This window comes from Triturus cristatus, chromosome 7 (genome assembly GCF_964204655.1).
Source record: "Triturus cristatus chromosome 7, aTriCri1.1, whole genome shotgun sequence".
NCBI lineage: Eukaryota > Metazoa > Chordata > Amphibia > Caudata > Salamandridae > Triturus > Triturus cristatus.
The window spans coordinates 608115245-608187333 of record NC_140590.1 but is presented as its reverse complement, the minus strand read 5'-3'; positions in this window follow the sequence as shown (position 1 = coordinate 608187333).

Genomic DNA, 72089 nt, shown 5'->3' with positions numbered 1-72089 from the left:
AAATGATGGATGGAAGGATAGATGATGGATAGGTGTGCAAATGGTTGAAAAGCTTTGGATATGGATGGGCGCACAGATGGAAGGACAGAATGAATGGTGAAAGACTGAATGATGGATGAAAGAATTAATAGATGACATTTTGAGTAACACCCAACTGCTACTTAAATGTTACACTAGTAATTGTTTGCATTTTTTGTTTTAGGTGTAAGATTTTAGGGAGAGTCTCATAGTGCCATGAGCTGTGCTTGAGTTGTATATTGTGTTTGTAGCAATAGGCAAGGCATCAAAAATAAACTCTGTAATAGTGTATTGACAGTGCATTCTTTAAGAAAGCTGCAGGGAAAAGCACCTTTGTAACTTACGTCAGCTCGTGCAACTCTGTGAAACCCCCATAAGCAAAGTCAGATTCCATATATTTTAAGTACCACTTGCTGAGACACCCATAATGCTTTCCCTATAGTGGGTTCATCACAGCAATCCTCGCTTTAGTTCAACTATGCGTGCCGCTTTATATCTCACAATGGCACTCAGATATGAGATGCTAGTAACAAAGTCTATCCGAGCAGATCTTCCTGACCACTTCTCTCACCAAACATACCTTCTCAGGACCATGAGTTGTAAACAAAATATCAGACTGGACAACCCAATGCAGTAACCATATAAATAGATTATTATTATATGAAATACCCCAAAAAGACCCACACAGTTGCTCCAAGCTGCATGCATACCGAAAAACCGTGAAGTGCACAATAGTCTCAACCTAATATAAGACTTGTAATTAATTGGTTGTCCATTTACGTACTTTTATACTATCGCACAACTTCCTATAATGTGTCTGTAAAACTTACCTTATGTCCCGAAGTTTTGTCCTGAATTTTGACCTTCTGTTCTGAATTTTGGTCCTGAATTTTGATGCTCTGTCCTGAATTTTTACACTTACCGTCCTGAATTTGCACCCATGCCAGTTGGTCACCCTAGCCACACTTTAAAATGCTGTAAGAGTAAGAACTTCTCCGCTATGTGAACATGCGGTAAAGAAAATGATAAAGAAAATGATGTAATACCTAAAAATAAAAACAATTACAAATCATCAAACTGTAACCAACAACCCCTGAAATTAGGACACACTGGGTGGAAAAAGAAAGTGATGTGGGTAGGTGCCACAGCTACGGTCAAAGAGGGACTCACAATATTTTCCTGGATGATATATATTTTTTCGATTCTCACCTGTCTTGGACCACTATGTGGCATTCCACACTTTCGGTTGCAGCTGGTGGTGATCTGCCATTTTCCACCTGCAATGAAAGAATCCATTCACAGCCACTCCCTCATCCTTCATGAGGTGTCCTTCTGCAGCAGAATGCATGGTTTTTTTGGGGGTGTTCCCTGCATGGTAAATGGGTGTGTACCTCTGCCCTGAGTGCTGACTGCATGTGAAAATGTTATCCTAACTTTTCGTTTGGCCCTTTCTCCAGGGTAATCTAGTGGGTGGGTGCCAAGGCCTTAGTAAGGCAAGGCCCAAACCTGTTCTATGACCCAGGTGGTGACCTAAGTCTGCCATAATAGCAGGCAGAGGACTACTGTCCATGCCTTGCCTATATCAAATAAAGTGTTGGTGGCAGCATACCAAAATGGGTCATTCATTAGGGCGACCAGACCTTTTTCTTGTTTTCAAGGAGAGAGCATTCTACTGGCACCTCTTTTGTAAAGGTCCTCTCTTACCCCAAATCCTGGGCTGATGTTCCATCTGTGTGGCAAATGCATGTGTGTGCAGTGAGTTTGTAGCACACATATGGTAGTGAGTGTGTGTCAGCATGACAAGATTGAGGGTGCACAGCTTCCCCAGAGAGAGAAAATGTATTGACTGCATTCCTGTGACTGGAGATTGGAAACACAGACACTGAAGTGAGGGAGATTTACCCCCTTAAAAATTCAGTGAGAAAAGAGGTGCTGATTAGTTCTTCCTGAGCATTGCCATTTAGTGCATGGTAAGGGTTAGAGGTGGAACTGTAGTGTCTGTTGTTCAAGGTGACAACTTTTCTTCTCAGGGACTGCCCTTTTGTCTGTTCCTGGTTATTGCTTAACCTCTTCTGTGCCCATGATGAGATAGTCTCGTCATGGAGCACGGTCGCGCTGTGCCCATGACGAGACTATCTCATCATGAACCCCACCCGCGTGTGAAAGCTCGGCACAGGAGGGGGAAAGGGCGTGGCACCGAAGGGGTTAAGGAAGGCTCATGACAACCAGGTGCAGAGATCTCAGTCTTGATTGTAGACTTGTTTTTAATACTCCTATTTGCAGCCAGCACCATTCTAACCTACTGTGAGAGCAATGATCTTGCACAACAGCTGTGTCTAGGGAACAAACAGAAAAGTACATGTGTGGAAATTACTTTTAAAGTGGAATTCAAACATTCACAGTTTGCTCCAGTTTCAAGTTCTTTATGACCAAGGATGTGCGTGCTTCACACAGCACCCAAGGACTGCTGTGTGAGGACTGGTGACTGCCTGACAGTAAATGTCCTCAAAGTGAGGGGACATCACCGGAGGCTTGCACCTACTGCATCTTCTGCTGGAGGATCTAAAGGTCTGCCTAGTGCCTAGAAGCCTTCCTGCCTGCTGAGATAGGTAAGGAGTGTGCCTGGCCCTGCAAGAAGAGTGACTGTCCAAGCAGATAAGCCCTCTGTATTCCTGGCTTGAGGAAAAATCAGAGGAAGAAGATGCCTAAGGGGGAGTATACAGGAGGGACCCATCCGTGAAGTGATCTGCCCAGTTACTTGAGTGGTTCCTGTTGAGAACTGCACTAAGACTCTGATGTGCGAAGCATTGTTGTGTTATTGGTAACCTACTTTGGCCTTATTGACTGGTGCTGGTGCTGCTGCTGACATTTCAGTCAGAAGTTCCCTGTCATTGTTCCTGCAGATGCCCTGAGGTCTGAACTGCCAAAGACACCCATCAACTGATGACCGGCCCAGGGGTGCACCTGATCATTCAATGACCCTCTCGGTATCTGGCCTAATAGGCCCTTATTGCTGAACATGAGCAATGCCTGTGAGCATGCTGCGATGAACCTGTCCTGCTCAGTGAATAAATCCTGAGTGAAGTCGGTGCCATGGTCTTCCTACAGAACAAGAACCACAGAAGTGGAACTGCTGAAGCCCTAACAATATCCAGCAGCTAACAAACTGGGAGAAACATTTTGCAACATTTCAAAAGGTAATTTAACTGCAATCTTGATCGGTGTCCATTGTGTATAGAGTAAATAAGAAACTCTGTCATAGAGAAATGAATAGGCTAACCAGCCATCTATACTCTAGTCTACTAAACTGCGATATTGAAAAAAAGGGAAAAATGCTGGCGTGCACTAATGGTACCCAAGGAGACTTAGCCTCAGCACTGAGGCTCGCGGGAGCGAGAAAACAGAAGTGTGAGAGCTGTGATGAATTTGCAGGAGACTTTCACAAGATGCAGGAGACGTGAAATCTAAGTTAAACTTGCCTGCTCTATCTGAAGTCGGTAAAGTATGTTTTTTGGTGAAACAGTTCGAGGTCTAAGCTAATTCCTTTAGCCAAGTCATTACCTCTGAAATGCAAAACAGTAAAGTCTACAGTAGGTAGAGTGCCTCACTGCAACTTACTAAGGACTATTGTCTTCTGGTAGGATCACCTCAGCCCTCCAACCACATTGAGGTGGAAGTTCATTCTAATTGGACCTTTGGCAACTGAATCTTTGGGTTAGAAGACTGCTTTCTACAAGCAACTGGCAAGTGGGCAATCCTCTCTGCCAGTTTTAGGAAGGAGCAACCTGAAAAATATTGCAGAAGGTAAAATCTATAGTTCTCCACAGAAGTACTTTCAAAAAGTTATATAATTCTTGATGCATCATAATGGCTGCTCCGAACAGGATGTCTTCACACACACTATACATTTATTGGCTAGCTTACGTTGTATGATGCCCTTATAAGAGTTGACACACAATACCACCAAGTTAGGGCAAATTTGTACAAACAATTAATTACCACATGTACCTGCCTTTTCTTTCTCCAAGAACAGGAAATCATTTAGTAATGAATAATTTGTATAGAACCGTGCACTGTCCTTTCCACCAAGCACTTAGTTAAAAATTGAGCTCAAATGATGCTGGATACTCAGCAGTAACAAGGGGACAAGGGCACCCAAAGCAATTGGTCAGGGACCTTCGGAAGTTACGTATTATAAGAGACAGTGGTCCCTGAAAGCAAAGAAGTATAACAAGCAATAATCAATATAGCCACAATAGGTACTATATTATAGCCTATGTCCAGCCGGACAAGGCAGCTTTAATAAGCAAAATGTTTTTCAATGATCAAACAAGATGTAAGCAAAGTATTGGTGGGACACAAGCCTGTATCCTATGGCTTACATATCAAGAGGACATGAATTTTTGAAAAAACAAACAGGCAATTGAAGCGATGTTTCTATGACGAGAATAGCAGGTAGTGAAACATCCTGGTATAAAGCTAGTCACCTTCACGACATTTTATACACACAAGTAGTCATAGTGTAAGGTGAACAACATAGTCGACGACGTTTCGATCCTTACTGGGGGGGTGTTAGGATCATCATCAGGACTGATTAGTATAATTGCCTATAAAAATGCCTGAATTTACAACAATTAACACAAAAACCAACGTGGTACAATAAAGAGGGAAAGAATGGGGGGAGAGAAATTGGAAAAAACAACATAATAATTAAGTTTAAATAAAGTTACAACAAAACATAAGACAGTTTATGTCAGAACACGAGCTAATCATGATCAGAATGACTTAGTGAACTCTCGGGCACGGATCGATGGGGAAAAAATATAGTGGAACATGCTCCGTGGCAGGCCGTGTAAATGATGGAAGGTCGTGGTGGCCGCGAGTATTAAGGGATCTCGTCGGTGGAGAAGTGCGTGGTCGTTGTCATGCTTAAACGGAGGGCGTGTCTGAGATCGAGAACTGTGGATGTCGCAGGTGAGAAAGGCGAGTTATCTACAATGGAAACTATATCTAGTGAGCTTGGCGTGATAAGCGGGGAACAATTTACCTCATGCTGTCCTTGAATACAGCAAGAATGATGTGTCAACTTAGTTGATAAAACTAAGCGACTATTAAAACATGGAATCGGTCTGTAATGAAAAAATGGAAGGTCATAAACAGGCTCGAGGAGTGCGAAAGTGCTGTGCATAAAGGGGAAAAGGGGCTTACCTAGGTCCGCGATGGTAATACTCAACGTGGTAGTGAAAATCTGCCGGGAAAATAAGGCAAATTAATGGGAGCGATCACATCGTAATTAGGGGGGGTGGGGAGCCGCCGGTTGAAAACAAGAGACATACCACAATGTGATGATGTAGTCGCGTTCCAGGGGAATCGGCAGGGCAACGTCTCGGTCAATGCCGGAAGAGTTGTGGTGAAGGAGTGCTTACGCCGGTTTGATGTGATCGTTGCTGGATCAGGTGATCAGTCACATGTTCAACTGGTTGCTAATAGTAACGCAGTGCTCGCGAGTGAGGTAAAGCTAGGCGGATTAAGGGCGCCATATTGGGTGAGTGAAAGACGGCGCGTAGTGAGAATAAAAACGAATTTGGGTGCAGTGATGGTAAAAGGGCAGAAAATGACATTTGAAGGGCTGGTACAAGGATGTATAAGTTATTACATTTACAAAACATGGAAAGCACAATTTGAATGGGACCAAAAAATTAATCAATGTTTCTTAAAGTCTGGTGGTAGTTCTGTGGTGGGTGTATCATGAGTTGCGGACAGTTCCAATTGAAAAATCATAGTAAGGAGGTCCAATCCTCTAAGCGGTTCAATCCACTGTGAATGCTTCCCGTTTTCAAAATCCATTTTAATTCTTCCTTATTCAGAAGCTGTGAAATGTCCGCACCTCTTGGAGGGATTTTGACAACAGTGACAACTGTCCAATGAATGTCATCCTCAGTATGGCCAGCTGATTCGAAATGTTCCACCAGCGGTGCGTTTGGTGTTTTACACCTCAGTCTGCTTCTGTGTTGGCAGATTCTGATCCGGATTTTTTGTGTCGTTTGTCCTATATAAATCATATCACAGGGGCACAGAATTGCGTAAATGACATTGCTGGTGTTACAATTACTGAAATGATTATGGGGTTTACGTATGTTACCAAACACAAACTCTTTACAGTCAGTAGTGAATACACATACAGAGCAATTGCCACACTTGTTGTGCCCAGTAACTGCGGGTAATGACCAATGCTCAAGGAGGGTGCCAGTGTTTCTGGTATCAGGGAGTGCCGCTCTTATCAGATGGTCTTTGATATTTTTATTTCTTTTGAAGGCAAAGAGAGGTCTTTCAAGGTTTAGTATTCCAGCATTTAACACATTCCAGTGTTTAAGAATACTTTTACGTACTTTGTTGGAAGATGGAGAAAATGTGGTGACACACACTAGGCGGTTTTCTCTTCTCTTGGTTTTGGGTTCCAAGAGAACATCCCTGGGACAGTACCATGCTCTTTTCAGGGCACTGCGAATTAGCTTTTTAGGGTAACCTCTTGATGTTAGTTTGTCGCTTAGTGTTTTGGCTTCCCTGAAATAATCCTCCTTTAGGGTGCAGTTGCGTCTGATGCGTAAGTATTGTGAGTAGGGAAGAGAGTCTTTTAGGGCCCTTGGGTGGCTGCTACTGTATTTCAGAAGAGTGTTACGCTCGGTGGCTTTCCTGAAGAGGCTGGTGATCAGGTGTCCATCATCATGTATTATGTTTAGATCAAGGAATGGTATGGATGTTTTGTTGTGTGTGAGTGTGAACTTGAGACCACCACAATTATTGTTAAGCCAGTGGAGAAAGTTGATAAGCATGGTTTGGGTATCATGCCAAATGAAAAAAATGTCGTCAATATAACGTTTCCATAGTGTTATTGCAGTTTGGAAGGGGTTCTGTTGGGCCATTATGTAATTCACCTCAAGGGCATTCATATAAAGGATAGCCAGATTCGGTGCGAAAACTGCTCCCATGGATGTTCCCTTGGTTTGTTGGTAGTAATGACCATCAAATAGAAAAAAGTTTCTAGTCAGACAGATCTCAAGGAGTTGTAAGATGAAGATAGTGGGTACAGCGTGTGGTCTAATACGGGTGTCTAAAGTAGTCTCAATGATGAGTAATGCATCTCGTTGCGGAATGTTTGTGTAAAGAGACTCAACATCTAACGTGCAGAGTGTATCGATAGAGGGGTTGAACCTGTGATTTTCTACTAGGGTAATCATCTGCATACTGTCTCTAACGTAGTACGGGGTAGATGGAACAAACTCCTTGATAAAGTAGTCCACATAGAGACCCAATGGCTCTAGGATAGACCCGCAGCCTGAAACGATGGGCCGTCCAGGGGGGTTGGAACTATCCTTATGGATCTTTGGCAAAGTGTAGATGACTGGTATGCGTGGGGCCTTGGTATTCAGAAAATCATATTCATGTTTAGATAAAAAACCTTGTTCCAGACCTGATTGGGTTGTCTGTTGAATAATCTGTTTTAGCTCATTAGTAGGGTTCGTTGGAAGTTTGGAATAGTGATCAGTGTTAGCTAGCTGCCTCAATATTTCGTTTTTATAGGTTGTAGTATCTTGTAATACTATGCCCCCACCTTTATCTGCGGGTTTGATAACCAATAAGGCGTTGGACTTGAGAGTTTGAAGTGCTGTTTTCTCTTCCAGTGCAATATTGTACGGAATGAACTGGTGTTCTGTCGCTAGTTGGGAGAGGTCTTTAAGTACCAATTTTTCAAAGCAGGAAACCTCAGATGGAACCATGCTGGCTGACGGGGAGAAAGTGGATGGGGGTCTCAATGGGGTGTTGAATGTTTTAGGTGGGAGAGGATTAAACAGAAAATAGCTCTGTAGTCTGATCTTACGGAAAAATCTAAGCATTTCGGTTTGCAGGTCCAAAAAGTTAGTCCTAGTCGTGGGTACAAAGGAAAGGCCCTTGCTAAGGATGGAAAATTCAGATTCATTCAGTTTGAAATTTGTGAGGTTGAATATTGGCAATGAAAGGTTTGTTTGTGTCTGGTTGGGGGAGTCACTGTTGTGTAACTCTGGAGAACAGTCTACCAACGGTAATAGTTGCGTCGGGTTTGGCGTTCTCCTGGGGGGTTTTGCCAATGGGCACGTTTCAACCCTCCTCTTCTCGGGGGTTCGTTTGGGCCTCGACCTAAAAAAGAGGGTGTTGATGAATGTGGGTTGGTAGGTGCTCTATTTGTACTACTCGTACCTTCTCCGGGATCCGAGTTGAGTATTACCATCGCGGACCTAGGTAAGCCCCTTTTCCCCTTTATGCACAGCACTTTCGCACTCCTCGAGCCTGTTTATGACCTTCCATTTTTTCATTACAGACCGATTCCATGTTTTAATAGTCGCTTAGTTTTATCAACTAAGTTGACACATCATTCTTGCTGTATTCAAGGACAGCATGAGGTAAATTGTTCCCCGCTTATCACGCCAAGCTCACTAGATATATTTTCCATTGTAGATAACTCGCCTTTCTCACCTGCGACATCCACAGTTCTCGATCTCAGACACGCCCTCCGTTTAAGCATGACAACGACCACGCACTTCTCCACCGACGAGATCCCTTAATACTCGCGGCCACCACGACCTTCCATCATTTACACGGCCTGCCACGGAGCATGTTCCACTATATTTGTTCCCCATCGATCCGTGCCCGATAGTTCACTAAGTCATTCTGATCATGATTAGCTCGTGTTCTGACATAAACTGTCTTATGTTTTGTTGTAACTTTATTTAAACTTAATTATTATGTTGTTTTTTCCAATTTCTCTCCCCCCATTCTTTCCCTCTTTATTGTACCACGTTGGTTTTTGTGTTAATTGTTGTAAATTCAGGCATTTTTATAGGCAATTATACTAATCAGTCCTGATGATGATCCTAACACCCCCCCAGTAAGGATCGAAACGTCGTCGACTATGTTGTTCACCTTACACTATGACTACTTGTGTGCATAAAATGTCGTGAAGGTGACTAGCTTTATACCAGGATGTTTCACTACCTGCTATTCTCGTCATAGAAACATCGCTTCAATTGCCTGTTTGTTTTTTCAAAAATTCATGTCCTCTTGATATGTAAGCCATAGGATACAGGCTTGTGTCCCACCAATACTTTGCTTACATCTTGTTTGATCATTGAAAAACATTTTGCTTATTAAAGCTGCCTTGTCCGGCTGGACATAGGCTATAATATAGTACCTATTGTGGCTATATTGATTATTGCTTGTTATACTTCTTTGCTTTCAGGGACCACTGTCTCTTATAATACGTAACTTCCCAAGGTCCCTGACCAATTGCTTTGGGTGCCCTTGTCCCCTTGTTACTGAATAAGCGCAATCGCTGGATTGCAAGGGCTCACGCTCTTATCCCCCCCTTTTTCTCTTGAAAGTGGGTCACTTTCCTTTCCCTTTGACTACCATATCCAGACTCTCCCCTCTCCTCACCGCTTTCTTGTCATGTCAGATCACGCACCTCTCTACACGGACGAATACATTAAGAAAATCCTGGAAGGTCCTTCCCTCTTTGTTGACTCCACCAATGCTCCCCAAGAAATCAGTTCCACCTTATCTGAACAACTAGAAAAAACTAAGAAAAAGTCTGTTAGGTTACAATTGATGATACGGATGCTTACGGAATACCTGAAAGCTAATATTATTCCCACCGGCCTCCAAGTCAGAAACGTACCAGTTATTTTTACAGATATCCCGAAATATATCAATAATTTTAGTTACATCAGTACTACCTGCTCGAGACATTGGCTAGTCCTTGGTATAGATATAGCGACAGAGGAACTTAAAAAAACTCTGGAAGAGATAACTGAAATTGAACAACAACTAACCACTAGCGACACTATAGCGGATAGTAAAAAATTGCTAGAACAAATCCAAAAAACAGTGGATGAATTCTTTAGAATAGAACAAAACAAAAAATCCACCAAAGTGAAAAAAGATATTAAATCCTATTCTACTGAACGCACTTACCCTTACCTTACCAAGGATTTCTATACTAATAGATCCTACAACAACCAACGTTACAACCGTCCTTGGGGTAGATTCAACAGAGGTAACACCCTAGTCGGTTTTTCTGATACCTCAGTTGAGTCATCCGACAACTCGGGTCCCGGAGAAGGTACGAGTAGTACAAATAGAGCACCTACCAACCCACATTCATCAACACCCTCTTTTTTAGGTCGAGGCCCAAACAAACCCCCGAGAAGAGGAGGGTTGAAACGTGCCCATTGGCAAAACCCCCCAGGAGAACGCCAAACCCGACGCAACTATTACCGTTGGTAGACTGTTCTCCAGAGTTACACAAGAGTGACTCCCCCAACCAGACACAAACAAACCTTTCATTGCCAATATTCAACCTCACAAATTTCAAACTGAATGAATCTGAATTATCCATCCTTAGCAAGGGCCTTTCCTTTGTACCCACGACTAGGACTAACTTTTTGGACCTGCAAACCGAAATGCTTAGATTTTTCCGTAAGATCAGACTACAGAGCTATTTTCTGTTTAATCCTCTCCCACCTAAAACATCCAACACCCCATTGAGACCCCCATCCACTTTCTCCCCGTCAGCCAGCATGGTTCCATCTGAGGTTTCCTGCTTTGAAAAATTGGTACTTAAAGACCTCTCCCAACTAGCGACAGAACACCAGTTCATTCCGTACAATATTGCACTGGAAGAGAAAACAGCACTTCAAACTCTCAAGTCCAACGCCTTATTGGTTATCAAACCCGCAGATAAAGGTGGGGGCATAGTATTACAAGATACTACAACCTATAAAAACGAAATATTGAGGCAGCTAGCTAACACTGATCACTATTCCAAACTTCCAACAAACCCTACTAATGAGCTAAAACAGATTATTCAACAGACAACCCAATCAGGTCTGGAACAAGGTTTTTTATCTAAACATGAATATGATTTTCTGAATACCAAGGCCCCACGCATACCAGTCATCTACACTTTGCCAAAGATCCATAAGGATAGTTCCAACCCCCCTGGACGGCCCATCGTTTCAGGCTGCGGGTCTATCCTAGAGCCATTGGGTCTCTATGTGGACTACTTTATCAAGGAGTTTGTTCCATCTACCCCGTACTACGTTAGAGACAGTATGCAGATGATTACCCTAGTAGAAAATCACAGGTTCAACCCCTCTATCGATACACTCTGCACGTTAGATGTTGAGTCTCTTTACACAAACATTCCGCAACGAGATGCATTACTCATCATTGAGACTACTTTAGACACCCGTATTAGACCACACGCTGTACCCACTATCTTCATCTTACAACTCCTTGAGATCTGTCTGACTAGAAACTTTTTTCTATTTGATGGTCATTACTACCAACAAACCAAGGGAACATCCATGGGAGCAGTTTTCGTACCGAATCTGGCTATCCTTTATATGAATGCCCTTGAGGTGAATTACATAATGGCCCAACAGAACCCCTTCCAATCTGCAATAACACTATGGAAACGTTATATTGACGACATTTTTTTCATTTGGCATGATACCCAAACCATGCTTATCAACTTTCTCCACTGGCTTAACAATAATTGTGGTGGTCTCAAGTTCACACTCACACACAACAAAACATCCATACCATTCCTTGATCTAAACATAATACATGATGATGGACACCTGATCACCAGCCTCTTCAGGAAAGCCACCGAGCGTAACACTCTTCTGAAATACAGTAGCAGCCACCCAAGGGCCCCAAAAGACTCTCTTCCCTACTCACAATACTTACGCATCAGACGCAACTGCACCCTAAAGGAGGATTATTTCAGGGAAGCCAAAACACTAAGCGACAAACTAACATCAAGAGGTTACCCTAAAAAGCTAATTCGCAGTGCCCTGAAAAGAGCATGGTACTGTCCCAGGGATGTTCTCTTGGAACCCAAAACCAAGAGAAGAGAAAACCGCCTAGTGTGTGTCACCACATTTTCTCCATCTTCCAACAAAGTACGTAAAAGTATTCTTAAACACTGGAATGTGTTAAATGCTGGAATACTAAACCTTGAAAGACCTCTCTTTGCCTTCAAAAGAAATAAAAATATCAAAGACCATCTGATAAGAGCGGCACTCCCTGATACCAGAAACACTGGCACCCTCCTTGAGCATTGGTCATTACCCGCAGTTACTGGGCACAACAAGTGTGGCAATTGCTCTGTATGTGTATTCACTACTGACTGTAAAGAGTTTGTGTTTGGTAACATACGTAAACCCCATAATCATTTCAGTAATTGTAACACCAGCAATGTCATTTACGCAATTCTGTGCCCCTGTGATATGATTTATATAGGACAAACGACACAAAAAATCCGGATCAGAATCTGCCAACACAGAAGCAGACTGAGGTGTAAAACACCAAACGCACCGCTGGTGGAACATTTCGAATCAGCTGGCCATACTGAGGATGACATTCATTGGACAGTTGTCACTGTTGTCAAAATCCCTCCAAGAGGTGCGGACATTTCACAGCTTCTGAATAAGGAAGAATTAAAATGGATTTTGAAAACGGGAAGCATTCACAGTGGATTGAACCGCTTAGAGGATTGGACCTCCTTACTATGATTTTTCAATTGGAACTGTCCGCAACTCATGATACACCCACCACAGAACTACCACCAGACTTTAAGAAACATTGATTAATTTTTTGGTCCCATTCAAATTGTGCTTTCCATGTTTTGTAAATGTAATAACTTATACATCCTTGTACCAGCCCTTCAAATGTCATTTTCTGCCCTTTTACCATCACTGCACCCAAATTCGTTTTTATTCTCACTACGCGCCGTCTTTCACTCACCCAATATGGCGCCCTTAATCCGCCTAGCTTTACCTCACTCGCGAGCACTGCGTTACTATTAGCAACCAGTTGAACATGTGACTGATCACCTGATCCAGCAACGATCACATCAAACCGGCGTAAGCACTCCTTCACCACAACTCTTCCGGCATTGACCGAGACGTTGCCCTGCCGATTCCCCTGGAACGCGACTACATCATCACATTGTGGTATGTCTCTTGTTTTCAACCGGCGGCTCCCCACCCCCCCTAGTTACGATGTGATCGCTCCCATTAATTTGCCTTATTTTACCGGCAGATTTTCACTACCGCGTTGAGTATTACCATCGCGGACCTAGGTAAGCCCCTTTTCCCCTTTATGCACAGCACTTTCGCACTCCTCGAGCCTGTTTATGACCTTCCATTTTTTCATTACAGACCGATTCCATGTTTTAATAGTCGCTTAGTTTTATCAACTAAGTTGACACATCATTCTTGCTGTATTCAAGGACAGCATGAGGTAAATTGTTCCCCGCTTATCACGCCAAGCTCACTAGATATAGTTTCCATTGTAGATAACTCGCCTTTCTCACCTGCGACATCCACAGTTCTCGATCTCAGACACGCCCTCCGTTTAAGCATGACAACGACCACGCACTTCTCCACCGACGAGATCCCTTAATACTCGCGGCCACCACGACCTTCCATCATTTACACGGCCTGCCACGGAGCATGTTCCACTATATTTTTTCCCCATCGATCCGTGCCCGATAGTTCACTAAGTCATTCTGATCATGATTAGCTCGTGTTCTGACATAAACTGTTCTATGTTTTGTTGTAACTTTATTTAAACTTAATTATTATGTTGTTTTTTCCAATTTCTCTCCCCCCATTCTTTCCCTCTTTATTGTACCACGTTGGTTTTTGTGTTAATTGTTGTAAATTCAGGCATTTTTATAGGCAATTATACTAATCAGTCCTGATGATGATCCTAACACCCCCCCAATAAGGATCGAAACGTCGTCGACTATGTTGTTCACCTTACACTATGACTACTTGTGTGTATAAAATGTCGTGAAGGTGACTAGCTTTATACCAGGATGTTTCACTACCTGCTATTCTCGTCATAGAAACATCGCTTCAATTGCCTGTTTGTTTTTTCAAAAATTCATGTCCTCTTGATATGTAAGCCATAGGATACAGGCTTGTGTCCCACCAATACTTTGCGTACATCTTGTTTGATCATTGAAAAACATTTTGCTTATTAAAGCTGCCTTGTCCGGCTGGACATAGGCTATAATATAGTACCTATTGTGGCTATATTGATTATTGCTTGTTATACTTCTTTGCTTTCAGGGACCACTGTCTCTTATAATATGCTGGATACTCAGCAGGCATCCACATAAAGACACAAACAGTGGCAAAGCATATAGCCCTGTCCTTGGTGTGCTGATGCAGTAGTTCGTTTTTGCATTGACCATTGCAAGTATATGCGACAAAACATTAACTGGAGTATTCTCAAATGTAATCTTAAGCAAATCTACATGTTAGTTTACTTTTGCACTTTTGAGTAACTTCATTACTTTTGGCAATTCATTATCTGCGAGTGTGAATTTACTCAAAAGTGTAGACTTCCATGTTCCCACCCATGAAAGAGGGGGGTGGAATCAGTAAAATGTCATACAAACATAAATTTACTACTAACCGTATTTGACATTCCACACACTTTTTGGAGATCTCTGCTATCTGTGCAGAGATCTCCCTATAGTAAAGTACTGGGGGGCCGATTCACAGAACTAACTTAAGGCAAAATCCTAAACTTACTACTTTTGGTATTCACAGAAGTTAGGATTTTGTCTTAAGTTTGACTTAAGACAAACTTAAGACAAACTTAAGACAGACTTAACACAGACTTAAGACAAACTTAAGACAATCTTAAGTCTGTCTTAAGTCTGTCTTAAGTCTGTCTTAAGTTTGTCTTAAGTTTGTCTTAAGACAAACTTAAGACAAAATCCTAACTTCTGTGAATACCAAAAGTAGTAAGTTTAGGATTTTGTCTTCAGTTAGTTCTGTGAATCGGGCCCTGGGGAATTAAAAAAATATATTAAAGTTAAAAACATGTCATTTTTTTATGTTAAATATTAATGCAAATTAATTTTCTAAATTTATTTTAAACGTAACACAAATCAAAAAATTCTATAGAACTACTAACTAAATTGTGAATTACATATTGAATTCATTTAATTATATTACATTTAAATCTTTTTTGAATCATTTTTAAAATATCTATTTAAATAAAATGTTAATACATTTTTATTGTGTATTTAAAGTTGCTAAAAGGTAGGTATAGAATTATTTCAATCAATGTAATTCTTTTTAAATAAAAAAGGTAATTAGAATATTTATAATTTGTATTTAATTTTTTAACAGTAAACCAATTCATATATATTTAAAAAAAAAAGGTAAAATAACTCAATTTGAATTATTTAACATTAGTTCCCATGGGCTTATATATTAAATCACTGCATCATAATTGCTAATGCGAGGGTGTTGTAGTACCAGCGGTTGGCCATCTGTGGTCCTGGATGTACTCCAGCTCTGAGTTAAATAATAACTATAGAAATGCAGTTTTCAAATGTGAATGGGTTTACTCTTTTGTGGATTGGTGCATGTCCCCCATACTCCCACCCAGCCCTCCCTTTCACCCTCCTTAATCCTTCCCAAATCCCTCCCATTTTGTCATAAATATTCCCCATTTTCCAGCCACTTCACTCTGTCCCGCCCATGTTTACAACTAAAATATTTTCATATGTAGGTTAGTGGATAGTATTTAGTAGTACATTGGTAGTCCTATTGTATTACTTCTAGACGTACTACAAAATTCATTTTGTGAAAAGGTCCAAAATATTCTACCACCTAAGATGGTGGCAATAGACTTGCAATAATATTTATATTAGAAAACATTATCCATGACTTATGATGATATACTACGACAGGTAAAAAATTCATCCTGGTTTTAATGCACATCATCGGAAAATGCGATTCTTACAGGGGAAAAGAAAAGGTATTGCTGGCTTTGAATTACTGTAACCTAAAAATATAGTACACATAAGGATGACTAAAAAGAATGAAAGTATATAGAATGGAATGAAAGACATCAGTTTCAAAGTAATTGGCTTACCATCACTGATCAGGAAAAATGCCATTAATCACAGCTCATGAGAGTCAGAGGCTGAAGTTGGTTCACCCAGTGCTCCATGCTGTGAGCTCTGAAGGACAGAAGCAAAATGTGAATGATAGTCGAACAGACCAATGGATGAAGAGGGCTGGCCCAAAGCCCCTCTGTGCATGTATATATGTATGTATTTATGATTTTTTTTTTATTTCCCTGAGGCTGGTGAAATAGCTAGAGCTATCAGCAGTCAGACTTACAGAACGTAGCTTGAATATGCCTTGCTGAACATACAGCAATTAAGTTGTAAATGTAATCTCATTCACAAAAGGACCACTGGGAAATGTATGTTGTAGTCCCATGTACATTATACTGGGACTTTCATAGCCACAGTGAAACAAAATGTGGTTTGTGTGTAAAAATCACCCTTAATCCCTAAATAAAAAAGCTTTTGGAAAACCCTTTTCGGGTTGTGAAAAACACAATACAGCAAGAGATCTTTTTTATAGGTACGACCTTTGAGACAGCTTTAGCTTTCTCCAAGACTATTGGTTTTCCAAAAAAGGAATATATAATACACATGCTCAGTGGAGCTTTTGGTCAGCAATCTTTATCCATTGGTTAGTTAAACTGTCATTCATCTTGTACCTCTAATCACCAAAGTATACAATATGCGACAGTGGTTCAACCAACTTTATCTATTGATTCTCTTCAGTTTGAATGACTGCATAAAGTCATGCTCCATCCTCGGCTCCACCCCTTCGCATGGTACGACTCCTGGTGGCCAGCCACGCTGCGAGCTGCCCTGACACCCACCAACCACGCACGCAACCTGGGGTTCATCCCTGACTCAACGCTCTCTATGACCCAGCAAGTCAACGCTGCTTCCTCCTCCTGCTTCAACACCCTCCGCATGCTCCGCAAGATCTATAGATGGATCCCCACCGAAACCAGAAGAACGGTCACCCAAGCATTCGTCAGCAGCAGGCTGAACTACAGCAATGCCCTCTACACAGGAACTATGGCCACAGTCCAGAAGAGACTCCAACGCATACAAAACTCCTCCGCACACCTCATCATTGGACTCCCTCGCCACAGCCACATCACCACCCACCTGAGAGACCTACACTGATTCCCGTCAACAAGAGGATCACCTTCAAGCTACTCACCCACTCTCACAAAGCACTCCAGAACGCCGGACCAGCATACCTCAAAGAACAACTGTCCTTCTACATCCCGAACCGCCAGCTTCGCTCCGCTGATCTCGCCCTCGCCACCATCCCACGCATCCGCCGAACGACCACCGGTGGCAGATCATTCTCCCACCTCGCCGCCAAGACATGCAACACCCTCCCCGCACACCTTGCGTCTGACCCAGGACCTGCTGACCTTCAGGTGAGTCCTCAAGACCTGGCTGTTTGACCAGTAGCTGTTCCCCCCACCCCCTCAGCGCCTTGAGACCCTCACAGGTGAGTAGTGCACTCTACAAATGTATTGATTGATTTGTTGATTGTTTGATGTAGTAATGTGGGGCATTGTAAATACTGTATTATGTTATGAGAGACTTGTTTGGAAATATCACCTTTTTCAGTATTTTATTTGTGCAAACAAACAGAAAAAATGGTACATGTTGCAATCTAAACACAAAGCATAAAAATAAATATAAAATGTATACTGCACCACAAGCATTGCTTAATTTGAGACAGTGTTTGCTGCTGGAGCCTACCAACACTCATTTTTGAGAAATGGGGCATATTGTTCATCAGCAGACGTTTACCCAAAATAAGAGGCAGAAAGGCAGAAAAGGAAGAAAGAAGAAAAAAAAGAAAATAGAAAATGATGGAGAAGCAGAAACAAGAAGAGAAAACAGGGATTAGAAAGACCCTGCTAAAGAGACAGCATATGTAGGAGGGTGGAAGAAAAAGATATTAGGTGAAATCAAGACTAGGCAGCCTTGCTATTAGGCAACGTCTACATTCTTCAGTGGTGGAGGTGGGTCTCTGAGAAAAAACTGCAAATTAAGCACTAACAACTAGTTCTAAAATTTTGTAAAAGAAAAGCAAATAATGTCTGACGGTACAATTATACTTTTTTTGCACTCGGCAAGTCAAATTGAATTAATTTTATAGTTAAAAGTAAGAGAACAATGAAGAAAAAAAAACACCCAGACTAAAACACATAGAGACATTAACATAGACATGCAAAAGGTGAAAAAAACCACCAAAACTTACACATAAAGGGAATTAGAGAGGCAGAAATTATGAAACTCATTTATTTAGGTACATAAAGATTTGGCTACAAGACATTGGGTGCATAGATCTTCTAGCTGTTTGCATTCTAGGTTTATTTTTTTACTTTTTATGTCAGGCAAGATATTCAGCCATATATCTGCTTATATTTTCAAGAAAATGTGCATCTTCTGGTAAGCACATCAACAAAAGTAGAACGTCCCAGTCCCCGGTACAATCAGTTGCATATCTGAAGGGAATGCATTTTAGAGGTCTTACATTGTATGTCAATTAGTTGAATAAGCTAAATTCATGGAATTTAAATATGAATAAGTTACACCTTATCGACATGCACAGGAGCTCTGGTAACTTTCCTCTGGTTGCGTTGCTTTCGGAATCACATAAACAGGCGAACCTTGAGAATACTTCAACAATTCCATATGCTTTCTCTTTGAGAATTTTGAGGAAAAGTTCAGTGCTACAGAATGAGACAGGAAAGCAGTGTGACAACTTGGAGCAATGATGTTGTAGAGGTACAAAGATCCAGTCTCATCATTTTGTGACAACATTTACAAAACATGCATGCTCTGTCAGTCATGTACATGCATGCTCTGTGATGCTCTCTTATTTTTGTATCTGCTTTCTCTTTAAAACATTTTGGGGAATCATTTAATGCTAAAGGATGGGCAGTATGACAACTTGGAGGAATTATGTCACAGAGATACAAAGATCTAGCCTCATCATCTTGTAACAACATTTGAAAAACATGCATGCTCTGTGGATAGCTGCCATGAAGTGTAGATTGGGTCTGTGACAATTACTTACTTTGTTTTTAAGTAAAGATGCAACATTTTACATAATAATATGTAAAATTCCACACTGTTTCATGAAATGAAAATCCATCATTTAGTTCTGTATTTTAGCATGAAATGTGTCTTCACACCATTGTTTGTCACAAGGTTGCATTTCATGTTAAAAATTAAAAGAAGTACAAAAACACATTTGTGGCAAACAACAGCCACTTATGTTGTGGTTGCTAAAGTTGTTTCTGCTAATCCATGCAACATTTTGCCATGAATGGCAGTGTCGTTATTCAATGTGGCGTAATTTCAGGGATTTCATTACCATATTTTATTTCTCAAAAACAAAATATCTGCTCTACAAAGCGAAGTCAACCATTTAAAATGCTACCGTTTTTATAATTACTACATCCACTGGAAAGAGCCATACATGTATTTCTACTAGATATCTGAATTGATAAGTGTAAGATAATCTTATAGCATACTCAGTTAAAAAAAACACTGAAAAGCTGTTGCAAAAATTGCATCAAGTGCTCCTGTGAGAAGAGCGAGTAAATATATATATATATAGTACTGTGGCTTAATAAAGAGTGCAAGGAAGTACAGACGTATTTTTGAGTTCTTAAACTTGAGGATCTTATTTCATTGATTAAAATGTTTCTCACAGAATTCTCTGTAGAAAAGATAAAAAAAGAAATATTACAAAGGCGTGGATATATTTGGAATGTATAGAACTATACAGAAAATGCAGAAAGAACTCCAGTAGGATCTCGTTTCACCGCATTAGCACTGGAGAAAATCAGATCAAAGTAGACTTGGTTAAAATCAAACTTTGAGAATAAAAATAAATCTCTTAAACTTTGCCTTTGGAAAACATCTTGAAAATTGTACAGAACTGCAATATTCAAAATAATAATGGCATTCTGTGATAAAATAAAAGACATCTGTAACATTAGGCTTAATATGAATGCATATTTATTATTGCACTTTTGAAGCGAATATCATCTGCTTCTTAAACAGTAACATAGTTTATACTAGGCAACATGGGAAATCTTCTATCTCAGATAAATCTTCAGTCTACCACCTGGTTGGACAGAGCTGTTTTAACTTCTTTCCCATTCTAGACATTTTACCTTGGAGAATAAACACAGCTTAGTTTCTTAGATATAGGAGGGGCTGTGAATGTTCATGGAAGCAAAGGCAGGTAGAGTGACTAGCCTCTTTGAAATTAATTATCAGTTAGAAAATGCATATATACTTTTTACTCCAAATTGAATCCATCCTGTCCTTTATGAAACCTCTTTACAGTGAGATGTAGCAGGGAGCTCAGGCAGAAAAACATTACTGCATTGAGCAAGCTATGTGACAGTTCAACCTGAGTCACAACATCCATTAGGATGATGTCCAGTGTGTTGTAGTTACCATTGCATTTTCTAGCATTGATTTGCCATGGCTGATGCCACAGATACTTAATGTTTACAGGCTGTTTAGAAGCTGTGTCTTGTTTTGCAAAGTTTAGCTGTTCCACTTCTTTGCGGCCCCATAGACTCTAAGGACTTCATTTTGATGTTGGCCGGACAGCCTCCAACTGCTGGTCGGAGGCTTTCCATCCACCATCCATGTTTTTTTGCTCCGACTGCCCTTTTGCAAAGAAGGTGATTGGAATCTAAACCAGCCGGTCAATCCGACTGGCTTCCGACGGGCGCCAGTTGGAAACTGATCATAATCCCTAACGGATGGCGATTCCACCGCTGGAATTATGATGTTGGATTCTGACAAGCTTTCAATGTCGGTCTTTCCAACATATAAAGTCTGCCAGAAAGCAACTTTCAGGGCCCTTAGCAGGGCCCCCTTCCCTTCTGGCCCTCCGCATCTGGGCCTGGGGGGTATCTATGGTGCCCCCCTGTAATTCCCTGCACTGTGTGGCAGGCACCATGAAGTGCATGCCAAACAAACTCCCATTTCTCTATGGGAGTTTGTGACCGCACCATGTGCGGTCGAATCATAATGCAGTGTTCGGAACCACCAACCTATGCTCGGACGGTTCCCACACCAAAACGGCGTCTGCCCTACATCATAATAGGCCAATAAATCTGCGATGGTTTATAAAGCTACATCCTCTGTAGATCCTATTTATGCCACTTTGTGGAGGATCCTATCAACTACTAGCTAACAAGTGAAAAATGCACCTGTTAAATCTGGGAGCTGCATTTACTAATAAGTTCTGTCTCTACTACTCCATAGGCAATTCTCAGCAAGCAGGGTTTGAGGTACTGCTTGGAACTTGGTTAGCACAGGGAAATTATACTCCAACCCGCTTATGGTAATTCTGTCCAAGGGAAGGCTGGTTGTCCCTGTTGCGTGTCAGTGCAGAAAACACATTATGCAACAGTGTTCTGACAATGAACTCAATTTCTAAAGAAAAGGGGCTATCTTGAATATCTATATGTAACTTTCCTTATGGGCTATGGCTTCTTTGCTAGGCCATCATGATATGATGTTGCTGCATCTGCAACTTGCTATATGTATATATAATTTCTTTTGCTAAAATCTGTTGCTTCCTTGGAATGTATTGAGTTGCATTGCCAATGCAAATAATTATTTTTGGAAGTAGGTAATAAAGATATCTCTTTGCCTTTAGATGTATTCTACAGAGTGCAGATATCACCGACCAGCAGTGGTGACATGTCAGAGTGGTGGAGTCCAGTGTCTCCATTTTTTCTCCTATCTCCTATCTCATATCACTTTCTCCATTTGTAACACTGACCCTCATATTCCTGTATATGTGGATGGAAGAGTGGACCAATGTCATTGGAATCGGGGCACAGGTTAGTGCATCCTAACCGATTTCTAAGCCCAGATTGTAATCAAAACAGAGCAAAAGACTTGGTAATATTTAGTCACAGATTCTAGAGGTTACAACTAAATTACAATGGTATGTCAGTTTAATGGAACCAGGAAACAATGCACTAAATACTATGTCAGTTATAATGAGAGAGGTGAGAGGTAATATGTTAAAGTCAGAGAAGAAAGTCAAGTTTCTTTGCCCACAGATTCTAAGAACTCTGATTCTTGGACATTACCAACTCCCTTGAGAGATACCAAGCTTGTTGCACATTCCTGTTTTGTGTTGACTCCAAGTATATCCTTATCACCTCCAGACCTGAACACATTTCCATTATTTCTTTTGTGTGGTATTTCCTAGTGATCCAACCAAAGCAGCATTTATTTTGTAGTATTTGAGTGTGAATGTGGTAAGTTGGAGTGTTTCCTTCATAAAAGGAAATGGCCCTTTGCTCTATAATTGTTTCACCTTTCTTGATCAGGTAAGGAAACTATTTGACAGAAAATCACACTCTTTGGACAATGATTCACTAAGTCTAGAAGAGGGCCATCAAGATTTATTAAGTTACATTATTACTTTTGACTTGATGCAAAATGAACATCATTATCCATCATTATTCTGTTGAGGGCTACTACGGAAATTAAAGGATGCCTTGGCACAGATAGTTAATAAAGTTTGATGAGCTCATGGAATCAGTGGTACAGTTTAATCATCGTTTATCTTAATATCATTCAGAAAAGACCACAGTATTGATGGTTTGACCTAAAGTAGAGGAGAGAATATAGTTCTTGAGATTTCTGAGCAAATGCAATTAGGCAGTATAACAGGATCCATATTTAAAGAAGAGAGAGAAAGAACACATTTACATGGTGTTTATTTGTATTATGAAAAAACAGGTAATTTTGTAAAAAGATGTTGAAGTAAAATAAGAATATTTAAACATCAAGCACATGCAACGTTGCCTATTGATTTGACCAAAACTAGATTCTCAGGAACTGCAAGGATTTAACAAAGTAAGTTGCGTTAGGTTGTGAATACCATGCAATCAGCTGTGGCTTGTTTGATAATTCTCATGAGGATGATTATATTAGTAGGTCAGGAGAAGGTGATGTTGTCGCTTTAGATTCCAGAGTGTATGGGAATTGTTTGAATTTTGCATTTGTTTAATCTTTGCATATTCCTCTGTAAAAAAATTCATTCCTGAGAATGTTAATGAAGTGAATGATTGTAATTTATCCTCAGGGTTAGTGATGTTTCAAAAGCACATGTTTCATTGGTCGTTATGAAAGCTTTTGTTTTGAATTGATTGATGCTCCTGGGTTTAAGGTATACTTTGGAACATTCTGGTTTACCTCACATAATCCTCGTATTAATTGGGCCACAAAGACAGTTCAATTGAATTAAAAAAATTGTCAGACTATTGGTATATTTTCATGTCAATCCATAGTCATTTGTTCTCATGAATTGCTCACAAGAATGGGTATTTTGCCAGCTATTGGTTGTGCCATCTCTTTAACGCCTTGTTCTTAAGAGTTTATTTGTGTTGATGAATAAGGCAAATGTGTTATGTTCACATAGAAGGTATGATTGCAAGTCTGATTTGGAAACCTGGAGCACAAATACTATATAGTGGAGTAATTGTGCTTACTTAGTCAGAAACATAATATTTTAGTACTTAGATGACAATCTAGCTAATGGTTTTATTAAGCCCCTGCTCCTTTTCCATTATTTACTGTAGCCAAAGAAAGGTGTGCGGTATGAACCTGTGTAATCTACAGAGCCCTCATCAGAATCCAATAGAAGAATTGTTACCCTTTTCTAGTAATATCTATTTTGTTAGATCAGATTAAAAAATATTCACAAAATTGGATCCCAAAGCACCTTACCATCTAGTCAAGGTCTGAAACGGTGATGAGTGGAAAATGACATTCCGTATTCAGTCTGCATGGTTTGAATACCAGATCATGCATTTTGGACTCTGCAGCGCTTCTGCTGTGTTTCAGTATTTCATTGATGAGGTTTTGAGAGGAATTTTGAATGTGTTCTGTATTGGCTGTTCAGATGATATTTTGATCTATTCTAACACTACAGAACCCCACAAACTTAAGCGATTACTATCACTTTGTTAACCCTGATCAAAGTATTTTTCACACCATTACTGAAGTGTTTTAGGGTACATAATTACACCTGAGGGTTTTTAGATGGATGAAAACAAATGTTAGCAAATGTTTAGTGACCAACACTCACTTCAGCCTAGAATAGTCAAAAATGTTTGGGCTGTGACGATTTTTATAGGAGGTTCATTTATCCGTTTTCTGAAATCATAAGACCCATCACCAAGGTACTACCAAAGGGAGTAGATTTTATGTGGTCAAAAGAAGTAGATCAGACTTTTTGTTTTTGAGTTGTCCAATTTTTTAGCATCCTAATATCAAACGTCTTGGTATTGTTGAGATCGATATTACTTATCCTATGGGAGGTGCTTTAAATCAGATAACTTCTAACAGTGGTCAGGTTCGTCCAATAATTTCCTTCTCAACACAATTTTCAACAGAATAGCTAAACTATACAATCACTTACAAGGCACACTTCTCCTTTAAGTGATCTTTTGAAGAGGGGAGACATTAGTTACAGGTTCAATGGAATTATGAGATTTGTCCCTGCAGCGTTTTTCACAAAATAATGGATTTGTCACATCATCTACCATCTGCTGCATAATATGTAGATTTTAAGAAAAAAATGTGTTTGTATCTTGTTCAAACGGACCAAAAGATAACTAAAAATGCAGTGACATGTTGTCATGCAGTGGAAGGACCATCGCGAAGGGAATGTGTTACCTATTTTTGCTTCTGCTGTATTTGTGTGTTAAATCAGTTCTAATTAGGTGAAACCTTTGCACAGTGTTAAAATGTATAAAAATGACAAAATAATGAAGTAATACTATCATAAAATGTTCCGCTTTATGTAGCCTTTTGTCTGGCATAATTCAGTCTACCATGAGCCATAATTTGGCCGTCCCTTGCAGCATCAGTGTTTCTAATTATGTCATACACATATTGGCTAATAATAATTAGCAGTTCCTGAAATGACCCAAAGCACTTGGTACCAGACAACTCGAATGTTCCTTGTTTTTTAACTATGATTATGTGATAAAAAACTAAACCAGGTTTTAAGAATACTAATGATTGCACACCTATCTTGACAAAATTAACCGGAGGGTGAAATTAACCATTAATTTTGCCCTCAAATATTTTGCAAGACTATTCTATTTTTCTTGTTAATGTGCATTCATTTTTGAAGTACGTATAAAGGTCAATCTATAGATAAAGAAATTTGATTAAAGGAACAAGAAAATAGACATAGGAAAGATGGATTGATATATCAAGGAAAAGCTATATTTACCATCAGTTCAGTCAAGACACCAGGGTATGATTTGGCATCATGATTCAAAGGTGACTAGCCGTGCTGGAATTGCTTATACTTTGGCAGCAGTGACAATATATTTTTTGGTGGGTCTGTCCATTTTCTGATGTTAATCAGCATGTGGAAACATGTTCAAAGTGTCTCCAAATTATGAGTTCACAGAGTAAACCAGTGACTTTACTGAGAGATTTGATCATTCTGCCTCAACCTTAGTATATGGTGTCTCTGGACTTTATTTTGGAATTACCCAAAAACCATGTGTGCAGAGAAAGTTTAGTTTTTGCAGACCATTTGAATAAGACAGGTCTTTTTAGATATGTTCTTGGATTGCCGGAGATATTTGAATAATACATTATTTGAGTATATGGTGTTCCACAGATTCTGATTACAAAGAGCAGGTCTCAATTTAGTACTGGTCTGCCTTGTGTAAAAAGCTAGATTTTTGCATTCTTATGTCTTCCAGTTACCCTCCTGAGTACTTAATATTAAGCTATACCACATTCCAATAAACACTGATTAGCAGCAAGAAGCAGACTTCCAGGTCATTTCATAATGTTGTTTTCACCTGCTGTTCCTTTTGCAGATCGTTCACACTAAACAATCAACAGGACGACTGGCCAAAGAAGCTCGCTCTTGCCATGGAAATACATAAAGGCACCACCCCACCTGTACCAAACCACCATCCCAATCTCAGACAACATCTATGCATACTGCCTATCACACCCAGAGCATTGATAGCTGTATGTCGAGGATTGACAGTAATCATAGATTCAAAGTGATCAAAGTCACAAGGATCGCTTTCTAATTTATGCAAAGCCTTCGATTAGGCTTCGCTTAGCAGTTGTAGGCTACTATCAACAAAAAATCCCAACAGTAGGGGGAGAAAGAAGCAGTAGAGGTTCACTCCGCTTCCAAGAGCAGAATCAAAATGATCAAAGGAGAATGAAACCCAACAAAACAATTCAAATTTAGAAGTCCGGCAAAGAGACCCTCACCCGCTAGGGTGTGCCAATGGCATATATAATCACCACTGGTGTATCACAGTGGCCTGTTTCATCATCTAGTAACTACCTGAACACGTGAGATGTATGGGTAGGTAAAGACTGCCAAGAGGGAGCACTTCTGGATAAAGAATTCTGGTGAAATCTGTGAACAATGATTAAAATTACTTACGACTCCTTAATCTATTCTTTAATATTCTATTGGAGTTTGAGTACTCTCACATCTTACCTATTTGGGCAAGCTAATATCAGTGAAGTTTTGTCTCAATTACACTACCCATATGGTCTTTACCATGTATTGACTCATTATAGATGTATTCTAAGAAACAGCCATGGAGAATGTGCTAGTTAAGCCTTCGTAGTCACAGCAAAATGTGACATATAATTCCACCACCATCTGGGAGGTGCGAGTAAGCCAGTCAGAAATGTTAGTATTTGGTTATGCATTGTAAATGTTGAATCAGATGTGCTATAATTTTCTCAAAGTCACAACTTATTATAGCAAGGTACACATTAAAATCTATTTTTCTGAACTTGTTTGTCAAGCATGCGGTGATTGATGTTTAGGTTTGTGGACTGACCATTGGTCAATTACTACTTCTTTCCACGGCAATGCAGGGCCTTACTATAATGTTTGAACTTTCTCTCTTTACATGGACTTCTATTCATCTGGTTTAAGCTGCATAGTGAGCAGGCTTTTTGCTATTCTTTTGCCTTGTCTCACAGGCAAATTGCAATATTTTTCCTGTACACATCATCCTAAAAATGCTTTATATCTTGTCTTTGTGTACTCTTTGGAGCCTTGAAAAATTAAGCTCTGACGAAACACATGTCGGCTGCTTGTGATTTAATTACGTTCTCAATCAAGCCTTGTGAAAATTGATGAATGCTAAAGAAGACGTAAATAAATGTTTGGAATGTTTGATACTCTCTACGGCTCATTGAACTGAATATAATTCAGACTACTTATTGGTTGAGTACTTCAATATAATCATTGAATCTTGGGATGAAAGATGGCTCTTCTAGCGAACTATGGGAGGAACACTTCGCCAGAATCTACACAGCCCCCACAACGATCTCTAATAGTTACATCTGTCCCCCAGTTTTAAAGGTTGCTATGACCGTAATTGAAGTCGAGGACGCCATAAATCAAAGTATAGGGATTAAAGCCCCAGGCCCGGATGGGCTACCAATTGACCTTATAAAATATTAACCAGATTTTTGGGCTCCCCTTTTATGTAATGTTTTTAACAATTTGTCCAACACGGCTATTCCGAGCACTTGGTCGACTAGTATCATCGTGCCCATTTTTAAAAAGGGTGACAGATCCAATCCCAGCTGCTACCACCCAATTTCCTTGATAGACAATACCTTGAAGATCTTGGGCAGGGTTGTCTTCAACAAGATTAGGAATTGGGCAGAAGACAACCAAATTTTAAATCATTGTCAGCTGGGCTTCAGAAGTAATGTCGGAACTGTCGAGCAGTGCCTGAACCTAAATCTTATCCTGGGCAAATATACAATTGCCAAAAAGGTTATTTGGGTTCTATGGATTTAACCTCAGCCTTTGATTTTGTCAATAGATCACGCTTATGGGAGATTTTATCAAATTATGGGTTGGATGAGGCTTTGGTTCAATTTTTGGCGCATTTGCACAGGGATTTGAAGGCACGGGTGAGGATAAGTAATGATGCAGAGGTCTCTGGCGACATCGCTATTGGTAGAGGGGTTAGACAAGGTTGTATTCTAGCCCCTCTACTTGTTATTCTTTATATAAATGAACTACATAATTCCCTGTCTATATTGACCCATGACGTACCGAAAATTAACAGCAAATTACTCCCCGTGCTTTTATATGCAGATGATGCGGTCCTCATGGGCCGCACCCCCAACGCACTCCGCACTTTAGTCACGGGATTCGTGTCTTTTATGGCCGAGCTGGATCTTTGCACCAATTTTAAAAAATCATATATAATGATGTGCGGGCTGAAAAAACACTGCATTAATTTTATAACCTCAGGTAGTGAATCCCTAACACGAACAAGCACTTTTCTTTATTTGGGCCTAGTTTTTTCAGAAACAGGCTCTTGGCATGCCCATGTAGTCCATAGCAGAAGCAAACTTTCTAAAGCGGTTAATTCTATAATTAGCCTCCGGTAGCCAAAAGAAGCAGAGGTGGTGATACCTTTAACTCAGATCTATAAATCGCAATGTGTATCAATGGCCACCTATGGCGCCGAAGTCTGGGGGTATGTAAATTGTAGCGGGATTCAAACCGAGGAGAATAGATTTTGTAGAAAAATTCTTGGCGCTCAAATCTCATCTCCAACCTATATATGCCGCAGGGAATTGAACCTACATTATGTGGAGGATTTTATTAGGTCTCGCCCAGCCATATTCTGGCTAAATATATGTCAGAATCCCACCGCAATTTTAACAAGAGAGATAATCATAGACTGCCATAAATGTGACAAGGGTGGCAGCATACCCTGGCTTGCGGTAGTTAAAAATAGTTTAGCCAGTGTGAAGTTGGAGCATATTTTTCTATGTCCATTAGTTCTGGAAGGTACAAGTATAAAATCACTCAGGGGGATGTTGTACGATCAGTATTACAAAGAAAGACAGAACAATGAGCGCCATAAATTATCGATCATTAGGTACATGCCCCTTCTGGAGGTACCGAGCACGCAACACATGCCACAGAAATATCTTAGGAAGAACATAGGGAAATGGAAAAGAAGCTTACTATTCCGCCTCAGGGACGGCAGCATTAAATATTCACTTTTCTTCCCGCTAGGTTTTAACAGTAACCTTGAGCAACTGTGTCGCCCATGCGGTACTGGTAGCAAACAAACATTGCTACATTTTTTACTTTTTTGTCAATTTTATGCTAGATATACAAAACAGTATTTAACCCTCTATCTTAAGGCATGGGCCATTTCTGACTTTAAATTAGCATATCTGGAAAATTTACGGCTACGAAGTGATGATTTGATTTTTCGAGCAAGCACGTTTTTACAAGCCGCGGTTCGTTCACGTGCCTCCATGAACGAACCTTAAAGTGCTACAAATCTTGTAACACTCCCTAGCGTAATGCACCGCCTATTTTTGCTTTTAAAATGGCTATTAATACTGCCCGTAATTAAATATCTAGACAATGCTGCAGTACTGTTAGAACTGAAAATAGGGCTTTAGTTAAACTATATCTGTATCTTGCTGCTTATCACTGTCTGACTTATTGCACGTCATTGCACTTTATTTGTAATATATCGTTGATTCGGTACCTTATACTTTGTCAGTAATGCTGTTAGATTTTACAGGCCCATCCAACCTTTTATCGTGATTTTACTATTGTAATCTTGTATTTGTATTAGTTGATATTGTATATTCATATGTTTTAAAATAAGCACTGTAAATGATATTGGTAGTGATGAATTGTGCTTTCATGGATATCTTTTTATCCGAATAAAGATTATCTATCTATCTATCTTCTTCAAGTTATATACACCCCATGCTGACTGGGTGTACATACTATGCGAGTACCTAGTTTCATAATTGTTGTTCTGTAGATACTCAACTCCCTACAATTTATGTTGTTTTGGATGTGTGTTTGCATTTCACAGCCACCACTTTGTTGTTTTTTCATAATGTGTAGATAAGAGATCCCAAGTTCTTTAGCCCAAACTTTTTCCAAAGGGCAGTATGGCTGGCTACACTGCCATTTTCGGCAATTGTATTCTGTGCTATTGACAGTAGTTACTGCCACATATCAGAGATCTGAGTTGTGAAGTATGGTTAACCAGATGTCTGTCTGTGCACACAAACACACACATATATATATATATATATATTTATATTCCAAATGAAGCGAATTGAAACAAAGACAACTCCACGAGGCCACCGATCAGGTATCAGAAATTTTATTGCATGACAAAAAGACGTGTTTCGACCACGTCTGTGGTCTTGGTCACCTGACCCCATTTAAACATTTACATTGTGATAATCAGCATCATGTGACATTGTGATAGACATAGAAGAAAAGTTCACCTTTTCAGTGCTCATGACGGAATGGTTCCGTCATGAGCACATGTTCTAGTGTGCTCATGATGGAACCTTTCATTCATGAGCACATGCTCAGGAAATCCCTCTGCTGCAGACAGCAGAGGGATTTCCCTTTTTTTCCTGATTTTTGCATTTAATTGAAATGACGATCACGCACATGGAGTCATTACAATGAAATCAAAACTGAAACTTAGTTTCAGTTTCTCAATTTCGGTGCTTGTGGGGCTATCTCAGCCCCCGAGCACCAAAAAGGATGGGAGAGGTATCATTGGAAAGGGGAGAACCCAAGCAGGGATCCACCCACTAGCACCAGGGAGGTGGGAGCGGCACCTTGGGTAAGGGCCTTTGCTCCCCCCATTTTCTTTTGGGCACAACAGTCTTTCTGAACCCCTGGGGGTGCAGAAAGCCCACCAGACACCAGGTGGGGTGGGGTGGGGGCTGCCCAAAAAGGGCATGACAATGACCCCCCCCCCCCCCCAGAAATTCAGTCTTTCTGCCCCCTGGGGGACAGAAAAATAGTAAAAACCAGGGATTCTGATTTATTGACGTTGCGGTGGAGGCTGCCCTTAAAAGGGCATGACAATGCCCCCCACCAGAGAAATGCCAGTCTTTCTGCCCCCCAGGGGGCAGATGGTGGCAGTAGCCCCCAATCTCCCCCGGGGGGGCAGAAAGCCCACGAGAAACCAGGGTTTAAAAAAATAATAATGTAGTGGTGGTAGCTGCCCAGAATGGGCATGATAATGCCCCACCCCAGAAAACAATTACCAAAGTCTTTCTGCCCCTCCCTGAAGGCATATTGAGGCAATAGCCCCTTATCTGCCCCCCCCGGGGGGGCAGAAAGCCCACTAGGCTTCAGGATCTTTTTTTTAATTCGGGGGTGAAGTCAGCCCAGAATGGGCATGCCAATGCCCACATCTCCCCCCAAAAATGCCACAGTCTTTCTGCCCCACTTGGGGGCATATCGGGGCAACCCTCCCCCCCGGATTTCCCCCCAGGGAGGCAGATAGCCCACTAGGCACAGACTTGTTATTAGCAATGTGCCTACTTGTGGATTTTGGGCCTTAGCGCAGCCGGCACATAGGGAAACCTAGCAAACCTGTACATTTTTTAAAACTGGACACCAAGGGGAATCCAGGATGGGATTACTTGTGTGCCTCTCACCAGGTTCTGCTACCCAGAATCCCTTGCAAACCTCAAACTTAGTTAAAAAAAACACTTTTTCCTCACAATTCTGTGATGGAAAGTTCTGAGATCTGCATGGATCCACAAAATTCCACCCACCCCACATTACCCAAAGTCTTCCGATAAAAATGGTACCTCACTTTTGTGGGTGGCCTTGTGCCCGCGACAGGAAATGGCCTAAAACGTAACATGGACACACCACATTTTCATAGTGAAAACAAACCCTTTTTTTGCAAAGTGCCTAGCTGTCGATTTTGAACCCTAGCTCTGCCGGCACCTAGGGAAACCTAGCAAACCCAGACACCCTGGGGAATCCAGGATGGGGTGACTTGTCTGGCTCTCACCAGGTTCTGTTACCCAGAATCCTTTGCAAACCTCAAAATCTGTCCCAAAAAACAAGTTTTCCTCACATTTCTCTTGTGGAAAGTTCTGGAATCTGTGTGGATCCACATAATTCCACCCAACGTGCATTCCCCAAAGTATTCCAAGAAAAATGGTGCCTCACATGTGTGGGTAGGCCTAGTGCACACGACAGGAAACGGCCCAAAATACAACGTGGACACATCACATTTTACAGTGAAAACTGATTCTGTTTTGCAAAGTGCCTGGGTATAGATTTTGAATCCCAGCTCTGCCGGCACCTTGGGTACCCTAGCAAACCTATACATTTTTGAAAACTAGACACCCTGGGGAATCCAGGATGTGGTGACATGTCCGGCTCTCACCAGGATCTGTTACCCAGAATCCCTTGCAAATCTCAAAATCTGTCCACAAAAAACTCATTTTCCTCACATTTATCTGGTGGAAACTTCTGGAATATGCGTGGTCCACATAATTCCACCCAACACGCATTCACGAAAGTATTCTGAGAAAATGGCACCTCACATGTGTGGGTAGGCCTTGTGCCCACAATAGGAAATGGCCCAAAACGCAAAGTGGACACACCATATTTTACAGTGAATACTGACACTATTTTGCAAAGTGCCTCGCTGTGGATTTTTAACCCTAGCTCTGCCGGCACCTAGGGAAACCTAGCAAACCTATACATTTTTGAAACCTAGACACCCAGGAATCCAGGATAGAGTGACTTGTCTGGCTCTGACCAGAGTCTGTTACCCAGAATACCTTGCAAACCTCAAAATTTGTCAAAACCCACATTTTCCTCACATTTCTTTGGTGGAAAGTTCTGGAATCTGCGTGGATCCAGAAAATTCCATCAACCATCCATTCCCCAAAGTCTCCCGAGAAAAATGGTACCTCACTTGTGTGGGTAGGCCTAGTGCCCGCAACAAGAAACGGCCCAAAACGCAACGTGGACACAACACATTTTCACAATGAAAAGGGACCCTTTTTTTGCAAAGTGCCTAGCTGTAGATTTTGAACCCTAGCGCTCCCGGCACCTAGGAAAACCTAGCAAACCTATATATTTTTGAAAACTAGACACCTTGGGCAATCCAGGATGGGGTGACTTGTTGGGCTCTCACCAGGTTCTGTTACCCAGAATCCCTTGCAAACCTCAAAACTTGTAAAAAAAACCCACATTTTTCTCACATTTCTGTGGTGGAAAGTTCTGGAATCTGCATGGATCCACGAAATTCCACCTAGCCCTCATTCCCCAAAGTCTTCCAAGAAAAAAGGTACCTCACTTGTGTGGGTGGGTCAAGTACCCGCGACAGGCAAAGGCCCAAAACCTATTGAGGCGACATCAAAAATACCTAGCATAAAACAACCTGGTTTTGCAAGGGGGGGTCCCATGAGTTTTTGGCCCCGGGCTCTGCGGCCATCTAGGGAAACCTACCAAACCCACATATTTCTGAAAACTATACACCCTAGGGAGTCCAGCAAGGTATGGCTTGCGTGGGTCCCCCAAAATTTCCCTACCGAGAATCCCCTGCAAACCTCAAATTTAGCTGAAAAAAATCACTTTTTAAAAAAATTTCAGTGTGGGAAAGTTTTGCAATCTACGTGGATCCACAAATTTCCTTCTACACAGCATTCCCCCAGGTCTCCCGATAAAAATGGTGCCTCACTCACATGGGTGGGTCAAGTACCCGCGATAGGCAAGGGCCTAAAACCTATTGAGGCGACATCAAAAATACCTATCACAAAACAACCTGGTTTTGCAAGGGGGGTGCCATGAGTTTTTAGCCCCAGGCTCGGCAGCCACCTCCGGAAACCTACCAAACCCACATATTTCTGAAAACTACACACCGGGGAGTCTAGCAAGGTATGGCTTGCGTGGGTCCCCCAACATTTCCCTACCCAGAATCTCCTGCAAACCTCAAATTTTGTTGAAAAAATCTTTTTTTTCTCACATTTCTGTATGGGAAAGTAGTAGGTTCACCGGGCTGACACAAATTTCCTACCACCAAGCGTTCCCCCAGATCTCACAATAAAAATGTTCTTTCACTTGTGTTGGTAGGCATAGTGGCTGCAACAGGAAATGGCCCAAATCGTACTGTGGAGACTTCAAAATTACCTATAACAAAACTACCTGGTTTTGAGGGGGGGGTCACCTGGGATTTTGGCCCCGGGCTCGCCACCATCTAGGGAAACCTACCAAACCAACACATTTCCAAAAACTAGATACCCTGGGGAGTCCAATGAGGTATGGCTTGCATGGATCCCCCAATGTTTCCCTATCCAGAATCCCCTGCAAACCTCAAATTTAGCTGAAAAAAACAAATTTTCCACATATTTTTGTATGGAATCACCGTGGCGGCACAAATGTCCTACCCCACAGCTTTCTCCATAGTGTCACTTGTGTGGGTGTCAAATGCAGAACTGGCTAAAAACGTATATTTTTTAAAATGTAGCGGTAAAAATTCTCTGTGCTTTACACTTATTCCCTATGTTATGGCCTCTTCCCAGTCACAGGCCGTTGCCCCACCCACACAAGTGAGGTATCATTTTACTTGCGAGACTGGGAGGAATGCTGTGGGGTAGGACATTTGTGCCGGCACAGTGATCCCACCCAAAAATATGTGGAAAATTTTGTTTTTTCAGCTAAATTTTAGGTTTGCAGGTCCTTCTAGGTAGGAAAATGTTGGAGGATCCTCGCAATCCATACCTCGCTGGATTCCCCCGGGTGTCTACTTTTAAAAAATGTGTAGGTTTGTTAGTTTGCCAAAATGGCCGCCAAGCCCAGGGCCAAAAACCCAGGTGACCCCTCTTGCAAAACTAGTTTGTTTTGTGATAGGCAATCTTGATGTCTCCTCAATACGTTTTGGGCCCTTGCCTATCACAGTTACTTCACCCACTCATGCGAGTGAGGTATCATTTTTATCGGGAGACCTGGGGGAACACTGGGTGGTAGGAAATTTGTGGTTCCACATGAATTCCAGAACTTTCCCACACAGAAATTTGAGAAAAAAGGGATTTTGTTCAGCTAAATTTGAGGTTTGCAGGGCATTCTGGGTAGGAAAACGTTGAAAGGATCCACACAACCCATACCTCGCTGGACTCTCCCTGGTGTCTATATTTCAGAAATGTGTGGGTTTGGTAGTTTGTCAAGATGGCTGCTGAGCCCGGGGCCAAAAACCCATGTGACCCCCCTTTGCAAAACCAGGTTGTTTTGTAATAGGTCATTTTGATGTCTTCTTAACACGTTTTGGGCCCTTGCCTGTCGCGGGTACTTGATCCACCCACGCGATTGAGGTATCTTTTTCATTGAGAGACCTGAAGTAATACTGGGAGGTAGGAAATTTGTGGGTCCACGTTTATTCCAGACCTTTCCCACACAGAAATTTGAGAAAAAAGTGATTTTTTCAGCTAAATTTTTGGTTTGCTGGGCATTCTAGGTAGGAAAACGTTGGGGGATCCATGCAAGCCATACTTCGCTGCACTACCCCGGATGTCTAGTTTTCAGAAATGTGTGGGATTGGTAGTTTTCAAAGATGGCCACCGAGTCCGGGGCCAAAAACCCAGGTGACATCCCTTGCAAAACCAGGTTCTTTTGTGATAGGTCATTTTGATGTCTCCTCAATACGTTTTGGGCCCTTGCCTATCACAGTTACTTGACCCACCCATGCGAGTGAGGTATCATTTTTATCGGGAGACCTGGGGGAACACTGGGTGGTAGGAAATTTGTGGTTCCTCTGTGTTATATATTGCGAATATATATTTTTTCCGACCAGCTAGAATGCTGCTGCTTACATTACAGGTAATTTACGTTTAAAAGTCTTCTGTGATTGTTATGACACAGGTGCTCTGCGCTACTAATCTTGTTATTTGCAACTTTGCATTTGCGCTCTTTTTGCATGATTATGTAAGAGTTTATTTTAGAAAACTTAAGTTAGGTAATGCTAGAGTGACTCTAGTCCTTCCTGTGTTCTGTCACTAAGAGATAGTGGTGGATTGATACTTAGGTTTAGTTACTTATTATGAGTTTGTAATTTTTAAGTGGTCTGCGACGCGTGACGCCCCCTCTGTTACGTCACGTGCTGCTGAGTGCTGCTAGTGCTTACCCCATTCCTTAGTAGAACCCTTTGTAGTTTGTTCAGTGAGTGGTAATAGGCTTAGCACTAGCAGAACATCAGCATCAACCAACCAACAATTTGGTGTATGCAAAAATGCCGACATGTATCCTCCATTTATGCATTTTTGAGGACTAAAAGAAGTGGAAATGCTTACTTAATGTACAATTGGCACGCCTGGAATAGGTGGGCTAGGTCAGGTGGTACGTACTACTTAGGCTTAGTTTCCGCGAATCCCCCGATACTACTTGTCGACCAGATTAGATAGGTCAATTTTATTGCAATTGTTGTTTACACAAATGTTTTTTGGACAGTCTTTTAAAAACATTTTATTTGTTTCACACCAATCATCAATGTTTGTCTCTTTCTTTCTTATATCTTTCATGATCAGCACCCAGGGGCAAGAAGACGGGGCCAGAGTCGGCTGGAGCAGTTCCAGAACACTAAGGACAGAAGGACCAGAACGAGGGCTCTTCTGCTGGCCTCAGTAAGTCTTCCTGTTTTTAATATTAATAATTCTTGTTCACTAACTTTTAATGCACCGTATTTTTTTTCCGATCTATTGTTTCTGTTTCCTAATGCTATTTTTTTACCAACAATTATTCTTCGATCTAGACTATCTGTTTCTAAATTCTTGTTATCCCTGCCTCTAACTGCATCTGCTATGTTTCTGTACTACTACTATTAGTCTGTTTGTAGCTAAGCATGCCCAGTTGGTCACTCTTTATTTAAAAGGTTTTGAATAAAACTCAGATTCACCAGTATCTCTAGCCATTGAGTCCAGTCCTTTGGGTTGTCCTCTTGTACTCCTTCTATTCTTCTTAATCTTTGAGGCTTTATTAATCTTGATGTTTTTCGACAATTCCCACCAACAAAATGCCCAACCAGATTTTACTATTTTGATAGGATAGGACATACTACTCCTGTTGCAGGAATTTTCCACATACAGAACTTTGCACAAGAAAATAGGATGTTGGTGATGGGAGGTTGGACCTTCCTCACACCTTAATTAGAACAGAACCCACCACAATCCCCTGCCCGACTAGTTATAATAGTGTTTCATTACTATTAGCTCTCTGAGTCTGAACCCCCCCAAGATACCCAATCAGTAGACAACCCAGAACATAACACTCCAGACCTCTCAGTCGTGGAAGCAATGCACATGCACAGTTTGCATACCCTTCCTTTCGCTCGCTCACTCGTGTAAGTCCATCCACACCAAATACCACTGAGTCTATGTAAGTTCAAAAGTTTTATTTGCAACTGACAAGCTCTGTACGTTGTTCTATAATGCAGCACCAACAGCAAAATGCATAAGATTAAAACTATATACATTGTTACACTTAGTTACACTTACAACAACTACAATTCCATAGAACAAAGAAAAAGAAAAAAAATGCTAAATCCTGATAACTGAACAGTGGTGGAAGCACCACCATCCCCTTTGTAGGAATATAGTTTATATAAAATTATAAATGAAGATCTCTGAGCAAATTCTGTGGACCCCTCACCTTAGAAGAACCTAGCACTTGTTACATCATAAGCTTTGCAAAGCTCTGGTTCGTAGATGGGAATCTTCCGTCTGTTAGGAGAAAAATGGTGCGCGTTAGTATATTGCAAGCATTTCTCAGTCGTGCCAAAAAGTGTAGTATTTTGGATAAGCAATATGGACTAACACCAGAACTTCATAACAAAGTAGCTTGTTTTGTTTGACCTTGTACGCAGCGCTTAACCTCTTCAGTGCCCCGCCCTTTTCCCGCCCTGTGCCGGGCGTTGCATTAGCGGGCGGGGTTCATGACGAGATAGTCTCGTCATGGGCACAGCGCAACCGCGCTCCATGACGAGACTATCTCGTCATGGGCACTGAAGGGGTTAAACAGTAGCAGTATGAGCTCATGTGGGCTCAAAGGCGTCACTCTTTATACAACAAGCTGCAAGGTAAGGACGCGTGTGCAAAAATAAAAGACACAAAGGTAAAATGGTTGCATGGCTCGGGCTAACTAAGCAAAGACTAGAATAACCCTAGGGACCATTTAACTACTAGTGTCTACTCTACTACTACCTGATTTGTACTAGTGATGTATGTTGTATATGTATGTTTTACTATTAACTCATTTTTCAATCTTGCTAGTGAAAAATAGGGGAAGGTGTATATGAAAGCTAAAAAATGTGTGATGTTTTTTCAAGGCACACTATCAACTACCAGTGCCAGGGCCAGCGGCGAAGGCGACGCGGCTGCTGACGGAGGAGAGGATGCGGCAGTTGAAGGAGGAGCTGCAGGGGGTGAGCCAGCAGCAGTGGCGGGCGGTGGTAAGTTAGATTCCTAATCCTTACTTATTGACATCACACTCACTGCAAGGGTGTACTGTATAATACTGTACAGTTGAGACTTACTAAGTAAGAAGTTGTTGTGAACGGTTGAAGACACCCTTTACTTAGCATTAGTAAAAGCATTAGCGGCGGGAGTGTTGAGTAACCAATGCCCTCTTCTATCTGATTTCAACTCAGCTGTAAAAGTTTTATGGAGAAGACTAAAAGTCAGATCAGATGACCTTGATGGATGGGTTGAACGAAAATGGAAAGAAGAGTGGATGGAAGAAGGACGGGCGAGATTTAATATTTATGACTGGCAGAGAAGGATTCATGGGATGCATGCAGTATGCATAGGTGACTGATAGGAATCAGATGCATGGTTGGTTGAATGCCTGAAACTCCCACAAATTTTAAAGTCCAAGTAAGTGGGAGGATAGATACATACCACAAATGTTATGTACTGTGCTTGCTAGTGCTACCGTGACACTATGTGTAGAAATAATTTGTCTTACTGCTTTGCTAAGAGTATATTTTACAATAGTCTTGTTTTTTCATCTTCACATATAGCTACTCCTTCCAAGGGGAAACCTGACAGGAAGGAGTTGGCAGCCAAGGCCCGGCACCAGAAGCTGGAGGCCATACAGACTGAATATCGTCGGCTGGGGGTTCTGGAAGAGGTGGAGCAGCTGCAGCCTCCTCCAATGCCCCGGGCCCCAGCCACCGCCCTCCAGTGGTACGGCGCCACCGTCTGGCAGCCGCCCGCCGCCATACCTCCATCAGTGCTGCCCCCCCTGTGGATGCAACTGCCGCGCATTGAAGCGCTGTGTTGCCTGCCTGGAGGAGCAAGTTTGTGTCCTCCAGTGTCAAGCCCGCTGAACTTAACCCCTTCCATGCTGCGCAGATTCCGCCGCTGTGCTGACGGAATCTTGCGCGGGCGGGGTCATGACGGAACGGTTCCGTCATGAGCACAGCTCAACCGTGGCTCATGACGGAACCGTTCCGTCATGAGCACCGAAGGGGTTAAGACCCTGTTTACTGCCCCTTTTAAAATTATTCTTTGGGTGGGTGGGAATCCAGCATTGGGTTTTCTCTTTTCATTGGAGAATTGGTCATTTTCTTTACGGACATTGGTTGGGGTTAGGGAGAGGGGTGGGTCAGGTGTTGTGGGATTTTTTTACATAGTTTATTTTTGTTAGGGTATTAAATAATATATTTCTACTTTACATATGATGTTGTTAATGTTTTCTGGGTGGGGTTACTATCATCAAAATTATATTCAAAAGAAGATAGATGGGATTTTAACATTACTATGGCAAGTACACAGTTTCCTTTTTTACATCTGCATGGTTTCACTTGAGGCATTTATTGTGATCGTCAGGATTTGCAATCTGAAGAGTCATTTTGTTACAATAGGAGGTTGGTCCCTCAAGAAAATGAAGGGAAAAAGAAAAGTGTTAAAAGAAGAAAGGGAATTAGCAAATTCTTGGTTTTGAGTGATTTGAAAATTCATTTCGACCATCCTTCTATGCCAATTGTGGCTAAATACTTGTGCCTCCTGAATCTGTTTGACTTAAAACTTGGCATTACCTTTAGTACCCTTATTCACGGCCACTGACTTGCTATTGTTGGTTCTAACTCTCATGACTGCCAACCTTGATTTCCTTTTCCACTTCCCTGACAGGTCATTATAGGGGTTCCCCTCATTTGAGAAGGGTATTATCACAGATCACAATATTCACCTTCTGTGGAATAATATTTGCCGTATGATTTTATGTTGCATCATGACTAAGTGAGCTTTGTAGATAATGAACCTTCTTCGAAGTTGGTTGCCAAATACGATGTATCACTCCAGGTATATTAAATGAGTAACTCCTAATGAAACATTCAAAAATTAAACTAAACCTCAACATTTGTGTCACTTACCAGAATAAGAAGTTATAAAATCTGCTTTGAGAACCCAAGAATGCTGCGGGTGGCATAATTATGCCCCTGGTAGTACATGTGAATGGAGTAAGGCTAACATTATCTCTAAATGAGAAATTAAAATGGCCAAAGCTAAATTCTATTCTGACAAGGTTTTGAGAGAGTGGAATTTTGCGGCAGGAGAGGGCCAAATTATGAAGCAGAGTCGAGGAAATTATATGGGAAGAAAAGATAAATTATGCAGCATATTGCACCATATTTTGTAACTGCAATACTTCATTATCGTGTTATTTTGAAAGGGTCTTCCACTGCGCGGAAACACATGTTGCTGCATTTTTTTAAACTTCTGAGCCATTTGAGCTGGAAACAACATTTTGTTTTGTTAAAATCAGCTGAGTATGCAGCAGATGATGGATTATGTGGCAAATGAACAAATCTATAACTATGCGAAAATCACCACGGCCGCTCAATGGCATAATTCCAGTGGCCCTAACTATAGTATTATTATTTTTTTTTTAAATGTTGGTTTTCTCCAGTACTGCGATACTGTCTTGTAAGTACCGCTGTACTTCATGATAGTAAGAAAGCTTCTGATTATTGTTGTGCTTTTGACCTGCTCAATTCCAACAGTTCAACTTCTGCTTTTGTTGTGTTCGGATCCAATTTTTCATCATGGCTCATGGAGGAGACCCCAGTGCTGTTGATCATGCTGCAACAGAGGAGGAAGATGAGGCCATGATCGGTGAGAAGTAAGAACTGGAGCGGTCAAAGCAACTTAAAGAATTGGTGGTCTGGAAGCTCTTCACTATTCCTGCAGGTGAGAAAAAAGTTACCGCCTGGCATGTGACATAATGTCATACTCCATGGTACTGGACAACTGTACTCCTTGGGGGCCACAGGAATGTGAAAACTCCCTTATGCCATGCATTCTACCCATTTGGCTTGAATGGAAGGGAGAACAGAGCTGTATTTGGTGCAACTCGAGGAGGGGAAAATATACAGGACCTGTGAATATTCCAACTGCTGGACCATCCACTTCGGCCGTGGCCATGCAAGTACTAATACCGTCCAGGATTACTTCGCCACCCGCTATTCCCCCATCTGGCTTGGCAGTTGCTGAGTACCTCCTTTGGCAACAGTGCAATACCGTTGAGTCTTATGTAGGGACACCGACCTACTGTTTATATTATCAACAGTCATAGTCGCAGTGGACAGCGACCCAAACATCCACCAGGAACTTGTAATATCTCACCGATACCCTCCCCAAAACCCTGAGGGTTACTTTTTTTGCAGCAGGTTTTATTCTGCCCTGTTGGGTGAGATGTATTTTTGTTTTATAGTTGGTCTGGTTGATCTATAGTTTGAAAAAATAAAACAGAATACAAATCAAAAAAGAAGAATTTTTTTTACTTTTGACAACTATTTTCAACTTCATTAAAATAAAGAGCTGGTTATAATCACACATTTTTAACTTAAAGGAGTAATATAAACAATAAAAGAGTTAAGGAGAAGGTAAGTTTAGGGTAAGTTACTTTATTTAGGTACGTATAGCAAACAAATAGCATTTTTCCCTTTAATTTTGACATTTCTATTTTTCACTTGATTTAAAACACTAGGGGCCTGATTATGATCGTGGTCAGATAGTCTCCGACCAGCTCTCGAAGGCTTTCTGCCCGACATCGTTGGTTTCACTTTGACTGCTGTATTACAATGACAGTGGTTGGACTGAAACTTGTGAGGGGATTCCGAAGGGCTCCAGAAGCCTGTCAAAGCATTGGAACACCAATAATCCTATAACGATAGGGGGGGGGCCAGCCTCGGCTCCGCTGTCACGATTATGATGCCAGCTTCCGATATCCTTTCCATGTCTGCCTTTTTGACATGGAAAGGGTGCTGTAAAGTGAATTTGGTGCCCCTGTTGCCAACTGTTCCTCCGCTATGGAGCTTGGGGGGCATCAACAGCCCTTCACCGTGTGGCAGGTACCGAGAGGGGCCTGCCACACGGTGCAGGAATGTTTAAAAATATCAATTTTACAATGGCAGCTTGTGCCTTGGACCTTTTCCGACTGCTGCACAAGCTGCCATTGTAAAAGGAATGTTTCCAAACCACTCATAGGGTGGTCACATCCAAATTGTGTGATCGAAACCACCAAACTATGATCAGGTGGTTCCAGTCCGCTATTGCGTCCACCCGAGATCGTAATCATGCCCTACATTACAATACGTTTCATTTACATTTGTTCACATACATAACTAATAAATGCAAATGCTTTAAGTTAGCAATATATGCTATAATTTATCACCCTATAGGGTGCAGATAAACATTATATTACATTCTTCATTAAACAGTGGTAAAAAACACAAATCAAAAGGATTATTGCAAAACTTATTTTAATACTGTGCATGTTCAATGGTCAGTTGACCTTAAATTACAAAAGGAATTCATAATGACTAAGTAAGTTTTTTACCTAAATTTTTGCATTTCTGTTTGCAATGTGTTTTGATTCCTAAATATTGCAATATTGTACAAAATCTATTTCAATTTCATCATCATTTTTCTATTGTGCAAACTTTAGTATATGTCCCTTTGCTCCATTTAGCAGTCCATTTAAGACTTCTAAATTGCATAGTAAAATGACACAGCATTTTTTGCAATGAAATAAGCCTTTTTCTAATTCAGCAGATCATGACACAGATTCCTCAATTCACCTGTTTGTTTTTGTAGGTGTTCTCTCTACACATATTAGCATTTGCACAATGATTTTTTGCATGCATAACCATATCATCCAGTACAAGTCCTTTCTTACTTTGCAAACATGGATTGTTATTTTATGCTTTGCTGTTTAATGTTATGTTGATTTGCATAGTACACTAATCACCTGAGAGGTTATCCAGGTGCTTCGGAAAGGTGTGTAGGTGTATGGATTAACCACGCTATATAAATCCGAGTATTATTATTATTATAATTAGTATTATTATTATTATTCTTAGTATTATTATTGTTATCATTATTATTATTATTTATAGTATTAATAGTATTATTATTATTATTGTCCCAAGGTGCTTATATGATGAGAAAGGTCTTCTGCTGAGCATAGGTGTCTGGTGGGTTGGCAAAGGGGTATGCATCTGTCCAGGCATGCTGCTCCTGCATTGTGTAGGGCTTTCTATGTGTGAATGAAAACTTTGAATTGGCTGTGCTTGTGAATGGGAAGCCAGTGAGGTGCAGTCTGATGTGGGTGAGATGTGGGAGGTTGAATATGAGTCTTGTGGTTGTGTTCTACATGGTCTAAAGTCTGAATATGAGTTGTAGAGATTGTAGCGTAGACAGTGTTGCCGTTGTCCAGCCTGCTGGTGATGAACGCTTGTGGGAAGGACGTCTTCTGGTGTTCTGAGGCAATCATTTGAAGATATTTCACAGCATGTATAGGATGTGGAAGCAGGAGGTGCACACTGAGTTGACTTGAGCCTTCATGTTGAGCTTGTCATCAAGTATGATCCCCATATTTCTTGGGTTGTCTGTGGGTATAAGTGTTTGACACCAGGTGTAATCCTATAGGGAGGCTTTGTTGACATAGACCAGTACTTCTGTCTTGTCAGAGTTAGCTGAGCTTCTGGCCATTGGTTCTAATCCAATATGCTACCATGGCCTGGCAGTTGGAGAAGTGGGTTCTGGTGGTGTTTTTCTTGTTTGTAAGGGGAGGGTGAGATGTGTGTCATCGGCTTAGGAGATGACATTGATGTCTTGTGATCGGATAATGTTGGTGAGGGGGTGTAATGTATATGTTGAAAAGAGTGTGGCTGAGAGATGATCCCTTTGGCACACAGCATATCAGTTTCTTGGTCTATGATGTGAAGGAAGCCTGTCCCTTTGGGTTCTTCCCATGACAAAAGAACAGTTCCTTTTGAGCGTGGATCCTTGTATGATTGTTCTGATGAGGGTGTAGTTGGAGACAGTGCTGAAGGCTGTGGAGAGTTTGAGCATGATGAGGACCACTGTGTGACTTCGGTCCAGGATATTTCGATTGTCATAGCCATGATCAGTGCTGTTTTGGTGCTGTGGCTATTGTGGATTTTTGAATCCTGATTGTGTCTTACATAGAAGATGCTGAAGTTCGAGGTAGGTTAACAATTGCTTGTTAATGGCCTTCAAAAAAACTTTGGCTGAACTGGGGAGCAGGGAAATGGGTTGGAATATGCTTACTTGATTTGTGTCACCTGTGGGCTTCCTATGGCTGGTGTTGATTTCTGCAAGTTTACATTCAACCAGGAAAGTTGCAGACATAGTGGAGGGGCTGATGATGTGGGTCAGAATGTTTCTGATTGATGATGTTCCCAGGCTGCAGATGTGGTGGGGGCATGAGTCCCTTGCGGCCGCTGATTTGATGGTCCACATGATTGCCATGTTTTGTTTCTGCTGAGGATTGTACAATCTGTCAGGTGGTTATTTTGGCTAGTGGTGGGTAGGTTAGTGATTAGTTATCTGGGATTGGGTTGGAGTGCGAAGCTGCTGTAGATGTTAGCGATTATTCTGAGGAAGAAGTTGGATAGGTTGTTGCAGATACAAAGTTACTGGGAGGCAGCAAGGTTATTGACAGTGGCTATGGGCAAGGTGAAATCCTTGATGATTGAGAAGATCTCCTTTTCAGCTGTTGGAGCCTTCTTCGATGCGGCCCACAAGTGCTTTTTTGTGCTTTTTTGTGGTGTCTCTCATTTGCCAATAACTGTGGTGTCGTTTGCCGAATCTTCACAAAATTTTCTAAACTGATATGACGTTCACGTCAGCTGCTATCTTGAAAATTTTAGGATGTTTCGTCAAGTGAAGGCCGATAACCAGAGGGTACTTAAAAGCGTGTTTTCCTATATGACCTCTAGACACGGCTACAGCCCAAACTCCAGAACAGAAATACACCAGATTTGGCAGGAAGGTAGATGTTGGTCCAAGAAAATGACTTTTTGTGGTTTTGTGTAAATCCGTTCTGTAGTTGCAGGAAAATTAAGTCATTTCCAGTTGTATATATAGGGGCGCGGTGGATTCACAACCCCTCCCGATCTCGTACTGAGATCTGATTGACTGTCAACACTTAAACCAGGAAGTGTTGGCAGCCATATCGTGACTCGGTTGAACCAGGTGACATAAAAAAAATATATTTTAAAGAAAAGGGGGCAGTGTATAAATACCCTGACCCCCAAAGGCCTCATAGAGGGTCCCTGACCGAAAAAGCAATACAATAAAACTATTTGGGGCGGAGCTGTTGAAATGTAAAAAAAAAATGAAATGTGGGCTCCTTCATTAAGTATAGGACTCTGGGTGGGCTAGGTCCCGGGGGCAGTTTTTCTAGTATTGCAGGGTGTGTCCTTGCGGTACCCCGATGCCCCAGGGACTGCCACCTTCCCAGGGAAATCTTATGTACCCTGATGCGGGGGGCCCGCATGCCCCCACCAGCCCCAGGGAACAGCAACTCTCCGGGGCTATTGAAAAAAATTAATGCGGGGGTGGGCCGTATGGCTTCCCTCCCAGTCCCAGGGACCACCATCTCCCATGCCATAGCAAACAGTGATCTGCCTTGTGAAAGCGGGAGCATTTTACTCTCACTTGCTCAAAGTGGAGCACAGTTTGGTTTTACACACAGGGAGTTGCATGTTTGAAACTCACTACATGTACAAGCAATGCTGGCTCCCGCAGAAGGTAGGGAGCCGACAGGGACACCGGGGGCCTTCAGGCTTTCCTGTGGTCCCCATCAATAGCAGTTGGAGCCCTGGGTGGGACTGTGGTACCCACACTACAGACCGGACCCCAGGGGTTGGGGTCTGATGGCAAAAATTGCCATAAGAGGGTGGTGCGCAGCCCCTCCCCATAAATTATATATTTTAAAAAAAAGAAAAGTCCCGGCCCTTGGGTCCCTGGGGATGTCATTGACCCAGGAAGGGGGCCGCACGGGTCTCTTCACCCATTTAAAAAAGGCCTTACCCTAGGAGATGGGGTCCCTGGGCCTGAAAATGGGACCCCTTCCCCCGCATCCCATGCCCAGGGCTGAGCCAAATAAAGGTGGGTGTCCTGATGTCCACCCAGGACACCCTCCATGCTGGAACCACTGGGGATCTGCAATGCCCCTGCTGTCCCTGCCGACTCATCACCTCTATCGGGAGCCAGCATTAACTGCATGCAGGGAGAAGGACAAAATACTACTCCCTGCATAGAGCAGCAATTTATTCATCTGTTTCCCTGAGAAACTGATGAAAAAATTGCTCCCTGGTGATGGTCGCATTTTCCTGCTCCCCCCTGCTGGGAGCGGACTTACTGTATGCTCTTACTTGACAGGAGCTTTAAATTGCTCCTGCCAAACAAGAGCAAACACGCTTTGTCCCAGGGGTGGGCACCGCGAGCAATAGTTGAGCCAGCCATGGGAGATGGGATCTCCAGGTCCATTAATTTACCACTTAGCCTGGTGAGGTGATGGCCCCAGGGGAAGAATGCAGCCCAGGAGGGGCTGCACAACCCCCAACCCTCTTAACTTATTAACACGTGCCCTCCTTTTAGATGTAAACTCCCCCCAGACCTGGTCCACCCAGGGGGCATATAGAAAACAAGTGTAGGAGATTATGTTATTTTTTTAATGTTGCCATCAATTTGCAGATCCTCACTCATACACTGATACAGCTACTCAAACATACAGTCACTCACACATACAGTCACTGACATGCCCATTCACTTACCCATGCAGCCACTGACACACTCAGTCACTCTCTCACCCATATAGCCTGTCATATATCCTCACCCACTATTTTGTTGTTTTAAATGTATTGCATGGGTTGCCATTCTCCTTTACTGCACTTTGCACTTTCACTCACCGCATAGTGCTTCAGCCGTGTTCAGTGCCTGGCCCACGGTGAGACATATTCTATTGCAATGTTGGTTAGCTTTCTAGTGGTTAGGCTCAGCTGACTACATAATGAGCCAGAGGAGACAGACTTGAGCAGCGGGCATGCCATTGGTATGTCGAAACGATACCAAACAGGGATGGTGGACGGAGCATTTGAGCAAATCAAACACTCACCCCCAGTCAAATGATCTGGGTTTAATCCATCATCATTCTTTAGCTCACTCCACTACCCCAGTTCAGACATGGCCATATGCAAATCAGTCTGACCCTGTGCCTCATGGGAACAGTCCAGCCCGAACTACCAAGCCATGTCTTCCCTGGACCGGAAAAAAGCATCCTGGGACCGGTTTCGGGTTCATAACCCACCTCAGCCAGGCTATCTTGAATCCAGTGGCAAAGTGAGCAAGGGACCCACGTCTGGGCATACCCTGCCAATTTAGGGCGAACAAAGCGATACCAAACAGGGATGATGACGGAGCGTTTGAGCAAATCAAACACTCACCCCCAGTCAAATGATCTGGGTTTAATCCATCATCATTCTTTAACTCACTCCACCACCCCAGTTCAGACATGGCCATATGCATATCAGTCTGACCCTGTGCCTCATGGGAACAGTCCATCCCGAACTACCAAGCCATGTCTTCCCTGGACTGGAAACAAGCATCCTGGGACCGGTTTCGGGTTCATAACCCTCCTCAGCCAGGCTATCTTAAATCCAGTTGCAAAGTGAGCAAGGGACCCACGTCTGGATATACCCTGCCAACTTAGGTCGAACAAAGCGATACCAAACAGGGATGATGACGGAGCGTTTGAGCAAATCAAACACTCAACCCCAGTCAAATGATCTGGGTTTAATCCATCATCATTATTTAGCTCACTCCACCACCCCAGTTAAGACATGGCCATATGCAAAGCAGCCTGACCCTGTGCCTCATGGGAACAGTCCAGCCCGACCTACCAAGCCATGTCTTCCCTGGACCGGAAACAAGCATCCTGGGACCGGTTTCGGGTTCACAACCCTCCTCAGCCAGGCTATCTTGAATCCAGTGGCAAAGTGAGCAAGGGACCCACGTCTGGGCATACCCTGCCAACTTAGGGCAAACAAAGCGATACCAAACAGGGATAATGGACGGGGCATTTGAGCAAATCAAACACTCACCCCCAGTCAAATGATCTGGGTTTAATCCATCATCATTCTTTAGCTCACTCCACCACCCCAGTTCAGACATGGCCATATGCAAATCAGTCTGACCCTGTGCCTCATGGGAACAGTCCAGCCCAAACTACCAAGCGATGTCTTCCCTGGACAGGAAACAAGCATCCTGGGACTGGTTTCCGGTTCATAACCCTCCTCAGCCGGGCTATCTTGAATCCAGTGGCAAAGTGAGCAAGGGACCCACGTCTGGGCATACCCTGCCAATTTAGGGCGAACAAAGCGATACCAAACAGGGATGATGGACAGAGCATTTGATCAAATCAAACACTCACCCCCAGTCAAATGATCTGGGTTTAATCCATCATCATTCTTTAGCTCACTCCACCACCCCAGTTCAGACATGGCCATATGCAAATCAGTCTGACACTGTGCCTCATGGGAACAGTCCAGCCCGAACTACCAAGCCATGTCTTCCCCAGACCGGAAACAAGCATCCTGGGACCGGTTTTGGGTTCATAACCCTCCTCAGCCACGCTATCTTGAATCCAGTGCCAAAGTGAGCAAGGGACCCATGTCTTGGCATACCCTGCCAACTTAGGGCGAACAAAGCGATACCAAACAGGGATGATGACGGAGCGTTTGAGCAAATCAAACACTCACCCCCAGTCAAATGATCTGGGTTTAATCCATCATCATTCTTTAACTCACTCCACCACCCCAGTTCAGACATGGCCATATGCATATCAGTCTGACCCTGTGCCTCATGGGAACAGTCCAGCCCGAACTACCAAGCCATGTCTTCCCTGGACCGGAAACAAGCATCCTGGGACTGGTTTCCGGTTTATAACCCTCCTCAGCCAGGCTATCTTGAATCCAGTGGCAAAGTGAGCAAGGGACCCACGTCTGGGCATACCCTGCCAATTTAGGGCGAACAAAGCGATACCAAACAGGGATGATGGACAGAGCATTTGATCAAATCAAACACTCACCCACAGTCAAATGATCTGGGTTTAATCCATCATCATTCTTTAGCTCACTCCACCACCCCAGTTCAGACATGGCCATATGCAAATCAGTCTGACCCTGTGCCTCATGGGAACAGTCCAGCCCGAACTACCAAGCCATGTCTTCCCTGGACCGGAAACAATCATCCTGTGACTGGTTTCCGGTTTATAACTCTCCTCAACCAGGCTATCTTGAATCCAGTGGCAAAGTGAGCAAGGGACCCACGTCTGGGCATACCCTGCCAACTTAGGGCGAACAAAGCGATACCAAACAGGGATGATGACGGAGCGTTTGAGCAAATCAAACACTCACCCCCAGTCAAATGATCTGGGTTTAATCCATCATCATTCTTTAACTCACTCCACCACCCCAGTTCAGACATGGCCATATGCATATCAGTCTGACCCTGTGCCTCATGGGAACAGTCCAGCCCGAACTACCAAGCCATGTCTTCCCTGGACCGGAAACAAGCATCCTGGGACTGGTTTCCGGTTTATAACCCTCCTCAGCCAGGCTATCTTGAATCCAGTGGCAAAGTGAGCAAGGGACCCACGTCTGGGCATACCCTGCCAATTTAGGGCGAACAAAGCGATACCAAACAGGGATGATGGACAGAGCATTTGATCAAATCAAACACTCACCCACAGTCAAATGATCTGGGTTTAATCCATCATCATTCTTTAGCTCACTCCACCACCCCAGTTCAGACATGGCCATATGCAAATCAGTCTGACCCTGTGCCTCATGGGAACAGTCCAGCCCGAACTACCAAGCCATGTCTTCCCTGGACCGGAAACAATCATCCTGTGACTGGTTTCCGGTTTATAACTCTCCTCAACCAGGCTATCTTGAATCCAGTGGCAAAGTGAGCAAGGGACCCACGTCTGGGCATACCCTGCCAACTTAGGGCGAACAAAGCAATACCGAACAGGGATGATTGACGGAGCGTTTGAGCAAATCAAACACTCATCCCCAGTCAAATGATCTGGGTTTAATCCATCATCATTCTTTAGCTCACTCCACCACCCCAGTTCAGACATGGCCATATGCAAATCAGTCTGATACTGTGCCTCATGGGAACAGTCCAGCCCGAACTACCAAGCCATGTCTTCCCCGGACCGGAAACAAGCATCCTGGGACCGGTTTCGGGTTCATAACCCTCCTCAGCCAGGCTATCTTGAATCCAGTGGCAAAGTGAGCAAGGGACCCACGTCTGGGCATACCCTGCCAATTTAGGGCGCACAAAGCGATACCAAACAGGGATGATGGACGGAGCGTTTGAGTAAATCAAACACTCACCCCCAGTCAAATGATCTGGGTTTAATCCATCATCATTCTTTAGCTCACTCCACCACCCCAGTTCAGACATGGACATATGCAAATCAGTCTGACCCTGTGACTCGTGGGAACAGTCCAGCCCGAACTACCAAGCCATGTCTTCACCAGACCGGAAACAAGCATCCTGGGACCGGTTTTGGGTTCATAACCCTCCTCAGCCAGGCTATCTTGAATCCAGTTCCAAAGTGAGCAAGGGACCCACGTCCGGGCATACCCTGCCAACTTAGTGCGAACAAAGCAATATCAAACAGGGATGATTGATGGAACATGGGAACAGTCCAGCCCGAACCACTGCATATGGCTGGGTTCAAACTGGAACGGTATGGTGAGCAAAAAATCGATGGATTTAGGCCCAAATCTCTGTACTGGGGTGAATGTATGACATTGTTCCTCCTTCTGTCCATCAACTGTTGTTTTTGCATTTGTCACCCCAAGTGGGAAGGGTATGCCCAGACGTGGGTCCCGTGCTCTCCATGCCACTGGAATCAAGCTATCCTGGCTGAAGAGGGGTGAAACCCCGAAACCGGTCCTAGGATGCTTGTTTCCAGTCCAGGGAAGACCTGGCTTGGCAGTTCGGGCTGGACTGTTCCCATGAGGCACAGGGTCAAGACTGATTTGCATATGGCTGGGTTCAAACTGGAATGGCATGGTGAGCAAAACAACAATGGATTTAGGCCCAGATATCTGTACTTGGGTGAATGTTTGACATTGTTCTGCATTCTGTCCATCAACTGTTGTTTTTGCATTGGTGTGTCGAAGGCACACCTAATTCAAGCATGCCTGCACCCGTCCGTGCCCATCTGGGTCCTTGGGTCAGGGATGCTGCCCCCGCCTCATCAGATAAAATATTTTATTACTCAGCTCAATTATTAGCCCTCCACTCTTCATTACCTGAACCTTGTTCGCACTCTATTGACCCCAGCTTACATGTCTGATCCTGCTCCAATGTGAATGGTCTGCTCAGTCCAGACCATGTCATTCTTGCATTCCTTCCCCCCCGACCTATCACCTGGCATTTTGGTCTGGTGAATTGTCGTTCTTTGGCTGCCAACAAGCTTGAACTCTTTTGTCTTTTAATTGACTCTAGGGTGGACATAATATTTCTCACTGAGATATGGTTAACAGAGGACTCTGGGCCTGATGTGGTTCAAGCCCTTCCCTCTGAGTTTTGCATTATAATGTGAGACAGGCAGGGTAAAACTAGTGGTGGGATAGTGATTATATACAGGGAATAGCTAAAGTGTCAAACTATGGGCCAGATGTATCAAGATTACATTTTGCAAGTCTATAATAGCAAAATTAACCAATTCGCTATTATAGACTTGCAAAATGCAATGTATGTAGGTTTTTGCAAAGCTTTTGCAAATCCTACATAGTCCTAAATTGCGATACGCTATTAAGGAATACCTTCACGTTCATTTCTATGGGCCTAGAGGCCCATAGGAATGAATAGGAATATATTCGCAATTTGCGAGTGCAAAATAGGTACTCGCAAATTGCAAATGCATTTGGAAGGGTGATGGGGGGCTAAAAGGCCACCCAGATGTACCCCCAAAAAAGGTAAGTGTGCACATGTGGCACACATACATGACCTAAGGGTATGTATGTGCACCACATGGCACTTAGGAAAAATGCAGAAAAGGGCATTTTTCTAGGAATTTGCAAATTACCACCAACTAGAAGTTGGTGGTAATTTGCAATTTCTTAATGCCAATTCACAGTTTGCGATAGCTACAAGAATTGCATTTAGGGAATCGCGAATTGCGATTCCTTAACTGCATTCGCAATTTAGGTAAACGCAAATAATTGCGATTACCCATATTCCGAATTACAAATGTTTGATACATTGCAAATTGCATTTTTGCGATCGTAAACGGGCCCGTTTGCAATAGCAAAAAATATTGGTACATCTGGCCCATGTTTCTTAATATTTCCGGTTCTGAAAGTCTGCTCTTCTCCTTAACTCTCTGTTCTACCTTTACATTCTCAGGCATAATGTCGTCTAGACCCCCTGGCCCATATACTAAATTTTTGCAGGCCCTGTCTGAAGTGATTGCTGGATTAGCTATTGACAGGCCCAACTAAACCTTACTTGGCAACTTCAATCTTCATATAGATGATATGAATGGCTATGCATCCAAAAACCTTTTACATAAGATGGCCTCCTTGGAGTTAAGGCAGTTGGTGGAGATTCCAACACATAATAAAGGTCACAACATTTATCTTGTTTTTAGCAATATTCATAAACTTCAAGTATAGACCACCTTTTTCCTAACCTCGTCAGACCATTTTTTATCCCTTTTTTTCTTATTAAGTCTCCCTTACATGTTCCTCCCCCGCCAGTCAGGCAGCTGGAATGTCCATGGTCCAAACTCCATCTTGAAAACTGGCTAGAGTTTCTGGAAGCATCTTAACCGGAGCTCTCTGATCAAGTTGAGGTGGCCACTCTTCAATTTAATGAGTGGATGATTAAATCATTGGACGAGGTCCTCTCTGCTAGGTGGCACAAAGACATTCAGAAAACCCGTAAATCCCCTTGATTCAATACCATTTATTGGCTCCGAAGGAGTGTAGGTGTCTCAAGAGGAAATGGAGAAGGACCTATAATGAGACTAGTAAATCTGTATATAGGAAGTCTATTCGGTCCTTCCATGAAAAAATAAAATCTGCTCAAGCCACTTTCTTCTGAGCTAAAATTGTTAATTCCTCCTACTCTCCCAAAGAGTTCTTTATGATCCTTAAAAATATCTCTGAGCCTCCAATTGCCAGTTCTTATCCAGTTGCCTCTGTGGAGCACAGGAATTATTTGGCTCTTTTTTCCAAAAGAAAATCCTGGATGTTTACTGCTCATTTTTGAATACGCCCAATTCAGTGGTGTTCCACTGTAACATATCTTCCACTGATTGCCAAAAGGGTGCACTTACAACATTTCCTATGCTCACCGTGAACCTGGTAAACGATCTTCTAATAACAAAATAATCTGGCTCACCTCTGGACTCTGCCCCCCCAGATTTTAGGGCAAGTTTCAAAAAGCATTTTCCCTGTACTTACAGAGTTGTGGAAGCACACAATAGTCATACCGCTGCTCAAAAAACCTAATCTGGAACCCCTTTGTTTGAGCAACTTCAGGCCAATCTCCTTGCTTTCTTTTAGAAAAGCATTTCAATTGGATTTTGTCTGCTTTCATCTTATTGAAGGATCTTTTCAAACAAACCCAGATTGGTTTCTGACCTAAACATAATGCAGAGACTGAGTTGTTGGTTGTGGTCAAAGAGCTCAATCATCTCCTTCATCAAGGAGAATTGGCAGTCATTATTCTGTTAGATCTTAGAAAAGCCTTCAATACCGTGGATCATCATACTCTCATTCAGAGAGTCTCAAGGACTAGTATCAGCGGGCACAGCACTAGAATAGCTTGCCTCTTTTTGGAAATCGTTTCTTCCAGGTCTTGTATCAGTCTTACTATTCAGCCACTCTTCCTCTGAGTTGTGGGGTTCCTCAGGGATCCTCCTTGAGCCCCACTTTGTTTAACCTTTACATTTGAACTCTCGTCAAGATTGTTCATACATTTGATTTGTCATTGGTCTCATATACCGATGACACACAGCTGGTCATTTCAATTTTTCCCGACCCCAGTTCCAGTCATCTTTCTTTTACCTCCTGTCTCCAACAGTAGTCAGTTGAATAGTTGGATGCAAATTAAAGCTTAACGAGGTCAAAACAGAAGTGATGCTGCTCAGTAATAACTTTGCTAGCAACCTTCTGAGTCCCCTATCTGACCTCTTGAGGAAATTGGAAGCCCCATATATTTCAATAAAGAGTCTTGAGATGTGGGTAGATGTCAGTCTGATGATGAATAATCATGCAAAATAGCTTGCTGTCACTTTTTATGGCTTACTGAGCCTGTTGAGAAAAGTTCTCAACCTTCTCCCATTCACAGCTAGGAGAGTGATTGTCCAGGCCCTCATGTTGCCCCACCTTGATTATGGAAATGCTCTGTATCTCGACTCACCTCGCTATGTCATTAGAAAGTTGTGCAGAATGCCGTTGCCTGACTTTTGATGAAAATTGACGAACACCATTCGGTTAAGACAGCTATTAGGGTTCTCTACCTGTTACTGGTAGAATGCTGAGTGCAGTTTAAGACACTCTGCATTATGCCTAGGGCTCTCAACAATAAAAGGCCCTCACTGTTTAGACCATTAGCCTTCCCATACATGCCTATGAGGACCCTTTGTTCCTCTTTAGCTCATACCAAGAGGGTTCCTAGGATCAAAAGATCCCAATGGTGTGATCGATCCACCTTGTTTTTGGCTCCTAAACTTTGCAACGCTCTGCCTCTGGATCTGTGCCCAATGAGCCTGAACTCCCTTTCCATAGAGTCCTGAAGACCTGGTTTTTCCATAACTGATCCCCTTGCAACTTTATAATTTGATGGCGTCTATTGAATGGATATGTACATTTTTGTGTGGACATGTGAGTGGGAGTATGAGAGTTTGAATAGAGGTGTGAGTGACCTTGTGAATGATTCTGTAAATCATTTAATCAATTATGTCATTTGAGATGTCAACAGTGATGTCATCAGTGATGTCACTGACCAAGTCATGAGTGATGTAATATGTGAGGTCATAAGCAGTGCATTGCAGATACATACGTTATAGTAACTATAACTGCTGAACGTCATTGGTTTTGTATGAGTGAAATCTGAGTCTAACTATAATGTCCATGTAAACTTCTATATTTACTAAAAAAAAAAAATCCTAACTATAACATCAATATAACTTTTGTTTTTTAAGTGAATTTCTAAGGTTTATTTAAATTGTATTTCCTAACTGTAACCTGTAACCCTTGGGAGTGAGTGTATGATGCAGTGCATAAGTGTCTCAGTGGGTGTGTGAGTGACTACATGAGTGTCTCAATGGGTATGCCAGTGTCTGTGTAGGTCTGGAAATTGTTGCATATGAGTCCAACTGGGTGTGTAAGTGTCAAAATGGGTCTGTGAGTGGGCGCATTAGTCTCTGCGTGGGTCTGTGAGTGGGTGCATTAGTGTCTGAGTGGGTCTGTGAGTGGCTGTGTGAGTGGCTGCATGGGTCTGTGAAGGGGTGCATGAGTGTCTGAATAAGTTTCTGAGTTAGTCTGGCAGTGGGTGTGTGAGTGGGTGTCTAAGTATCTGTGTGGGTGTGTTGATGACACAAAAAGGACCACACAAGCCCTTGTATCCAACAAGAGTCCACAATTTTGCACAAAATATCTACTCAAGTGTAGTTCTTTCTACTTGGTAATTACTAAGTGCTACCTCCTTGGGAAAATGGCCAGTACATATTCTGCACAACAGCTGCATACTGGACCGCGAGGAAATGTCACCAGTGACCTTGTGTGCATTTTGACAATGTGATTGTTCCTGGTGTGTCTTTGTCCAGAAATCTGTGCTATCATGAATCCTTCTATAGAGAAGACAATAAAACTACAGAGGTAAATCTCCACCAAACATGGGTTCTTCTTAACTGTATGATGTAAGTGCTTCTTTCTTTGGCGGCAATGTCCTCATCTTCTTTGGCATCAAAAACATCACTAAAATCAGCGTGAAACGTGCTGTGGGGATGCTTGTTAAGCTGTCCATCATTCTGGCAAAAGGAAGGAAGACCCTTGCATAGTACTAAGGAGGACGGGGTGGGCTCAAAAGGTAGGGGCTTCCCAGTGATTTTCACATTTTCACATTTGAATACTCATAGTAATTTAAAGGGAGAACCATGGACTCTGATCTCACCAAGACAGGAAAACAAAGAACCCACTCAGCACAGTCACATACAGATTGCACTTCAAAAGATCAATGATGTACTCACCTCCCCAAAGGATTTCAAATAATTTTTCAATATTATATTACTAAAAAACACACTTGCTTTGCCTTTGCCAAGCCAAGGAATTAGGATCCTATGCCCTTTGCAGAAGTGGAACTTGACCGAGGGCACCTGCTGTTTATATTTGTAAGGGCCTCCTGTTGAGGTTTAATTTCAGTGAAATGAGCATCGGGACCAGGACGACACGTACACCATTCCCTGACTTAATGTGGGAGGGGGGCTGTGTGGCCCCCCCTCCCTGGGCTGATTTTGGTACCTGGATCCTATTTTAAGGTACGAGGAAGGTCTGTGGCCCCATCCCCTGAGCAATTTTGGCTAATGGGGACCCCATCTCATGGGGATCCTCCAGCAGCCCCACCCTCTTCAATGTCTACATGGCCCACCTCTCAACAATTGTCAGGAACTATGTGCTCAACATCATCTCATATACTGACGACACAGCTGATCCTCTCTCTCACCAATGAACCCAACATCACTTGACACAACTTCCAAGAAGGGATGAAAGCTGTCACCACCTGGATGAAGAACAGCTGCCTGAAACCCTAAAAGAAAAGACAGAAGTCCTCATACTTGGCTCCACACCCTCTGCATTGAACGACTCCTGGTGGCCCTCCACCCTCGGAAATCCCCCTACCCAGATGGACCAGGCACAAAACCTCAGCATCATACTAGACTCATTGCTCACAATGAACCAACAGATCAACGCCGTCTCCTCGATCTGCTTCAACACCCTCCACATGCTTCAAAAGATCTATGGAGCCTAACCGAATCCAGAAAAACAGTCATGCACACACTCATCAACAGCAGACTGGACTATGGCAACACTCCCACGCCGGAATCAACAAGAAACTCCTTTGCAAACTCCAGACTGTTCAGAACGCGCAGCCAGACTGACCCTTGACATCCCCCATCACAGTCACATCAACCAACACCTCTGTGATCTGCACTGGCTTCCAGTCAAAAGAAGAATAACCTTCAAACTCCTCCCCCACGCATACAAGGCCCTTCGCAACACCAGACCCTCATACCAGAACAGCCACCTCTCTTTCCACACACCCAAAAGACACCTTCGATCAGCCCAGCTCTCACTGGCCACCGTCCCACGTGTCACCAAGACTAGAACGGTAGAAAGGTCTTTCTCCTACCTCGCAGCTAACGCCTGGAACACCCTCCCCTCTACATCCAGCAATCTCCCATATTGCCCCAGTTCAGGAAGGACATCAAGACCTGGCTTTTTGGGTGACCCCAGCACTCAATGGAGGTGTGTTTCCTGCCCCTCAGCACCTTGAGACCCTCACCAGAGAGAAGTTGCTCTTTACCAACCCTAATTGCATCTCTGGCTGCCCCAGTCCTACCTAGGGCACCCAGTGTGCTATGGGACTGCAGGGGGGACATCAAGGTGTAAAAGTGAATCCCTTCACCAAGTACTGCTGGAGACACAAATCAGGAGTAGAGATGCTTTATTAAGACACAAAGTTGCAGAGACCCCATCCAGTGACAGGTCCAGGCTAAAAGCAAACACCAGCAGTTCCCATCTTACTGTCTAACAACCTTCCCCACATTCGAGAACATGGAGAATGTGGTTGGCAAGAAGGTTCAGGACACCACACTTCCTCCCCCTCGCCACTCAAAATTGGAACCAGCTTCCAGATGCATCCAGGGATGAATGAGACCTCCTGAGACTTTGGAGGAGAGTCCAGACTTTGCTCTTTCCTTACTTTCAATGATGAAAATTAATATCAACATGTGTTTACAGCCAATCCAACAGGATGACAGTTGCACTTTATAATGTTTGAATTACTTTGTTTTCCTTTGACTTTCCCTGTTCCTCATTTACTTCTTCTCTTATCACTCTTCCATTTTTTTCCTACACCCTCTCTCTAATTTTAAAGTATTATGAGAAAATAGGAGGGTGTTTAGCAGGGATTAGACTTGTGTGAAGCTTTAGCTTCCATCCAGTTTCAAATAGATCTCTCCATTTACAATAAGGTGTGATTTCAAACTAGTCCAGATTTCCTGTTTTATTTGCTCTTCGATAATAGTACCATGGCACTTATCCTGTGCATTTCCTCTAGAGATGGTGTAAATTGTATTTCCTGGCCTCTGCCTGAGTGGGTTCCTGACCCCCACGAGGTGCCCTTCAGGTCCCTGCCCCTAAATGTGGCATCAATTGAGCTCCTCTCCAAAGAAAGGAGAAATAATGACAATTTGGGCTCTTTGAAAACACTAATGGGCCCCATTCATGCCAAGATCGTGCCGCTTGCGCCACACACAAATGTGCAGCTCTCGTGAACCTGACTCTTTGCACCACAGCAGCCATCAGGGATGACCGGCAATGCTAGATCTGAACTTCACACTACAACATCAATAGCTTGGGGAGACCCCCAACGTGAAGCTCCAGCAATGACCGTCTATGATGACTGGCCTGTTCTTACCATTACTTCGATGACCATCTGCAAGGATCTCCCTGCTTCGCAAGGCCCCTTCCATCATGAACAGAACACTTCACATTGGACTTTGAAGGTAACTCTTTCAGCAGGATTAACCTGACCCCTCTATCTGGCCAATGCTCCATCAAGGTGGTCCTTTTGTCTTTCAACCAGTCTCGCACGACTTGATAGTCGCAAGCAGTGTTTTGTGCTTTTAGGGGCTTTACTTACCTGAAATACTTAAAAGTGTATGTATCCGGTTCTACTGATTTGATTTTTGTTATTTTGGTGTCAAATTATTTATTATATTGTACTCTATTTTTCAAAAATTGGTATGGGATTGTTCTTGTTCTTGTGTTATGTTTTCACTTTATTACTGTGAGAAGTGCTGCATAAATAATTACACTTTGAATATAAGTTAAGCCTGACTGCTTTTGTGTGAAGCTACCAAAGGGTTAATTTGGGATCACTTGGGCACAATTTATGGCTGTTGCTTGAGTAGGGATTCAACATCCTCAACCAGTAACTCAAATTCCAACAGTCTGTATTCCCATATTAAATAAGGACCTAAAACTTACTATAATATTTATCACTTAGTCTTGATGATAAGTCCACTGGCAAAAAGTGTTCACTTGAATCCTTTTTGAAAGATTCAACTGAATGCACCATTTCAAGCCTACTTTAGACTCTTTTTTCCACCCCCTATAATACCATACCTTAAAACTATGCGCAAATCATGCTTCAAGTAGAGATAACTCCCTTTCAATGTCACTTTTATACATTTTATTCAAGCACGTGATTGTGAACTTCACATGCCCTATGGTTTAAAGTGCACACTATTGGTACATTGGATTGCAGTTTTCTCCACATGGATCCATGTGTTTACCAAAGAAATCTACTGCTCTTGTGGAGTTTGGTAAAATTTTGTTTTACCCCATATATTTGTTACATGTGTCATCTTGGAATACATCCGTTTTAGCACTAAACATATTTTTAAAATTATATGATTGGACGACATCACTCGTTGACAAAAAACACTAAATGGTGGCAGCATGCTTTTAAGGCTTCGACATCTTACCCTGCAACTTATTATTCCAACATAAATTCCTGTAAAACTGAAGTGTTGACATTTGGGAGGAGAAACTGTAAAGGCTACTGATGCATGGAATCTTAGTGACTGTCTACAGTTCCCATCCATCACTACTATGGAATATCATCTCTCTTAGGAGATCATGAATGACAATAAAAAACGTTCAGTCAAAACACTGCCTAATATGATTTCAGAATCCCATGCCCTACAAGGGCGTATTCCTGAAAGCCACTAACAATCCTTACATCACCAAACTACTTCCTGTATTGGTTTTTGGTAATCTTTTTAGATAATGAGCAAGTCCATTGATGTCAATGAGGAGCCAATTGAGACCTAACTATTGAATCTTAGGCACACTACATCTTTGAAGGCCTTAATATTAGTATTATATTGATCTCCACATATGCTCTGGCTCTCCAAATGGACCTAAATTACATCTTTTCTAGTTGCCATGCTAATGTGAATCCCTTGCTGTATTGAAAAAACAATAACATTGTATTATGCGATTAAAAACTTCATAGGTCATCTATTGTGCAGTCAGAGGAAACGTGTGTTCTGAATGTTTCTGGTGGCATTTTGTCATAGAAGAAATATGCTGTGCATAAAACCGAAACAAGTTGTTACATTAAACAATACTTTCAGATGGAAGAAAAACACTTCACTTAGTTGCTGTTGTTATCTTTGTTGCATTGGCATGGAATACCTTGCTTATGTGTCAATCCATTTTAAATCATCGACCTCCTCGTGCAGTGCTTGACCTATGATCTTACTGAACACGGTCTTTATACTGACCACTTAATCACCCCTGAAAAAGGGATAGACCTGTCCTGGGGGGGCTTGGGTAGAGGGCAGTGATGCCCTGAAGGTACCTATCTGGTTGAAGTATTCCTTAAGGATAGTCAATCAACAGAAACGTGTGGATTTTTGCATTGTTTCCAACCTATTTTCAGACAGAAAGGGATTAAGAGAAAGATTGAGAGCCATTTGAGCACATGTTGAACTATATTTCATAAGACAAGTAACTTTCTTGAACACACAGCTGAAGCTGAAGCTGAATCGGCCCGTGTGTGTGTGTGTACATAATTATGTAGAACTGAAGGCTGCCAATATGAGGACCAAGTCGCTATGTTGCTCTTTTGGTGGTGCAATTATGATGGAGTGTAAATCCCCCAAAACACCCTTTGTTATGGGAGAAGGTTCTTATACTTTTGATTGCTGGCGTTTGGTTTGGATTCCAGCTAAGCAGGATACCATTTACATACTGAATGGGCCTCCACAAGAGCATCTAAAAAATATCCGCCAAAGGTGTTTAGAAAACTAGACGCGGATTTTAAAAAATTCACTTACCTCTGCGTTGTGACATAAAAAGTTGCACTGTATTATGCTCTTTTTTTGCCTTGCTCCGTATGTACAATCTGGTGCACTACAAGCAACTATGATGCAACTATGATGGAAAGTCAGCATCCTAGCACAGCGTGCCGAAACATGTCATCAGTGCATAACATAAATCAGAATTCTGTGATGGAAGGTAGCATTGTGTCATGCAAAGAGACATTGCTTTACCATAAAAAAAGAAATACAAATCTCAGGCAGTATTTCCTCACTTTCATCGTGGCAAAGCAGGAGAAGGATACCACCCAGGAGGTTATTTGCCAAAATTAAGGTGCTGTCCTGGAGGGTAGAAAAAGCATAAGATTAATTTGACAGATGAGCAAAACAAGATTTAGATTTCAGAGGTGACCACGCAAGAAAAGAATCTCTTTGCCACCTCTAAATTACCTTTTTCCAAGAAGAAGCTTTATGGAGAGCAATAGATGGCAAAATCAATGTAGTGGCATCATCAGACAGGACTCTTTTAGAAAGCAAGAACACGCGAATGGTGACAAGTGCATGACTAAAGAGAAACTGACAAGAAATATAAAGGTTGCCATGACAACTGGAGAGTTACACACACACGTACCTAATACTCACCTGGGCCCAAAACATTCACACAGATGAACTAGTAAACCCCACTGACATCAATTGTGAGTTCACCTGTAATTTGATTTCACCATTACCAAGTCTTAACAATTAGATCTCCTTAATAATTCCTTTACTCAATGAATCAGGTTGCTGAGATAGTTTAGGTAGAAAATGACATTTAACTTTAAACTTGAAATAATCACAAACTCAAAAGTTATAAAATCTTTCTCTGAATCAATAATTTTGTAAGTCAGAATCAATTACAGTTTAAACACATTCTTCCAAGAGACAAATTAAAGTCAAATATAGCAAAGTCATAATTAATGATCAATGAAACGGTACCTGTAAAAAGCAAAAGAGAGTGAGCAGGTACAATGACAGGTTTCGTGGAATTATATTTACCTAAGGTGATACATGAACCCAACTCTTTGAAGATAGGCCAGATAGAATTTGCCTGGACAGGATGCAGACAGAGGATTGGGCAGATTCAGATCTGGGAAGGTGACCTCTTCTAAGTGCAGCGCCAGCGTCGCACCCCTCTCTGGTACTACTCTCCTCGGGTGTCCCTCTTCCGAAATCCCCTTCTAGATGATTAGATTATCGATCAGTGTCTCTTTTCTCGAGCAGAGTTTCTGGCAGCAGCAGGGTCTGAGACAGCGTCTCGGACAGAATCTGTAGCAGCATACTTGTTGGGTCGGTGACGAGTCGAAATGACGGATCTGACAAGTCTGACAAAGTCTCTAGCTAACTTACCTCATTTATGTTAGTTATGTTATGTTAGTTACATTTTAATGCGCACAGCTGCTCCAGCGAAGGAGCGTCCTGGCGCAGGGAAAGGAAAACACAACACAACACTGGAACCGGTGACAAAAAGCAAACAAAATAGAAACTGGAAGTAATTAAAACAAGAAGGTTTTCAAAGCTCTGCGAAAAGACATTAGGTCGTTCGAAAGACGGATTTCCAAGGGGAGAGCGTTCCAGAGGGATGCGGCTTTCACACGGAAGGAGCGACCCCCCATCCGACTAAGTCTGAAACGGGGGACGACCACCAAGGACTGTCCAAGGGATCGTAACGAACGGGTAGGCACATAAGGAGAGATCAATGAATTGAGTATTCCGGGTGCCAACTCTCTCAGAATTTTAAAAACCAAGCAGAGAGCCTTAAATTGAATACGCTTACCTATCGGGAGCCAGTGCAAGGACCGCAGGGTGTTAGAAGTAGGACAGGATCAAGGCAGACCAACCACCGCCCTAGCCGCCGCATTCTGAACTCGTTGTAGACTAAGAATCTCGGCTTGGTTTACTCCTAATAGGAGGGAACTGGCATAATCCAACCGCGAGATGATCATTGCTTGAATGACCAGCTGTCTTGTAGGGGCATCGAAGAAACGCAGCAGAGGTCTTAGCCCGCGTAGTACCCCAAAACAGCAGGCCGCCACTCTCTTTGTGTGAGTCACAAAGCTCAGCGTATGGTCAAGCCAGACTCCGAGATTCCTGAGTTCCAGAACAGGAACCGGCGCTGATCCCAGCTCTGAAGGCCACCATTCGTCCCCCCAGTGGTCCGCTTCCCTTCCAACGATCATCACCTCTGTTATATTATTCTGTATTTGTGTACCACCCCCGAAAGTTTCAATATTCGTGTTTTCCCCTATTCTGATTGGTCAGGGCGAGGAGGTGAGTTCATCACACCATATTAAAAGTAATATTTTCTCTGTGGACTATTGTGCTATGTTTCCGCCCCTTAATTTACTTTCCCATAGCTTTATTCCCACCCGCATTTCACATTATGATCAATACAAGTTCTACATTTCATTCAAAATTTTTGCTCTCGTCCGGTTCATTCCAGGCGTCTTCGCCCAATGTGGCCTTGCCTGTGATTCAAGTGTGCCATCATAGTTTCCGTCACGTTTCTATGCGCATGTGCGCAGATCAGGTGGGGTAGGCATTTCAGTCACCCTCCGAGGCCCAAATATGAACTTATAATAAAGTGAGAAAAAAACACATTAGAATGTGACAATAAGTGATTTCACTGTATACCACTTATCTCTACTCTGTCCCCAATTACTTATTTTAATCTTTTCGCATTAGTTCTTAGTAGAACTTATAAGTTTAGTTTATGGGATAGCATGTGCATTACCATGTGAGTTTCAAACGGCCATTTTTAAAGCTATTGCGCAGCTGCGAAGTTTTCCCACCAAGCGAAAGAAGACGTCATATGCAGATGCAGTAGACGCATGCACATGCACAGAGACTTTCCCGCGTTTTTGGCGGCCATCTTTAGACACTCGAGTTACTTGTTAGTAATACACATAGGCAAGCATCCCCTGGATACAATAAAATGAACGTAATGCAATATTAGTATTTTACAAGACTTGTGGGTTACGTTATTACATGTTATTTGAGAGGATTGCATACAAGCAAGTTTCTAGATTACAAAACCTTGCTCCATCAATCCCCTCTCTGATGGCATTTTTTGCCATCACTAATTTCTACTAAATCAGATGCCAATTTGAGCACATCTCAATGGAGTAGTGTGGCTCACTGGTTAGAGGCGGCAGACCCGGAAGCAGAGGACGGCCTGGGACCAGGGTTCAATTCCCGATGCGGCAGGGTCATGGACCAGGGCCAGCGGACCGATAATTCTCGCTTCGGTGCCTACTCTAACCAGGGATCACACTCGGCAACTCTGGGCATTAGCTTGCCTCATCTCCACAACGGCCCCCCACATTCGCCGGGGATGCCTGGTTTCACCTTGGAGATACCCAGGAAGGGACCATCTCACAGGGATAGCCAGGACGGGTTCCCCAGCAGTCTACAGCGCCACGACGCCTCGGCAGTAGTGCGCTTTACAAAAAACACTTACATTACATTACATTACAATTTCTTCTTCAACCCTTTCATTTCATTCTTTCTCCTTTCTGCATTGTAATCCTCTCATTCTTTTGTAAAAGTCTCCTTTTAATTCTTCCAATTGTATTTCTTCAAGTTTTCTATTCTTGCCTCTTTCATTCATTTCGTATCTCTTTCTCCCTTTACAGCATTTGTACCAAAACATTATTTCTAATACTAATAGTGTTATTCCCATTATGGGCAGTATTATGTGACCTAGAATACCATTACCTATGTTGGAGAACCAACTACCGAAGTTAGGAATGCTATTTGTCAACTTCTTCCATACACTTTCAACTTCCAGTGGTTTCAACTCTTCTTCTAATTTCGTACTATTTTTAATGAATCTTCCAATTTCAACACTTTTATCTGGAATATACGTGCAACAATGTTGCGTTTTCAATAATTTACAGACTCCACCCTCTTTTGCTAATAGTATGTCAAGAGCAAGTTGATTTTGCATAACCATAGATCTGACCGCAACCAATTCAGTGTTAATCATCAAGACTCCTCCAGCAGTGTCAGTAGATAACAGATCATCTAATGTAGACAACTGACACATCTTCCGTGAATTTAGAAGAACTCCCACTGAAGGTATCAATGCACCAAAAATGTCACCTACTATTTCAGAAAAACTAGCTCTTTTTATACGTGTTAGTTCATTATTGTCTTCATTGCTTCCAGCGATTCTCTTTACATGATAAACTTTAGGGAATACTATTCCAAAATAGCAACTCCCATACCAATGGTCAGCCAGCCTAAAATATGCTTTATTGCCACACACATAATGGATTCCAGGAAATACTGGATCTGTTCCTCCTTTTAGTCCCCGTCCCCCAATTACTAAGAAATTATGTTCACATTCACTGGAACCCATAAACACATTGTTATATTCAGTCTTTAACCTATGAAGACAGATTTTTCCCTTCTTTTCAAAATCCAAGGATATAGCAGCATGAGTCTTGCAATTTGCTCTTCCTCTTCAGCCAATTTAGGTAACTGAAGTTTAGGTTCAGCAGCTCTCCTTTGAAAATCCTGTCTCCTTGTCTCAACTAAATTCAAAAGTATTTTCTCTTCTTCATGCAATTTATAAGTTAAATTGTGCTTATGTGCTTCAGCTATATCTACTGCTTTCATTGTTAGAAAATATTCACCCATAAATTGTGAGTCTCTCGTACTGAGGACAGGGTTCATGCTCTTTTGCATAGGAACCTCGGAAAAGATCACATCTACTTTAGAATGATAATACTGCAATTTCCATGTTCTATAAAATAGGCTTGCTAAAACACTATACGATATACCATATGTCAATGGTAAATGATGATATGTTACTTCTGCTATAGATGCGGGTAATTTCCTACATACATAGTGTTGGAAATGGCCCTTTTTGCAGGGTTATCCCCAAACTTTTTGCTTCTTCCTCCTTTATTTTTTCTGATCCGTGGTTGTTGGCAATAGGACTCTGGGCACTTTACCACTGCTGATCAGTGCTAAAGTGCATATGCTCTCTGTATAAATGGTTATATTGATTGGTTATCCATAATTGGTATATTCGTTTTACCTGTTAGCCCCTTGTAAAGTGCACTGAGTGTGCCAGGGCTGGTGATTCAAATGCTAGTAGTAGGCTGCAGCACTGATTGTGCCACCCAAAGGAGTAGCCCTAAAATGATGTCTTAGGCCTGCTTGCAGTGCCTATGTGCAGTCCAGGACTGCCATGTCGACCTGGCCAGTGCAACCACTGACCAGGCCTTATCCTTCCCTTTCTGTACATGTCAGGCATCCCTATGGTGGCCCTAGGTACCCCCCTGGGCTGGGTGCAGTGTATCTGAAAGGTAGGGCATGTACTGAGGTGTGTAACATGCCCTGGTAGTGAATTACAGCCATTTTCGTTTTTCACTGCTGAGAGGCCATCTTGCCCATAGGACAGAATGGGGGAGGCTGTTTACATGCCTATCTTCCCCTAAAGACAAGATGGAAAATCCAAGTTTGGTATCTTTGTGTTCAGAATTTAATTATACATCTTTTTAGCAAGATCGTTTTTAAATTCACTGTGTGAGAATAGCACTTTTTAGAAAGTAGCTACTCTCCTGTTTAACCTTCCTGTGTGCCTGTGTGCAGATTGGCTGACTGGTGTCATGTGATGGGCTAGGTGGCTCCAGGAGTCTGGATGAGTCATCAGCAGGGTGAATAGGGAGATCTGCTCTAGATGGGTGGGAGGAGTAGCCCCTGGGTTTGAGTAGGGCTGCCTCTGCCAGCACAATGCTGGCTCCACCCCCTGCTGGCCAGGCTGAGGACTCTGCCTCTGCCAGCACAAAGAAGGCTCCACCTCCTGCTGAGCGTCTAACGACCCTCCACCTCACTCTGAAAGGAACCAGGGCAGAGCACACACAGGAACCGGTTTGAGCAGGGGAATCCCCCCACTGAAACAAAGAGAGACAAAGACTTGGAGGGGTATAAGAAGAGGACCCCAGACACCTAAACTTTAGATCACTTTGGAACTAGGAAGGAACCTCTGCCAAGGAGAAAGCTGAAAAGAACTGAAGAGGAGAAGACTGCCTGCTTGCTGTTTTGCTTTGCTGCCAAGGAGAGGGGAAGGACTTTGCTGTGTCCCCTTCTTTTGATTCTGATCTCCAAGGGCCTGAGAAGAGCTGGCTCCCTGTTAAGAAGTCCCAGGATCAAAAGGACTTCACCACCAGCTCCCCTGGAACTCTGCTGAGGGAGTTCTGACCTGCCTTGGAGTGCTTGCCTAGTCTTGGGGCCTCAGGAGGTCGTTTTGCTGTGTTTGGGTGCTGGGAAGCAGAAGCGTGAAAAAGAGTAACTGGTACCCAACGCATCATCCGATTGCGTGTCGCAAGAACGAGAGTGCGAGGAGAATTTCATCGCGGCGTCATTGCAGCACCCGGAGTCCCCGCATCACCGAGTGCGTCGAGCATCGTTCCGGTGCGTGAAGATTCCTGACGCTGCGAGGGTCGTCGCAGAACCAGTTTGCGGGCCGCACCACTGCCGGTGCGTGAAAGTATCCAGTCGCTGCGTGTGTGGATGCAGAGTCCCGTCCCGTGACGCATCGAGGGTTGCGGCGCCAGAAGTCAACGCCGCGCACCGCAACGCATCGAGGGTTGCAGCGCCAAAAGTCCGCGCTGCTCCGCGCACCGCGCCGCATCGAAGATCGTCGCATCGTACCTGTGCGTGATGCTTCCCCCTAAGAAACCTATGCAACGAAAGCCAAAGTCATCGCATCCTCCCCCTACAGATCGGAGCCGGCGCATCCACCTCTGCTGCGTGAAGCAGGGCTGCTGCAAAGCCTCCCCAAGATCTCAGGAGTATCGCATCACCTTTGCCATCTTCCTTGTTATAGCTTTTGGGAACCTTATCGCAACTACAGGTACTGTTGGGCACGAGAGTGTCATATTTTGTGCATTGAGAGTCGCATTGTGCAGGACACTGACTTTAACATCCTGGAGTACTTTCTGCAAACTCTTGAACTATCTTTAAAGTAACCTTTTTAATTGTATGTTGGTTTTTCTGTAGTATTTGGTCTTGTGAAGTTTTTAGTAAAGATACCTTATTTTTCTAAAACTGGTGTGGAGTAAATCTGTGGTGTTTTCACTGTGTTACTGTGAGTGTTGGTACAAATACTTTACACATTGCCTTTGATGGCCTAGACTGCTCAGGCCAAGCTACCTAGAGGATGAGCAGGGGTTATCTTAACAGTGTATCCCCCTTTCCCTGATTAGAAGCAAGGGTCCCTACTTGGACAGTGGTACCTACCCTGCCAACTAGAGCCCCCCAGATCTAACATTGGTGGCAGCGGTGGGATTGAACTTGTATTTGTACTTGACCCATAGTAATTGGTGTGCATCACTAGTTTAAGTGCAGACCACTACGCAACCACATACCGTGTTTTTTTTTGGGTCTATTTTTGATCTGATCCTTGAGTCATCCACGTATCATGTCTCAGAAGGGTAAACCAGCAAGTAATGTTGCAGAACTGGAGTTTGATATTTAAATGTTAAGTGATTACAAAGTAGGTCAACTCAAGCAGTTCTGCAGGATCTTTGGATGTCCCATGGAGAGCAGCTCCAGGAAGGAGGAACTACGGAAGGCCTTAAGGGCCTGGTGGGAAGCCAAAGAGGCTGGGGAGACAGGTGATGCAGAGGTGGATGAGGATGCACAAGCAGATGGTTTCAGGTCACAGGATCTGCCTGTGTCCAGAGCAGCCTCCAGGGCTGGCAGCAACCATTCAGCTAGAAGTTTTTCCCCAGAGGAGTTGGAGGAAAACCAAAGGGTTAGAGATTATGAGTTAGAAGTCATGAGGCTTGAGTTGAAGCTGATGGAAATAGAATCCCAGAACAAAGTAGAAGAGAGCAAGAAGATGTATGCCTTGGAAGAATTTAAATTGACCTTGGCACATGAACTAAGGATGAGGGAGCTTGATTTGGAGCTCGAGAGGCTTGAGGCCATGAGTGTCTCAGCTGAAAAACAAAAAGGGGTAGCTCAAGAAGTGAGCTTTGCTGAGTTGGAGGTTGAGTCCAGCTCAGATGGTGGCAGCAAGATTGTAGTTTCTAGTGCTGAGAGAAAGGTACAAACACCCAGAGATGTGGCACCTGACTTGAAGGAGGGGGTTGACATACACAGGGGGTTCAGGTTTATGATGTAGTTCCAGTGGAGTGCAGTGTCCCTGAAGTAGATTGGGGAACTGGCACAGGGGACCATATTCCTAGTGGTGGGAGGGACACTCTACTGACCCTAGATGAGAGGTACATGGAGAGGGGTTCCCCCATGGTAGAAACCTTGGTGTGTGAGTGTGAAGACCGCCCTGAAGAGTGTGAGTTGTGTGACAGAGACACAGAGACAGTCAGGTACTGTCTTGCCAATCTCAGGAGAGTGGTGTGGGGTACTTGTGTGAGGCACTGGAGGGTGAGGCAAAGGGTAGCTTGGTTAACAACTGTGGGGGGCTGTGTGATTCATTTGTTGGAGAGCATATTTTAAGTCCCTGTTTTCCAGAGCTATGCCAATACCCGGTGGAGAGTGAGTTCTCTGGTTCCAGGGAGCTTGCGTTGGAGGCAGACCTCTGGTTGGATGCCAGAGGGTCTGAAGAAGCATTGGGGAGTGATCCCAAAAGGAGTGGCACAGATATCTTCCAGACCTGTGAGGTGGAAGAGGTTCAGTGTAGCCCAGTTAGGTCCCAGTGTAGTGGGAGGGGTGTAGGGGCTCACGTCCTGTCTCAGGGGAGAAGGGGTGAGTGTGGGACTGTGGGTCCCAAGGTGCCCGAAACCCAGTCTAAGGGCCTTGAGGGTTCCTTAAGGGAACACCAGGTTGGGGGCCTAGACAGTGCTAGTAGGCCATTTGAGGATCTCCTAGTGTTAGGAGAACCTGGAGCCTCTGTAAACAGAGCTCCAGTGGTTCTGGTGTCTGGCGGTACCGCTCCAGTTGGGAGGGTGTAGAAGTCCAGACTGAGGGGTGAGAGGGGGATGTGTTCCCCAGTGGGAGAACCAGTGGGTCAGGGACCAGCCAGAAGGGCTGAATCCCCTAGGAGTGACCATGGTGACACCACTTCTGTCTTTGGGGATCTTCGCGCACTGTCAGGTGGACAGGGGCCGGGAGATCTGCGCCAGGCAGATTGTCACGAGACACATGAGTCATGTGTCACCCTCGGGGAGATAATGTGTGAGTCCCCAGAAGTCCTGGCATGCCAGGCAGGTGTGAACCGCAGGGTTTAGTCCCTGGGTTGGGAGGCCAGGTTCAGGATCTGCCTGACCTGGAGGGAAAGACATCTGTAAGTTGTGTCCTGACCGGTTTGGCTTCCAGGGGTACCACTCCAGTGGGGAGGGTGCAGCACTCTGGAAGGGGGTGCAGAGGGAGAGAGTCCTCGCCTCTGACCCCGGTGCAACCTGAGGGTTTAGACCCTAGGTTGGGAGACCAGTTGCTGGAGAGAGGTCCTGAACTGGTGGGTGAGTTGTGTTCTGAGGGTGACTCTCCGGGGAGGAGAGGGCAGGATCCCAGAAGGAGAGGTAGGGGAAGGAGAGCCTCGCCCGTGACCTCTGGTCAGCCTGAGGGTACAGACCCTGGGCTGGCGGGCCAGTGTCAGGATGCCCTAACTGACTTGGCAGGAGGGAGAGTGGAGGAAAGGTGCCAGGCACCTGGGGCTACTGCCCCCCATTTTCTGATGCCACAGAGGTTAGAGAGGCCTGACAGGCATGAGGCCTGGCTCTCATCACTGACAGTTGTCAGTGGCCCCTGTAGCTGGTTGTCCTGGTGGACAGGGTTGCCCCTGGAAGGGGGGCAGGAGTCACACCCTGGGGGTGGACTGGGCCACACCGTTGTGTTGGCCAGGTGGGTGCTGTCTACCAGTGTGGACACATCTGTGAGTGAAGTCCTGGTGCGCCGGGCAAGTGTTCAACTGCAGGGGTTGGTCCCTGGGGTGGGAAGCCAGGTGCAGGTGTTTCCTGACCTGGAGGGAGGGACATCTGTATGCAGTGTCTCTATCAGTTTGTCTTTGAGGTGTACCACTCCGAGTGGGAGGGTGCAGAATTCTGGAAAGGGGTGCAGAGGGAGGGAGTCCTCGCCTCTGACCCCGGTTCACCTGGAGGGTTTAGACCCTAGGTTGGAGGGCCAGGTCCGGGGTGTCCCCCCTGACCTGGAATCCCAGTTGCAGGATAGAACCCCTGAACTGGTGGGCGAATCGTGCAGGACACCTGCCGCAGGCGCCCTGACTATTCTAGAAGAGGGTACCGCTCCAGGTGGGAGGGTACAGAGCCCCAAGGAAGAGGAAGAACGGGTATGGAACGGCCCACCCCAGCCTCCTATCCAGCCACCGGATACAGGCCCGGGGCTGGTGGGTCAGTGCCAGGTTGTCAGACCCGACCTGACAGGAAAGGAAGTGGACAAAGGGTGCCAAGCACCTGGGGCTACTGCCCCCCACCTTCTGACGCCACAGGGGTTTGAGGGCCCTGAGAGGCATAAGGCCTGGGTCTCATCCCTGACCACTGTCACTGGTCACTGCGGCTTGCTGTCTGTCTGTTGGGACACACCTGGGAGCAAGTTAAGGCTAGGTGCTGCACAGGTGGTGTCCACAGGTGAAGAGAAGGGTTCCACATGGGTTGGCTTGGTGGACCCTGAGAGTATGGATGGAGAGATCCAACTGGGTTCAGGAAGGCGTAGAACAGGAATAGTGCCCTGCTGTTTGGGCCAGTTTCCATGTTCTATCGCCCT